General features: G+C 37.3%; 1 pseudogene across 1 annotated transcript; it reads right to left on the bottom strand.

Moving 5' to 3' along the window:
- Nucleotides 1–17,459: 17,459 nt before the first annotated feature.
- On the bottom strand, nucleotides 17,460–28,970 carry LOC147633259 (beta-glucosidase 12-like; annotated as a pseudogene). The gene is made up of 11 exons (XR_015267025.1): nucleotides 28,815–28,970; nucleotides 28,493–28,559; nucleotides 28,345–28,406; nucleotides 21,177–21,252; nucleotides 20,834–20,905; nucleotides 20,522–20,609; nucleotides 20,145–20,397; nucleotides 18,424–18,459; nucleotides 18,082–18,187; nucleotides 17,862–17,970; nucleotides 17,460–17,749 (listed from the first exon to the last, which is right to left on the bottom strand). The product of XR_015267025.1 is annotated as a beta-glucosidase 12-like (transcript).
- Between the last annotated feature and the right edge of the window lie 31,978 nt (nucleotides 28,971–60,948).

The following is a 60,948-nucleotide window of genomic DNA, read 5'->3' as shown; positions in this document are numbered from 1 at the left end:
ATCACTATTAGCTTTCATGTAGCCAATGCAGATTTCTCGCTGTATGTGAGACATGGTGATAGAGGGGTTGTGCTTATTTGTCATCTATGTAGATGACTTGATCATTACGGGGGACCATGATGTAGAGATCTTTGATGTAAAGATCTTGCTTAGACAAGAAGTTCGAGATGAAGGATCTGGGGGAGCTCATATATTTCTTGGGCATTGAGATGATTAGGTCACCACATGGTATTGGATTACTGCAGAGACAATATTTGCAGTGACAGTATGGCTTGGACATGTTGTCCAAGTATGGTATGACAAGCTGTCAGCCTGTTTTTGTGCCATTGGATCAGAATGGCAAGTTGAGTATAGATTCAGGAGAGATCTTGGAGGATCCTACTATGTATAGGCGCATAGTAGGAAGTTTGATCTACATGATGATCACCAGACCAGATTTGAGCTATGCTGTTGGGTTGGTGAGTTAGTTTATGTAGGTTCCACCGAAATCGCATTTGGATGCAGTGAGATGCATACTGAGGTATGTGAGGTCTACTTTGCATTGTGGACTATTCTATGAGACTGGGAAAGAGATATGTGTACATGGGTACACATGGGTACACAGATGCTGATTGGGCTGGTAGTATCTCAGATAGGAGATCTACTAGTGGATTCATGTTTTCTTTGGGGAGTGCTGGTGTGACTTGGAGTAGCAAGAAGTAGCCTATGGTTGCTCTATCTAATACAGAGGGTGAGTACAGAAGGCCGAGTACAGAGGAGCTGCTATGGCAGCATGTGAGGTAGCTTGGTTGAGAAAGCTACTTGCAGATTTGGGTCTATCAGTAGATAGACAAGTTGTCATTTTCTATGACAACATTAGCAGTATACATCTGGCCTATACAGTTGGCCAGAAAGCATGTCTTTCATGCTCGTACGAAGCATATAGAGTTCCACTACCACTTCGTCAGAGAGAACTTACACCACTGGCATGGTTGGTGAGATCTTGGGTGATATGCGGCCAGTGGGATGACAAGCTGTGTGACAGCCATTCTAGAGATTGGCATAGTTATAGCGCGAGCTCATTTAGTTGGGTTCACACTATAGAGAACCTATGTATGTATTGGTTGAGTACCTTTCATATTATGTGTACTCTCATCTTTGTATATAGTATGTTGAGTGTTGAGTGAAGAAGAAGAAGACTTTCAGTCTCTCACCTTGTGTGTGTTCTCTATTAGGGTTTTGTGAGTGTGTGTGTGCTTGCAAGAGCTCAAGCTCTCTTCCCCCCTACATCTTTTCAAAATATACCCTTTTTTATTTACAAATGTCTATTTAATGCCATGAGCTCCACTTGTCCACTCCTTGCTCATTTTTTCCTTTGGATTCTCATTAACTATTCTTACTTAATTTTAATTATCTTCTTTTTCCTTGAAACTTTCTCTATTTCTTCAATCACTTATATCCACTCTAGCTCATTGTAGAATATGATCTTCCCTCATTTTCTTCAATCCATTGTAGCTACTCCAAATCCTTCTTTAAAATATCCCTTTTTCCTTTTCCCACATGTCTATGAAATGCCATTATCTCCACATGTCCACACCTCGCTCATTTTTGCCTTGGATTCTCGTTAATTGTTTCCACTTGATTTTGATGATCTTCTTGCTTCTTATAACTTTTCATATTTCTTCAATCACTTATATCCACTCCAAATCCTTATTTAATATGATCTCTCCTTGTTTTCTTCAATCACTTCAATCTACTCCAAATCCTTGTTTAATATGCTCAATCTCTTTTTCTTTTTCTACTTTCTAGTGCCCCTTGGTTGCCTAAGTCCCTTTTTAGTAGTCAACATGTAGCATCTTGGATGCATTTTAGATGCTACATGTAGTAAAATCATCCTTGTAAGGTTCTTTGCCTCCCATAGTATAGACTTCATGTATCTGATAAGGACTTGACCATTAAACTTATAAGTTATGTTTTCTTGGAGCGAGTCTAGAAAAAATAAGCCTAGATCGATAGGTCCCAGTTTACAAAAACCCAATTCTTAATGTGCCTATTATATAATAATTTCTTCCATTTCCAAATTATTTGTTGAAACAGGCTCCTCTTAAGCTTGTCTCTCATGTAACTTTGTCAATTGGTGGAGTCATCCTTTGAGAGTCTTAGAGTTCCTAGTTCCAAATTATTTGTTGAAACAAGCTCCTCTTAAGCTTGTCTCTCATGTAACTTTGTCAATTGGTGGAGTCATCCTTTGAGAGTCTTAGAGTTCCTAGTATACAATAATTTCCTCCATTTCTAAGTTATTTTTTTGATACCAGGCTCTTCTTAGACTTGGCTCTCATCTATCTTTGTGAGTTGGTGGAGTCTCTTAAAGAGTCTTAATGTGCCATACAATAATTTTCTCCATTTCCAAATCATGTATTTAATTTCCTCCATTTCTAAATTATTTAGACTGCAATCTTACTGGACTTATCTCTCATCCAAGTTTGTGAGTCATTGGAGTCAATGTTCAAGAGTCTTTACAATGGAGACTTGATATCTAGAATTGGAGAGAAAATATGGCTTCTAGATCACATACCAATCTTAAGAGATTCATCACCAAGTAGGAGACTTGATATCTAAAACATATACTAATATAAAGGGATTCATCACCAAGTTAGAGTCTTGATATCTAGAACTCATGAGGAAGAGACTTGAAATCCTATATTTCCAAATTACAACTAGGATTCTCTTAGAATCATCTCTCGTCCTACTTTATGAGTTGGTGGAGTCATTGTTCAAGAATATTTATGGTGGAGACTATTTAGAACTCAAGAGGAGAAACTTTGGCTTATAGACTCATATACCAATATAAAGCGATTCATCACCAAGGTGGATACTAAATATTAATAACTTATAAGGAGTTATATAACATACACCAACTTAAATGGATTCATCACAAACTTACAAGGAGTTATATAACATACACCAACTTAAATGGATTCATCACAAAGGTAGAGACCTATGGGAAGCCCTTGCACCATAAAAAGAGTGTAGGAACTTACCAAGGTCATGGGGGTTCTTCCCAATTGCACTCAGGAGCATAAAATAGCACAACTCATAATCTACTCTTCCATAACCTAGCTCACAATTGCATGGGCAAGGTGTGCCACTCATCTCGTGAATGCTTGTGCTCGAATTCTCATAGGAGATGATGTTGTTGTTGTGCAGCCACACTACAAAGCTCCACTCCAACGCCACCACCACACTCCAAAGAAAGTGTGACCCTCCTCTCACTTAATCTCCCTCTCCAATGCCACCACCACACTCCAAAGAAAGTGTGACCCTCCTCTCACTTAATCTCCCTCTCTCACATGCACTTACTCGTACCACAATGAGCATATAATTGCTGTGATTGAAATAGGTAGGCAAGAAATATACACAGGAGAGAAAGGGAGTAGAGAAGATCAAGGGAGTAGAGAAGATCACTCTATTAGTTGCATAAGAGAAATAATGGTGAGAATACAAATTGACCCTTATCTTGGCTCCCAACCTTCACAACTTGGCTGGCCATACTCAACAAAATAGGTCGATGGTGGCTATCCAGGGCCACGTAGGCTTGTGCAAACACTTAATCTAAGCATGTAATTTCCATAATTAATCCCATGGTGTTTCTTTTATAGACAAGCAATGATCACACACATAATGAAAAGATGCAGGGGAGAAGAGATCTTGCTCTTACAAGCACACACACACTCACACAAACCTAGAAGAGAACACACAAGGTGAGAGACTGAAAATTCTTCTTCTTCTTCACACAAAAAAGAGGTCTACAAAGAAGATAAGTGACTAACACATATAATAGAGTATATACAAGCAGTCCATAATGTGAGCATGCTAAGAGGAGTGGGTAGGTGTGGACTAGTCATGTAGTCCAGATGTATAGTCTCTGGTGAAGAAATGTCGATGCCAGCTACCAAACCCACCAGTGATATAAATGTCAAATGGTCATGCAGGCGCCTCGTGAGTGGCAGCTCATGTTGAGCTTGACATCTCAACACTCCCTCTCAAGCTGAACTCTAGCTTATGAACTCCAAGTAAATAGATGCATAAAAGAATTTTTTTAATATAAAAGTGTTACTTTCATTAAAATTGAATTTATGCATAAAAGATTTTTTTAATAAAAGCGTTACTTTCATCAAATTTTGATTTTATGCATAGAAAGATGCATAAAGAAATTTATTTTTATTTCAAAACAGTTATTGTCATCAATTTTGATTTTATGCATAGAAAGATGCATAAAGATTTTTTTTTAAATTTCAAAAGAGTTATTCTCATCAATTTTGATTTTATGCATAGAAAGATGTGTAAAGAAATTTCTTTTTATTTCAAAAGAGTTATTCTCATCAATTTTGATTTTATTCATAGAAAGATGCATAAAGTAAATTATTTTTATTTCAAAAGAGTTATTCTCATCAATTTTTATTTGTATGGAAGATGTGGATGGATGTGTGGATAATGTGGATTGATGTGGATGGTGGATGATGTGGATTGGTGTGGATGATGTGGGTGGATGTATGGATGATGTGGATGGATGGATGGATGATATGGATTGTTGTGTGGATGATGCGATTGGATGTGATTTGATGTGATGTGATAGGGATCGATGAAGAAAAGAAAAATATTGTGAGAAGATGAGAAAAGATGGGGACTAATGTGAAAGGATGTGGAGTGATGAGGAAAAATGAAAATATTGTTGGAAATGTATTTGTATGTGAAATCTGTTTTTAAATTACTGTTTTATGTCAAGAATGCTGGGGAAGCATTTTAACCATCTTGTGAATGAGGTCGTGGAGACCTATCTGTTAAAGTTACAACTGTTGATGGAGAGTCAACGGAGGACATCTCGCGTAACAAGGTCGGTCGAGGTCTTGACCAGCCTCAGTTTGATTTTAGTGGTGAGCTTCCGGTATAGTGGATGAGGGACCAAGGAAGCGGCCTATGAGTGAAGCGCTAGGTGACGTGCGAAGGATCCTAGAGGGTGCTGACCATACGATGCTCATGCTCTTGGTCACCGAAGATACCCACACGTACGTCGGAGAAGATATTGAAACAAGGAGTAAGAGTTGTTTTCTGAATTCGGTCATGGATCTGGTTGATTGACCTTGCTGGTCCTCAATGGATGAGTCCATGGCTCTTTTATATGGATCCATTGGTTGATCTTACTGATCTTCAATGGAGATTCCATTTTTTATATGTGAATATATTGTCGGTTACTACTATGAGCTAGGAACTATTGAAAAGGTCCCTAAGTGGACAAGTGGTGAGCGTTCTGACTGTCAATGATTGTGAGATCCCTCAGCCCCCTCCGCACACCGGACTCTCGATAGCTGACAGCGGAAGCAGCCCCCTCATGCGCGGGGCAGGGTTTCTCACTCAGGGCCTCGCCCTCGAATGTCCGGGCACGAGACTAGGCTGGTGGTCACTCTGAAAACCGAAACCAAGAAAAATTTCCATGCTCGGAGAGCGGGACGATTCCACCTTTTTGAATTTTTCTTAACGAGTTTTCTAACGAGATCAAAATCTAAACTATCCTCCACCTGAATCAAACCAGATAGAAGGAAACTATCACTGATATAAATTGATCATTTGAGCAATTCAACGCTTTTTTCCTAATCAAGATTAGGCACAGCCGTTGATCCACTCAATCATCGAGAATTTTATCAGGAAATTAGCTATCTACTCGAATCCTAGCGTAATCCTAAGATTTTTTAGTTTGATTATTAAAAACTCCATGATTCCAGCCTACCCCATCGGGCCCATGGATTAGCCACCACCCTACCACTAGAATCGGTGGAACCAAACAAGTACTCACCCACCCATAATTGAAATGCCTTTCTTAACTTTAGCTTTAGAAAACAGATACGCACACACTCCTCTTTATAAAAACAATCCATTGACAAACAATTTATTGGTTACACATGTCATACTTCAAAATTTCCATTGAGTATTTTTTTCTCACAAAACAGTATCATTCTGGACTCTCCGCTGAGACCAGCGAGTCAACAACGAGATCTAGTGATAGATTACAATAACATTGGTCTATTATACAATATCTTCCTCGACATACAAATGGGTGTCCTCGGCACTGCGAGCCCGTGCATCGCCTGGTGAGAACCCTCTAGGATCCTCCTTAGGTGTCCTGGCTTTTCACTCAGGGACCGCTTCGTCGGCCCTCGTGTACTGGAAACACACCATTTTCACCATACCAAGGCTGGTCAAGACCTCGGCAGGCTTTGCCACGTGAGCTGTCCCTCGAACACTCCCTGCCAGCTATTGCAACTGAACTTCCCTTATATAAACATATATGCCAAATGCTCCCTCTAGTATTCTGACGTAAGACAGTCTTTTAAGAAAACAAGGTTTCTATGCAAGTTTTAAGTTTTCATTTTTGTATAAAAACCATGAATAATCTTAAATCCGTATCTTAATACTTCTAGATCCAGGTCTGAATTCCAAAGAAAATTCCTCAAATTCTGTTAACTTGATCCTCAGATCAAAATCAAGTCTTAACTTAGTTTTAGATTCGGTGGGAGATTTGAGTACATTTTTCCTGAACTGGGCACATCGTCATTAGTTGAGTTTGACGAAGGAATTAGGTCTTGGTCAATAGTCTGAATCTGAGTTTGAGTCTAGAAAGGTTCTTCTTAAACTATCTCTCTCGAAGGAACTATTTCAATTTCTCTTTTTCTAAATTTTGTTCGACGAATATTTGCTTACAGGTTTCTAAAACATGAATTTCTTATGAGAAATAAGATAGTCATTTATCTCGATCTCTGACTTCGATAGTTTTATTGAATTTTTTTCATTACGGTAGCATTTCTTCTCACAGATTATCTACTTTTTCATTTTTCCAATTTTTGTGAAAATTAAATAGAGGATTAAGGAGAACCCTTATTTAATTATAAAGATTATATATGCATCTAATTATGCATAAAATTTGATTCTGATGAAATTCACACTTTTATCATCATAAAAAAATCATTTATGGTGAAAATCACTCTTTTAATCAAAAAATATCTTTTATGCATCCATTTATGCATAAAAATCATTTATGATGAAAATCACACTTTTAATATATAAAAAAATATCTTTTATGCACTCATTTATGCATAAAAACCATTTATGAAAAATATATTTTATGCATACTTCTATGCATGAAAATCAAATATGATAAAAGTAACACTTTTAAAATAAAAAATAATCTTTTATGCATACTTTTATGGATAAAAATCAAATATGATAAAAGTAACACTTTTATAATAAAAATAATCTTTTATGCATACTTCTATGCATGAAAATCAAATATGATAAAAGTAACACTTTTATAATAAAAAAAATCTTTTATGCATACTTCTATGCATGAAAATCAAATATGATAAAAGTAACACTTTTATAATAAAAAATAATCTTTTATGCATAAAAATTAAATATGATAAAAGTAACACTTTTATAATAAAAAAATAATCTTTTGTGCATACTTTTATGCATAAAAATCAAATATGATAGAAGTAACACTTTTATAATAAAAAAATAATCTTTTATGCATACTTCTATGCATGAAAATCAATTATAATGAAAGTAATACTTTTATAATGATACTAATTTTCTTTTATACAAATAATCAAAATGCATCTTCTATGCATGAAAATGATACTTTAGAATATAGAAACCATAAGGATTACTCTTTTAGAATAATAAAAGATGAAATTTATTTCACTAATTTCTAAAAATTTTGCCATAACCTCCTTTGTATGGCTGACCATTTTTAAATTTTGAAGTCTCTAAAATTAATTAAAAAGTGCACCAAGAGTATTGAAATTATTCTAAAGTAAACATGTTTCTACTTATTTAAGATAAAAATTATAAAAAACTTGACTTTAATCATTAATCATTTACCTAGGATAGAGAATTGGTTGGATTTACTAGAGAAGAGAGGGGAATGCCTTTTGCAATGAGGCATAACATCACTTACAATTTTAGAGAAGACAAAAAGCATAAAATACCATAAAAACCATAAAATAATTAGAAAAGAGAAGATTTATCAACTTACTAATGAATTTTGAGAGCTTTCATCTGGCTTGATGGTTTGAGGGTTCAACTCTTGTTTGAGACAAGAGTGGCCACCAATCTTCTAGACGAAGGAAGGTAAAAACTAATGAATTATCAATACAATTCACTGTTTTTTGGCACTTGGGAGAGATAGGGTAACAATGCAAAACACTATTAAGTTCAAAACACTATTAAGTTTCAACAAAGGGGAAGGCTTCTATTTATAGGAAAAAATGAGCTTCTAACCAAGCCAACTGATTCTAGAATTTTCCAGATCAGTTTGGTCAATTTTTGACCATTTTTAGGTCAGTTTTGCTCACTTTTTTGGATCTAGTTGAAACAGGAGAGAGGAGAGATAAAAATATCCCATTATTTGGGAGTTTAAAACTCATTAAAGCATGTGAAATAGGTGCCTCCTTCATGAGGGAAATTCCCCCATGCAGAGGTGTCAAAAATGCATCATTTCACCTAAATATCTCTCTTTTTTAACCATTAACCTTGTCCTTAGTCCACTCTTCATCTTATGTGAGTATTTCATTAGGACCTCAATGGAAGGCTTCTTGGGCCCTTTTATTTGGTAGGGCAGTTTAAGGAGTCAAACCTTTTCTCTTAAGAAGAAACGTTTTCTAATTAGAAGCTTCAAAACGGTTACTTTATTCGAATTTGAATTTTGGGAGAAAAATGGAATTTAAAATCTAGCGGGCAAAACCATATCATGTAACATATCTATGGAAAGCTCTTGATGCGTAGATCACGGATCTATAATCTCCGCTCAAATCGGAGCTTGTATGTAGAAGTTATGGAGGTCCGAAAATTGTAAAATTGCCTCCCTCCCTTTTTGGGAGGAAAAGTGCACCCTTTGACCACTCTTACACCTCTCTTACAAACCCAACATTTCAGTCCACATGGCAACCCCCCATTTGGCTATTCCTTAATCACCTTGATTAGGCTTGGGTAAATTAAAGGGCCCAAGAATACCCCATTCACTTCCTAATGACTCATTTTTGGGGGCTTTTTCTTTCATTTCTTCATTTATCTCCTCCCTACATTGGGATGAATCTTATTGGTCCATAGGAACCTTAATTTAAAATTTCAAAAAAATCTTCACCCCCAGGATAATGCCTCTTGAACAGATTATACTTAATATCTAATGCACCTTCTGAAAATCTTTTTGAACTTTTGTTTCAGGGAAACTTATTTTAATAAGATGAGATATTTTTCTATCCAAAATATTTAAAAACTGAATTACCACTCTCTAGAAGATTTTCTCTCTCTAGGCCAAAACTGGTAGAAACAAGATCTTTTATATTTCTGAAGAGGGATTTGATTACAGGGGAAGATGCTGGATATCTTGAGAGGCTCGGGAGGAATCTTACATTCTCTCCCACTTGAAAAACACGAGATGTCCTCATCTCGCAAACTGGGGGTAATCCCACAACAGATCGACTTCATTCTCCCAGGTTGCATCTTCAAAATGATAGAACTTCCATTTTACCAATAATTCTCTGAGAATTCTATTTCTGAGAATCTTTTCTCGAACATCAAGAATTTCTTCAGGTTGGAGTTCCATTTGTCCTTGGGTTGAAGAGGTTAGGATTTCACCATCAAGCACATGATTTGGGCTTGGCACATATTTCTTTAGAAGGCTTACATGAAATAGATTATGAACTTTGAGATGAGGAGGTAGAAGAAGCTCGTAGGCTAAGTCACCTACTTTCTTTGTTATCAGATATGGCCTATAATATCTGGGGGATAACTTCTTGTATTTACCAAGAGATAAAGAACTTCTTTTGGGCCGTACTCGAATAAAGACCATATCTGCTTCTTTGAATTCTCTGTCTGTCCTCTTCTTATCTGCATACTGCTTCTGTCGATCCTAGGTAGCTTTTATATCTTTACGAATTGCCTGCATTTGCTGCTCCATGTCGTCAAGCATTTGTCTGGACATCTCGACCCTAATGAATGGGTTGGACCAAGTTAATGGAGGTAACTTCAACTAGATCCAAAAAGTAAGCTAAACTGACCTAAAAATGTGACCAAACTGATCTGGAAAACTCTAAAATCAGTTTTCTTGGTTAGAGGCTCACTTTTTCCTATAAATGAAGCCTCCCCCTTTGTAAATGGTTAATAGTGTTTTATGCACTGTTACTCTACTCCTCCCCAAAGCCAAAAATAGTGAATCTATTAAGGATCCTAGAGGGTGCTGACCATACGGTGCTCGGGCTCTAGGTCGCGAAAGATACCCCCACGTACGTTGGGGAAGATATTGGAACAAGGAGTAAGAGTTGTTTTCTGAATTCGGGTATGGCTCTAGTTGATTGACCTTGTTGGTCCTCAACGGATGAGTCCATCTTTTATATGGATCTGTTGGTTGATCTTACTGATCTTCAACGGAGATTACTTTTTTGATATGTGAATATATTACCGGTTACTATGAGCTAGGAACTATCGAAAAGGCCCGTGAATGGACAGGTGGTGAGCGTTCTGGTTGCCAATGATGGCATAGGTACACCGATGAAGGAATGATTGGAAATAAGGATTCAACCAGAGATTTTGAGGATTATGATCAGTGACACAATGGTTTCATTAAAAGATTGTTTTTAGAAGATGCTGATTCTGTGAAAAAGGCAATTTCATATTGGGTGTGTAAGTGGTGTGACTAGTTTTAAGTTTGCATGAATATCCGGCTAGGGGGCCTGGGGACTCTTTTCCCTAGTACCTCAGACAAAACCTAACCAAATTCTTAATTGGATCCCATCACTACTATAGTGATTGGCTAATCCACGGGACAGGCTGGACTGATGGATCCTTAACACTAGTTCTGTAATTGGACACTAAAGTGTCCTGAGGACACTAAAGGTAATTTGTACATAACTTTTAGAAGGGACATAGTTTGATCATGAAACTTGGCTTGATGGAAAGCCCATGATGTAAACTAAATCTTGGAATCATCAAACGATAATTATTGGATAAATTTTTGACGCGCTAATATTGAAATGATGTTTTTTATACAGGTGGAGCATGAATTTTTCTCCTTCCATATGCAAGCTAATAATGTAAAACTTGAGGTGCACCCATGTTATATAGGGTAAATACTACTTTGTTTTGAATTTTTCAAAACTTTAGAGCCACTTTTTGGGCCTCTTCTCATACATGGCCTTTTGCGCAACCTGTTTTTAATACGTAAAATGTCTAATTATGAGCCTAATTTTGATTTTCATCAAAGGGGAAAGCTGTGTAAGTGCATTATTTGTTGTAACTATAGGTGTAGACTACTTGTGCAAGCATAGTTATGATTAGTTTTTGAAAGAAGATGATCAAATTTTGTATTTTTGTTTTTTACATTTTTTTAGAACTAGGCGATAAGAACCTACTTAAGTGGAGGCTAAGTTAGTGTCATACACATCAAATTATGGCTTATTTATCTCATCTCAAGCATGAAAACCAATAATCAACATTCTCATTGATAGGGCTACAATTTTTTTTAGTGGCGTGATTGAGTTTTGATAATACGCGTTACTTTTGCTGATTTTATACAACTTTTTTGGAAAAAATTCTAGGAAAGGAAAATGATTTTTTTGGTGAACTTCTACCTCCTTGGACTGATGTATGCTATCAAAATATCTTGGGAAAAATGCTATTGATATCATTGGATTTTTTTTTGAGAGAATGATGCTTGCATATTTGGAAAAACCCTGAAAAATCCTAAAAAATGTTCATTTTCAAGACATATGCTACTTTGTTGCTTATGTACTTCCAAATAAAAAGGCATTTTATATGTTTAGCATTTTTTACATAAGCATAGGGTTATGTTCTACATGCCCAATGAAGCATTTTGGTTTTTAAAGCCTACATTAGGAGTTTGATTTTTTTTCGCAACCCCCAAAAAAGGACACTGAAGTGTCCTGTTTTGGTACCAAACTAGTGTTAAATTGAGACTCAATTCTATTATGGTACGATAGATGAAGTAAATCCTGAATAAAAATTGTTCTAAAAAATCAACGGCTGTGCCTCTCAATGAGGAAAAAAGCGTTGGTCTCTATGATCTAAGTGAAATGTTTTCCTTGATTTGACTTTGATACTACGGGTTCGGAAAAAGGTGAGATCAGTTCAGTTAGTTAAGGCTTTTGACTACGTTAGAGAAAAATTTTATCTTGGAGGAATCGCCCGTGCTTTCCAGGCAAGGGAAGTTTTTTCGGGTTCGGTTTTGGAATAACCGATAGATTAGTCTCTTGTCCAGATATCTATGGACGAGGTCGCGAGTGCGGGACCCTACCCCGCACAAGAAGTGCTACTTCCACTACTAGCACCCCTAAATTCGTTACGCGGTGGGTACAGGGATCTTACAAATAGATTAGGAAAGTTTAGTGTGTAAACTTGCCCCATGGGACTTCTTGCAAAGATGTTGCTATAAACATGCTAAGGTCAAATAGAGGATGGAGATATAATCAAAATACCAAGCCTTTTGGGGCACTATTTAAGGTTGCAAGGATGTGGGGAGGAGCAAGGCTACAAGATTTCTTAACTTCCAATCTTAATACTACTTGACTATCCACAACAAAGCAAGGGTAACAGAGACTTGCCACACAATTTGTACTAGAAAAAGCATACATGGCTATGTTTTTGATGCACTTGCTGAAATTTATTAGGAGGCAAAAAATCATGGGATCATGTCAAAGATTCCCTTCATCTTAGTGGAAGACTGCCATAAAAAAGCAAACAAGGTAACCACAATAAACTTAATCCAATGAAAAGTATTTTGTTATTTCAAATTGGAAAATAACTTATCATCATCTCCTTGGTCTCATACATTTTGTTTTAGGTGGAACCCAACAAAGGATGACGCACTAGTGGCATATAAATCAAATAATCATGAGTGTTACTCCTCTCACACAGGCTTTATGAAGGACCATCCCTCTCTTATCATCATAAGAGACCTCTCTATCTTTTTTCTATCTTACACCCACTACCAATAATTTACTTCTACTCAAGTTCAAGGTCAAGAAGATGTAGAACATGCATAGCCTCAAGAATCCTCGATTTCAAAAAGCGATAATTTATTCTTTAAGATAGGACAGCACCCTTTTTTTTAATCATCATTGGATATTTTGGAACAAACAAGTCATATCATGAGACTAAAGTTGGAAACATGGTGTAGCCTTCTCTCTATGTATCACGTTTTTTGGTGTTGATGTTTTATTTTTATACTTTAATGGTTTTGATTTTTATTGAGCTCTCTTTGTTTTGAGTGTCTCATCAACACAAATGACATGCCTAACAAAAGTAATATTTTACATACCCAAACTTCAAGCACAACATTACCACCTTCTTCTCTCTTCAGACTGGTGGCATCCTTGTCTCAGCTAAATGTCTTTTTTTCTTCTTTCTCCTAACTAACGATCACTTGCTGCTTGCCTTGCATTCTTCAGCTGCTGAAAGCTGCACACTCAATGATGCTGGCTTCATCTTTCTTTAAAAAAAAAACCTTCAGGACTGTGCGCTAAGCCTTAGAAAAAGAAGGCGATGAAGCTGTCTGTTTTTTTTGTTGAAATTGTAAAGCTGAGCCTTCTTTATTGCATTGGGGTGAACCTCCGAAGGAAGGCGATGAGCTTATGATGATCTACTGAAGCCATGTCTGACTGGCTCCAATCTTAGAAGACACTTTAGATCCTCCAATGGCACCAACCAAATACTCAAGCTCCTTCTGCAAAAGGAAGCCTTTTGTATGCCATCATGTGTATCATTGGCTATGGAAATGCCAATGCCAAGCTTTTACTCTTCTTTCTGATCAATAGGTCAAGATCCCAACTCCTACAAAGAGCTTGAAAAGGAAAGATAGGATCATCATCAAAACTGGTCAAAAAAAAGCTACTGCAAGAAACTAGCGAAGGCGAGCATTCCCTGCTTGTTGCAATCCAAAAGCCAAGGGTCCCTTCGGAAAAATGGCTATGGTGCTCAAGTTTACCTTGGAACAAGCTAGAGAATTTTCCCTTTTTTTTGGTCAATATGGGACAGATGATGATATTGTCTTGTTCAAGTATGGAGAGAGAAGTCTGTTGCTGCATTGCAGTCTCTAGGATTCAACAATCTCACCTTCCAGACCTATAGAGCTCAAGGAAATTTGTGCCTTTTTCAAGAAAAATCTCCAGCTACAAGATTAGACCTTAAGTGGCTACTGCTTCCCAACTTTGATGGCCTTGCCTCTAATTTTCTATCTTTTCCAAAGCTGTTATCAATTGTTATATGCAGGCAGGAACTCTGAGCACTAGTTGCACTAGAGACTTGGGTTTAAATCTCAACAGGGTTGTAATTTAGCAGCTACAAATGTTAGGGTTTAGCTTTCTTTAAGTGTTTTCCTTTGGTTGGTATTTCTTGACAGGTTTCTTATACTAAAATGATTTCTTTGCAAAGATAGATGCACTCATTTATTAGCATAGATCATTGCTATAAAGATAGATACACTTAACAATCGCACTATTATGCAATTGCAGCTTTCTCTCTGGGGGGGTTCACTATATTTAAATCCTCTATATCACGTGCATTCAAGGCCTATTTAAAAAGTTCCTTATTTTTGTGAATTTTTTAGTGAATATAATGTATCCTTTCCTATTCAAATCTATAAAATTTTTTAAAATACAATAAATAAATCTCCTCTGTAAATATATTTCTGTAAGTTTTAAATATTTAAAATGTCCTTCTGTTGAACCCACGTGATACTTACATATTTATATGAGTGACCCCCTGAGCTTTTTTTTTTGAAAATGATGCACAAGATATCAAACTTCACCCAAATCGATCACTAATCACATTGATTAGTATAGATCATTGCTGTAAACTCTTTCTTGGTCAAGATATTATCATGATCTCTTCAAACCACCAAGTGATGCAATAATCTTGCATTACTTCCAATAAGATTCAATAATCTTCCTTAGTTGCATTGAATTAGGCAAGAACACATTACTCGCATTAAACTTTGTAACATTACATGATTTTCTAACTCTTACAAAGAAATGATCAAGATTAGGAATTTTTTCAATAAAGAACCACTCACTACTCAAGTTTGCACCAAGGTTTTTTATTTTGCACAATAATATTTGTAAAATTTGAAATTATGCACCAATATTCTTGAAATTTACTTCTGTAGTATAAGCTTTGTATAGAACTACAACAGAAATTCAAACTACACAATAAACTGCTCAAATTTGTAATAGAACTGTATCTGCATTGAAATCTACATAGAATCTTCAATCTAAATTGAAATCTATACAGAATCTTCAATCAGCACTAAATATCATCACAATAACCTTCAACATCCTCCATAATTTCCAAGGTTTTTGAGAACTAGGCAAATATAGAAGGAAACTAAGATTTATGACTAGATTTGATGAAAGGAAGAACAACTCAAGAGGATTTAACAAGAAAATTCCAAGTAAATTACTCTAAAAATAGATAGAAATGTTGATCCAAAAATAAATAGAATCAAGATTATCTTAAATATTAAATCACATGAAGTATTTTTTAAATCTTCTCTCAAGAAATGTAATTGACTAGATAATATTCCATTCATATTTCCTTAGGAAGCACTTCAGTGTATTGATTATGATCTTGAGGGCGTGCCTTCATGGAATGTCATATCTTCTGACAAATCAAAGAAGGAGTTTCATAGAGGAGGGGGGGTTTCTAAAAGGAATAATCTCCATGTATGGAATTACTGTAGGGAAACAAATAGGCCTATGTCATTGCATGCTAAGACTTTATTAGTGAAATTTGATTAAGGAAGAAATACAATCATTTATTATTAGTTGGAATACTATGCTAGTCAAATTGAAAACATGGAGATACTTCCTTAGATTTATAGAACTTAGGTAGCTCTTGTTGATCATCACCGTTGTATTATTTTTCTTGTACAAGAGGGCCCTATGTAGTTTAATGCATTACAAGTCACTATTTTGGAATACCAAACTTTATAAACTTGCTAAGTCAGGTATAGAAGTTCCATATCGCTACACAGAATGCAACTGTTAACAAGATTTATGTTCAAGGTGTATTCTTGTGTAATATGGTGGTTGCAACTTTTGGTCAGAATGTGGAAAATGAACATTTACTGTTTAGGAACGACAAACATTTTTTGTCAACATTCGATAGTGTACAAAATTTTGGATGTGATTGATCCATCAAAGTTAAAATAATAAAATCAAGAGCAAAGTTGGGCCTTAATAAGGTATAAGGAGTGCCTAGTTTTTAACAGGAGGGGATCTATCTCCCTAAGAGAGCACCTAAAGTTTGAGGAGGGTATCTAACTTTTAAGAGAAAGGAATCTAAATTTTAAGAGGACGGGATCTAAATTTTAAGAGCAAGGGATCTTTGTCTCTAAGATGGCATTTAGAATTTGAGACTGAACACATACAAATAGCTCTTATAGTAGGGGCCTTAATAAGGTATAAGGAGTGCCTAGTTTTTAATAGGAGGGGATCTATCTCCCTAAGAGCACCTAAAATTTGAGGAGGGTATCTAACTTTTAAGAGGAGGGAATCTAAATTTTAAGAGGACGGGATGTAAATTTTTTTGAGGAGGGGATCTTTGTCTCTAAGATGTAGAATTTGAGGAGGGGATCTTTGTCTCTAAGATGGCATTTAGAATTTGAGACTCAACACATACAAATAGCTCTTATAGTAGGTTATTGGAGAAATGACAACATCTTCATGAGATAAAATAAAGTGGTCGTCAAACAAGATGGGCATAGAAACTAATAGGTTGTGCTCTGGGGCACAATATAGAAGTAGTTGTATGGTTGCTTTGTCTAGATGTAGCAAATTGTGTTTATATTGATGTATGGAAATTGAGGGATAATTCCTTGCCTTGATATGCTATTTTTATGTTATTGCTTGACCAGACAATTGGTTGATATTTTCTTCATATATGTATTGATGTATGTATAGTTCATTGCCTAGATGATGTACTATTGTTTTTTTATGTTATTTTTGTTAGACTAATGGTTAATCTCTTCTTGAAAAATCTTATTGTTGATGCATCTACTTTCTACGTATTATTTTTCAGTATTGTTTTCATTTACATATGTGCATATTTTTTTGAGTTATCTAAAGGTATATTGAGTCATTCTTTATTCTAATGATTTGCTTTGATTTTGGTGATGCATGCTATATTTCTAATGTGCTAGTGCTTTTATCTATTGGTGTGTTTTCGTGAAACCTATTTGTTGTAAGTGTGCACATTATGTCTATGAAACATATCTATTGTATGTGTACACATTTTTATCTATGAAACCATGGTGTGGAGAGGTGTAATAGAGCAGCAAAAATAAATTTTTATACTGTTATATGACTTCAACAATCACCAAGAATTTTCTATTATATTTACACACATGACTAATATATGACCTATACAATCATCATGAGAGAGAGATGAGAGATCATTCCCTCATCTTAAAGCTAAGTCCAACTTTAAATACCCTTTAGAATCTCAAGTACTTAATAAGATACACCACCGTCATACATCTTTGTTATTTAATAGCTTTTTGAACCACCCAGCTGATTCTTTTGCATACCTTTGAAGGGTGGTGTAATCTACAAAATGTAGACCAAATCGAATAGAATACCCAAATGTCCATTCAAAATCATCGAGAAGAGACCATGAAAAGAAGCCTCTCACATCAACTCCTTCCCTAAGGCAGTAAATAGAAAATCTTGATAAACTTTGTTTTTTTAAAAAAAATATAAGAATAAACCTTGATAATTTATTTTAAAGATAACTTTTTAAAATTATGTATAACTTACTTTATAGCCAATTCAAGGTATGAGAGATGATCATTGTAGAAGTTTATTCTTGTAGGGTCTTTTAATGCTTCATTTAGAGGTAAAGATGCATTATTCTTTTCATCCACACCTATGACCCCACCACACACACACACGAACACACAAACATAGAAAGAAAATATTATAAAATATAAGAAGAATTAAATATCTCAAATAGACCAAGAACAAATTACTAGCATACCATTTTCTGTTATAAATATTGGAGGTATCGTGTTGTAGGTTCTCTTAATGTACTTCAAAAGATCATGAATCCCTCTTGGATAAATATACAGCCAGTCTGATGCAGCCTGCAATAAGTGAAAGTCTTATCACTTTACAAGACATTATTGACTCACAAGCTAACTTTTTAAATAGTTCTTACAAGTTAACATTTTTAAGCAGTTTTTACAAGCTAACATTTTCAAATAGTTCTTACAAGAATTGTTGAGTTTCAAAAGCTTGGCATTTCTAAATTCTTACAAGCTAACAATTTTTAATTCATGGATAAATTTTATTTTAAAAACTATTTCTAATAAATAAATACCTGTGGCCCAATCAAAACTCCATTGCGTTCACCTATTCAATGTTTAAAAGACAATTATAAGAAAAAATGAGAATGCCAACTCAAACATGAAACTTTGATAGTCTCTATACTCTAAAATTTTAAGAGTCACTCTAAGAAACCACTTAAGAGGAAGAAGACAATGCCAAATCAAACATGAATCTTCTATAGTTTCTTGACTCTACAATTTTAAGAGTACCTAAGAAACCCCTTAATATAATCAAAGAAGAGAATGCCGGCTCAAACATGAAAATTTATAATGTTTTTACTCAACAATTTTAGGAGAAACTAAGAAAACCCAATATGAGGAAGAAATCAAGTGGTATCAATTGGATCTTTCTCCTTTTCTTATGCTCGTTACTCTATTATTTTAGTACATGAGAAATTGCTAATTGCTTATGACATGGAGAAGAAATAGCAAAGCAAGCATAATTTTTTGTAAATTATAACCTTGGAAGAACACATTAATTTTTTAATTTAGACTAAAGGTTAATAAATTCCATTGTAGTGTTTAAGATATTTAGCATAAAGACAGTCCGAAGTCGTATGATAAAGATATTAACCTTCATACATAAAGTTATTTTAAAGATATTCTCTCAACCTAAGAAACCTTTTAAAAAAATCATCATAAAGATATTAACCTTGATCATAAATTATTTTGAAAATATTTTCTTAACCTAAGACATCTTAAAAAATTGAGGTTGAAATTCACCCATAAATTTATTATTATTCAACCTCATAGTGTGGTTTATTGATTAATAGGTTCCATGTGCACTAAGACCAAATCCATGTGCCTTATGTTAATATTGAAGTATCTATTCCGCAACCTTAGCCCCCGTACTGTATGATGATCTCAACTTTTCAACTCAGAGATAAAGTTATCTCATGTATTTGGAATAATAAACTATATTCCACAATAAAAACCCTTGTAGAAAAGAATAAACATATTTTTGTCTATGTCCCCAATAAAACGTGAAACTTTGTAAGGTTTCAGTAAAACCAAAAATAAAAAGGTAAGGTCTGATTGGAAAATGTTGAAAAAACATTTTCTCAAATGTCCACCCTCATATTGTCACTATGGGAGATGGATGTGCTCTAATTTAAAAGGCCCCCTATATGAGGAGTAGCTATTGTAGTACAAAACCCAAGAACCACATAGTAACTCCCAGTTTGGACACTTGTTGGTGGCTAAATGTGGCCAACTAGTAAGCAAATGGCTTATGTTGTTGCACTTTGCCAAGTAGAATGCATGATTTGTGTGGGCTATGTGACTGCATTTATGAGTGCAGGACATAAAAAACAAAGGACACACTATTCTCGAGTTGTAGGGCCTAGTGCTAAGTCCCTTATGAGACCTTGTTAAAGTCTAATATTGTCCCTATTGGATGATATTGCTGGAATTGTAGTATGAGGTTATAAGTTAAGCTATAAATTTAGAAGCTATATATGTATAAATGGATGAAATTTAAAACACACAGCCACTTTCAAAACCAATTAACTACAAAAAAACTTTAAGGATTAAAGTTATAAATTTAGAAGTTATATATGTATAAATGGAGGACATTAAAAACACACAACCACTTTGGAGACCACTTAACTTAAGTAATACAAAACAACTTTAAGATCTAAAGGAATTCAAATAGCTTTGATGAGTATTTGAAAAGAAATCAAAGAGAAACTATGCAAGGTTAGAGGATACTAACTTGAAATTTTTTTCGATATATATCAACTACGGTTGAATGGGCTAACAATACATTATGAGCCACAATATACGGTTCTGTCGCTGAATTCCCTTGTGTACAATTTCCAACCCAAGTTGAGCACCTTTGTGGAGGAAAAATTCCACTATTATAGCCATTCAAAATAAAGGTAGTGGGCTCATTGAAGGTTATCCAGTGCTTGACACGATCCCCAAAGTTTTGAAAGCATGTCTCTGCATAGTTTGTAAAATCCTTCCTAAAAGTTTTATACGATGAATCATCCCATTTAGCAATATGAAAGTCTCCTTAAATTTTAAAAATGAAAATTTATGTGAAAGGAGAAAAAGTTCTAGCATGTACTAGAATGAGAGATATCTTACACAATCTTTGGACTAAGTCACCCCCCATAAGCATCCTGAAGTTTTTTTGGCAAATCCCAATGGTATAAAGTCACATAATGTTGAATACCTGATCAAGGTTAAAAGGTTGGCTGATAATTTTTTTTCAACACAAAATCAATCAAATCATATTACCTAATTGTAATAACCTTAAAAATGTTTGTTAGTTTTTAGAATACCTAATCAATTTTAGAAGGTTGGTTTGTATTTTTTATCAATGCAAAATCAATCAAATCCTATTACCTAGTTGATAACCTTGTTAGTTTTTAGAAAACCTTGGGATGCATACACTACCTTTCGCAAGAAGACCATTGATAAGATTGTTATAGTATGCTATTCCAACCTCATTGACTTGACCATTTCCCTCTGTAGGCACACATGAAAACTTACATTTAATAAGATATCAATTCCATTTATTTTTGGACTTGATTCAGATGTAGGGCGTTAAACAAAGAAGCCTCCTAAGGAGTAGACAAAATGTATACATAAAGAGGTCCTTAAGCAAAGGTAATGAATTCTAGAGGAAGTTTTAATGGGACAAAAGTTCTTGTTTAAGCTAAAGAAATTCGAAAGATAAAATGTATATGAACAAATGTATAACAATTACATTAATTCTAACATAAATCATTGTGAATACCTGGATATAAGCATGGCCATGATATTGAGAAGTGATAAACATCCATTCCCATTGCAGACATGAGTAATATATCCTCCTATGAACATGGCATGGCATGACCACACATTAAAATAAAAGAGATTAATTAACACGCTTAACTAAAGCATATTGTACTTTAGAGTGCTTTAATCTCATTAATATTAGAGTATAAAAGCCAAAAGATGTTTGTTTAAGTTAAGAGTGTTGCTTGTAAGTGCAAAATGCTAATATGAACACTTTAGATCCTTGTAGAAGAAGTAATTAGTCCTACAAAGGTAAGTTTTTATAAAACAATGTTTTGTTAACAATGCAAAAATGAGATTTTAGCTTGAAGCTAATCAAGGCTCGAGGTGATAAGAGGGTATAAAAGTTAGAGAAAGAGGGTATAAAAGTAAGGGAAAGAGGGTACAAAAGTAGGGAAAGTGGGTACAAAAGTTAGGGAAAGAGGGTATAAAAGTTAGGGAAAGAGGGTACAAAAGTTAGTCAAGATTTAAGGTGATAAGGGGGTATAAAAGTTAGGGAAATGAATCATGTCTTGAACCCATGTCTCTCTAGCTTTCATGTGGCATGGGCCATGGACGAGCAAGCTCCACCTTATCTAGCAAGAAGAATGCATCCATTTGCATTAAAGCATACACGTGCACACGCATGCATCCGAGGATAACTTTATTTAATAAATACACAATTGTTTGAGGATAACTTTATGAATAAATACATTGTTGCTTGTGTATGTGTGCATGTGCATACATGCACACATAGAGAATCAATAATAGTGTATAAATGCACACATAGACAAATAACTATACATGCACACATAGACAAACAATAATAGTGTATGTGTACATAAAGTTGTCCTTCAATGCACACACGACAAACAATAATAGTGTATGTGTACATAAAGTTGTCCTTCAATGAAAGTAGAAGTAGGGGGATGAGGTAAAGGGAGGATCTCCATTATTTTTTGAGAAGTAAATTAAAGAAATTTTTTTAAAAACGTGTAATAGTAGAATTAAGCTCTCGTCAATTTATTTTTTTAGTTATAACAGCGGAATATATTAAAGAAAAATGAGGTTACAAGAGCCCATGTGGAAGGTCCATGGGGAGACACTAAGACCAAATGCACCCTTCAGAAAGAAAGGGTAAAACTCTGAAGCAGAACAGGAACTGTGCTACATCATAACCTAACCAGTTCGGCCAGCAGCAGTAAATGTAAAAAGGAGTACAACAGTTCAAAGATAAATCCTGATGATCAGCCCCTCTTCAATTCCGGGAGGGAGGATAGTTAAACAAAGAGTGCAGGAGATTGAGGTCACAACTGCAGCATAACAACTCTGATGACCAAGATTGACATACAAGAACTGACGCAAAGACTGAGGAGTGGCCAACCAGCCCCATTTGGAGCTAGCCTGACTTCTATTCAGGCGAGAGACTGGGAAAAACATGAGCAGCAGCTTGGGACCATGGGGGCTTAAGGAACCCCACATAAACTTCCTGAATCCTGGACAAAGTACTAGGAATTCTGAAGCCTTCTTTGACATTCCAGATGAAGCTCTTGTATCATAGTTTCCTTTGTTTGGCCATGCGAGGAGACATGGAATCTCTTCCATTTCCTCCAAGGTAAGTATTGCCACCGGTCCACCTCCATGGGAACACCACTCGGCTGAAGCTGATGGATTAGCTTGAGTACACTGTCAAGAAAAAGATAAAAGTGGTGATTAGTTTTACTTTCATATAGAGCTTCATTACGTTGCTTCCATACATGCCAAAGAAACAGAATTCTGACGGACTGCCACGTTAAAGGGTCAAGTGAGTGGCATTCTCCTAGGAGGACTTCTTTCCAGCTCAAAGGGATTTTCCTAATTTTTTTAAAAGCCTTGTTCAAAACATCCAGGAATTGTTGAGTGTCTGGGCAAGAGAAGAAGAGATGGGGGACAGTTTCAAGCTTGGAATTACAGCGGGGACAAAGGCCGTTACCATGCCCAAACTTCAGGGCCTTTTCAAGGGTCCATGTCACCTTGTGAATGACAAGCCAGGCCAAAATGGCGTGTTTCCTTTCATGGGCGAAGGCCCAAATGAGCTTAAATCGGAAGGCCCATTGATGTTTGTTCCAGGCCAAAGACCATCTCTTATTGAGCTTGAGAATCAGATTTCTAGCTTGAAGAGTGCTTGGTAACTTGCCCAGATTACTGGAGTCGCCCCACCGGATGGCTTTAGAAAAGTTTATACAGTCACAAATCAGCCCCGTGGGAATCGGAACCTTAAGAGCATTACACCTCTGAATGACCAACTCAACTCCGCCACGGGACAAGATGAATTTATTGCAGATTTGATCCCTGTTTAACATTCCAGTTGAGTCACATAAGTCACCCCAAACCTTAATACCAGCTTTGAAACATGAAAGACTGGTCTGGACCTGCTCCTTGGAGATCGGGGACACGAGATGACCAAACCACACTGAGTCAGCTGCATAAGCATATCTACCTCTCTTGGTAAAGGTTTGGAAACAGAAGAGACTTTTGTATTTCATTCAAGACTCCCACATCCTACAGCACAATTTATTGCCTATAGGGGAGAGATCGGCCTTTGAGAACAAAACTTCATTGAGAGAGAAACCCTTCCAAGATCTTTTACCTTTGAGCCAAAATTTATCAATATCCCTTTTGAGTAAGTCAGCCCAGACATCGTTAGACAAGATGGCTCTATGAACCCATTTTGCAGCAAGCTTTTCAGCAAGCAAACCAATGTTGATGATGCCGAGACCCCCTTGATCTTTTTCCAAGCAGCATGTCTGAAAAGCTACTTTGCTGATCCTCTTACTCCCCAGAGATCCCCCCCACAGATAGTTCCCCATGATCGAGTTAAGGGATTGGAGTTGGGTCTCAGAGGGTCTCCAACAGGCCAGGAAGTAAACAACCGAGGGGATAATGAAGTGATTGAGGACAAACGCTCTTGAAGCAACCCCTGTATTGATGTGACTCCATTTCTTGACTTGATTCTTGAGTTTATCAAGGACATAGTCCCACCTTTGTTTGGAAGAGATGTTAAAGCCCATGGGGATTCCAAGAAGCCTGAACACAACACCATCTTGGATATTCTTACAACCAGCGGAGAGAATCGAGGGGGGGGGGGGTACCCCTTCAAAGACTCTGAAGCTGGTCTTGGAGTGGTTAACCTGAGAGCCACTGGCCAGGCAGAAGGTCTCGAGGCAAGACATAAAGTGGGCAGCAGTCTGCACATCGTTCCGGAGCAGCACATTCGTGTCATCAGCAAAAAGCTGAAGACATAAAGGATCGGTCCTGTTGGGGATCTCAATACCCTTGATATTCTTATCAGTAATATCCTTGTTAACAAGCCATCCCAAAGCATCCGCAACAATAGCAAAAAGAAGGGGGGACAGGGGACAGCCTTGTCTTATAGATTTCCTCAGAGGAAAAGCACCAGTGAGGGCTCCATTGACTGCCACCTTGGAAGAAGCATTTCCAAGCAAGGTTTGGACATACTTTATGAATTTCCTATTGAGCCCAATATCTTGCAGGGATTGGAAGAGGAAAGACCAGTCTATTCTATCATAGGATTTATCAAAGTCTATTTTGAGGAAGATGTAGTTCTGACCGGAGTTCTCAGCATGCTCCATACCCTCCCAAAGACTAATGATAGCATCAAGAATATACCTTCCCTTTATAAAGCCCTTTTGCTCCTTGAGGATCCACTCATCCATATAGGGGCTAATTCTGCTAGTCAGAATATGAGCAAAGACTTTGTAGAGGGACGAGAGACATGTTATGGGTCTCCAATTTCCAAGATCTTCTTTCTCATCCTTTTTGTGAATCATCTTGATAACTCCCATATTTGTCCTTTCAGCTAATCCTCCTTTTCTCATGGCTTCCCTCCAGATATCAAGGATGTGAGGTGACAGATCATCTCTGAAAACAAGAAAGAATTCGTTGGGAATCCCATCTTCCCCCGAAGATTTGCCTTTTTTGAGATGAGAGATAGCCTCCTTGACCTCCTTTTCAGAGAAGGGGGAGTCAAGCTTACAGGCCAAAGCGGGGTTAACAACCTTCTTTCTAATGCTGGCAATTTTGGCCCTAGCAGCAGAAACTTCTTGAGAGGGAGGGAGGGCTGTGGAAAACAAGTTAGAAAAGTGCTCCTTAATAACCTGCAAGTTTTCCACATCATCTGTTGTTGCAAGGTGGCCATTGGGCTTCTTGACCATAGGGATGAGATCCCTAACTTTTTTCCTTTTAAGGAGAGCAAACATCTTAGGGTGAGGAGTATCAATTTTCCCCGCCCAAACCTCCCTGAACCACAATCTAGTGGCCTTAGCCGCTAACAACTCTTCGAGTCTGAGCTGGTTCTTAAGCTCAATCAAAGAGTGGTTGACCTCACCATTCTTAGACCGATAAATGTCTTGAATCTGGTTCCTGATTTGAACTCTACGATTCAGGCGGATCGTAGAAACCTGCCTCTTATACTCCTTGCAGATAGAATGAACCTTATTCACCAAACTTTCCCATCCCTTGGATGGGGAAACAAACTGATTGAAAGAATCAACAATGGAGGCTCTGATCATCTGTTGGATGCAAGGGAGACGGAAGAGGGAGGGGTCAAGGTGGGGCCAACCAGCCCTTCCCTTGGCCTGGCCTAGGGAAAGGTTGCAGATCAAAGGGATGTGATCTGAGATGGTTAGAGAGGGGTCCGTAGTGACTTTGGTTTTTAAAAACATATCAATCAAACTCCCCGAGGCATACAATCTGTCCAATCTGGCAGCTCTGTGAGACAGGAGCCTTTTTGATTGTTAGACCAAGAGAAACCAGTTTTAGAAGAAAGATCAGAGAGATCTTTCTCCCCCTTTAACTCATCCCATTTAATCTTTTCAAAACCACTAATGGTACTGCCAAGAAGTCTGCTTCTGTCAACCTGGGCCTCGACCATGTTAAAGTCCCCAATGAGAAAGATGGGACCCACAATCTGAGTGATAGACTGCCAGGTATTGGCTCTCAAGCTAGCCAAGCAGGGGGCATACACCGACACCAAAGTGAAGTTGAAGGGGATGCCCAACCTAACAGCGGTCCAAGAGTGGTTCACATCAGACCAAGCATCTAAAATGGCATGAACCCACTTCATGTGGATGCCAATCGCCGTCCCACCTTTCCCAGAGTGGTGATTGGTAAAAAACCACCTAGAGTTCCTAGAGATTTTTTGAAGGTTCATAAGAAGCTGCTGCCCCCCGCGATTTTGAGCTCTTGAAGACTGATAAGGTCATAATCAAAAGTAGAGTCCCTTAACCACCTATTAATAGCTACATCCCTCTCCGGATTGGTGAGGCCTTTACAATTGAACGAGAGAAGGTTCAGAGAGTTCATTTCTTACTTGTTTTTGAAGGTTTCCCCGCAGATACGGAGGTTCTTAGGACATCTTGGCTTTTTTCCTTTTTCCTCTTCATTTTCGACCCCATAATAAGGGGAGAGAAGTCCTCCTCATCATGTTGTTTCATTGGTGAGAGGGACATCCTCCTCATCAAAGAAGCATCTTCTTTGTCCAGTTGGGTTTTGAAAACTTCATCAACGCGCTGGGTTCTGTCAATGAAATCCTCATCTGATTCCATCGGGGAATCAAGATCTTGGCTTACTAAAACGCGGTCCTTGTTAGGGACTCTTCCCGAGGATGGTTGGTCAGCCCCTATATGGGCTGAGCAGCCAGCCTCTTTGGCCTGCAATTGAACTTCTAGACCGTCTTGAACCTCAGCTAAGAGGGGGGCATACCTGTTGGCTGGGATATGCCAATTAGATTTGTTGTTTTTAGCCTTGGACACATGTTTCCTCTGAGGCAGGACAAAGGCCTCCTCTTTGGCTGGGGTCTTATCATTGGAAGCTGGATGAACGAGATCAGGGCAATCTCTAATGAGATGTCCTTGTTTATTGCAGTTAAAGCATGCGTTCGGGAGGTTCTTGTAGGTCAAAATTTGCTCAAAGATAATCTGTCCTTCTCTGTTTTTTAGGGGAACTTTTTCTTTGAGTGGCTTAGAGGTGTCAACCTCAATGAGCATTTGATGAGCCCATTGAGGATTCACGACTTGAAAAGGTTTTTGACCTAGGACCTTGCCTACGGCACCTCCTATCCTCTTAGCCCAAATGGAAAATTTGGTGGGCATATCTGTAAATTCTACCCAGACCGGAATTTTAGTTGGTTTTGGTCCTTTGGGGTCAAACGATTCATACCATCTGAAAAAGGAAATGGGGGTATTTCTGATAATCCACTGTCCACTATTTATAACAGCAGAGGCGCTCACCTGATCTTCAAAAATGAACATATAATACGCGTTAGGCAGATGTTGTACAGAGGCAACTTTGATTCCCTTTTGTTCCCAATTAGTTCTGATCCAGAACTTCAAGGTGTCTACAGGCGGTCTCGCACCATGGCATAGCCCAATCAGAGCGTGGGAAGACAGATGGTCCTGCCACGCTGCCAATTCGTCATCGTCACATATAACCGCACCATCATTGTCCACATCTACATCACTGGTTTTTTCCTCAAAGGTAGGGTTCTGTGACAGATTTAACATTGGATTATCAACAACAACTTTAGGGGGATAAGGTGGAACGATGTGACCTGGTAGAGGCAGGCGTACAGCCTCTGCGAAAGAAATCGGAGGAGACGGATGTGTCTGACCAGCATGGCTCTGCGCGGGGGGCCGTCGAGAAGGGACCCCCGGGAAACTTCAGAACCGACCAGACCTTCAGGCCCTTTGTGTTGACGAGATACAGGAGCCGATGTCTTGCGTGTAGCGAACGAGCCCTCCACAGGCCTTGAAGGAACCTGATGCAGGACAAGAGACGGAGGAGTAGGAGCTTCACGATTGGAATACGAGGAGGACGCAGACCCAGCAAGGACGACATCTTGCAGGGACATCTTGAACAGAGTTCCCCCCTCTCGGGGGGAGTAGGAGTAGCGCACGGAAGCTCAGCAGAGTGAAGGGCGATGGAAACAGGGTAGAAACGCAGGGAAGATAGCATGTAGCGGGCTATGGCATGGACGACACCTGGTGGTTCTCAACAGGTAGCCGTTGCATGCGAGCTCGCGTTCCTCCTCACAGCTGCTAAAGTTTTGGTTTTCGGTGGTGCTCTCGTCAGTTTAGAAAATGGGACACCTTGTAGCGGTGATATTCATCGTCGGCGACATTCCCGTTGGCGTTGCCGAGTACGTTTCCTGCTCACGCTCATCATACACATGCCGATTAGGTTTCTAAATCATACTCTGACAAAGCATTTACAGGGCTTTAATCGTCACAGACCAACCTTTCACCCGTGAAAATGTGTCCCATATGCTAGGCCCTCGTCCACCTTCGTTTGCTGCGCCTTCATACTGCAGCGGAATAAAAAAGGGAGACGCTTCTCAATGCTAATTAATAAGAGATCTTTGTAATCTCGGCAATTCATTGTTTGTTGCTATTTCTACGCAACCATCGCCAATCTCACGGGAATTAATTCGCAACTAACCTCATTAAGCTGGATTTCATAATGCTTTTTAATGATCCCAATCTGCTTAACCCGCTAGTGCATTTGTTACTTTAAATACAAAATTAGAAATTGAAAACAATGATATAAATGAGAATCGAACCTGATATGCAGAAGATCCAGTGCCAAAAACAAAGTCTTCGGGAAAGTCTGCTCTGCTCAATTGCTGATCGTTAGCAGATGCAAAGGCGATGCTTGTAACCAGAGCAATAATATAACAAATGATGGACGTTAGATTGTAAAACTTGGAAGCCATATTGTCGAAATGAATGCGTGCGTCTATAGGCAAGAAAGACAATGGGCACGCATTTAAATAGAGCGTAGAAGGTAGATTCGGCAGTAGATCTTCAAAGGATTTAATATTAAAGTCCACATGCAAAACTTTCAACGTTGGCCTTGATCATGGTGCCGTATAAACTATTTTCGCATCATCTTCTTGTCGTTGAAAAGCTTAAATTCTCCCTCTTTTTTTCTTATTGGGTATGAACTAACCGACGTGGATTTGGCCCTATGAGTGATGACTTATGGCTAATTTTTTTCTAAAAATGCACGCTTCTTATGTTATGAAAGATCAACTCGGATGATGGAGCAAAAGACTAAGTCATATCATCGGGCTGTAGCTCAGTTGTTAAGGTGTTTCGTTGTCAAAACCCAGGTCATGGGTTCGAACCCTGCTGGCTACCCTGATTGATGCCTTACCCTTGTGTACCGATTGAAGCTTGCCCCTGCTTTGTGGGATAAGGGGGATCCCATGGGTACTAAGCCCGCTTCCTAGCGCCCAACTTTTGAAAAAAAAAAAAGACTAAGTCATCCCTGCTTTATTGACTTTTTTTTTGCCTTATGGTTGAAAAGAAAGGGGAGATATCTGCACATGGCCTTTTTAATATGGAAGGTCTTGCACAAGTATTTGTATTTATGATTACTAAGGTTTCCTTACTGTTTTTAAACCTTTGAAACCGAGTGAGTTGAAATGAAGGGGTTTCTTAATTAAAAATTTTAAGGTAAATTTACATAAATACATTTACAGAAAGAGTTTTAAAAATTAATTTTGAAAAAAACTCATAAGTCCATTAAAAAAGGGGTCCTTTTATTCAATGGTAAGGGATTTTTTAAATACCCTTTGAACGCACGTGATACAGAGGGTTTCTTAGTAGTGCACCCCCTAAGCTGTGTGCTCAATATTGAGCCAATACTTTTCGACATATTCCAAAATCAAACTCAACCCTTTGATTGAGATAAAATCAAACTCAATTTTTTGATTGATTTTCACAAAAATGAAGTGTTTGCTAGAGTTGACTCTTCCCAATAATATTATTTAAGGGCATCTTATGTATTAAATTATGTACACCTAATATCATATGGTGAACTCTTATCTTAGCAAGTTTCAAAGTCTTAATTGAACCATGCTTGTAATGTCACTAGCTCTTTTTATTATAGTTACTTTGTAGGAGATGCCTATCTTATGCATATCCATCCTTTTATCTTCAAATTTGTCACATCTTCTTTGGTGATCATATCTCAAGTCATCTTAAGCATTTGGTAGTGTTCTTATTATTGAGGTTTAGATCTTGGTTAGAAATGTGAGTAGATATGCATCATATTCATCGCGTCTCCTTATGTCCTACATTTTATAGCTAGTCATAGCTCATAAAGTCCCAATCTCAAGGTAAATTCAGGCATGAATTTGTTGGAGATGGAGGCGATAGCACACGAGACACAAGATTGAATCCCCAAAGTGTGTGGAATACACACAATAGATGAGTATATATAGAGGAGATCCTAGGGCTATATATAGAGACATTCTATATATAGCCAACACCCCCGCTCAAAGAAGGGTCTCTAACTGTGGATGAAAAAACCCTTGGGGGCTCAAGGGAAAAACCCACAGCTCTATATACACCTACCGCTATATTAAATTATTTTATAGTTACAAAGTATTATTCAAAGGAGCTACATCACTCACTCCCATATATACAATAGCCATGAAGGCTGCGAAGGAGCTACATCACTCCCATATACACAATATCCATGAAGGAGCTACATCACTCCCATATATACAATAGCCATGAAGGAGCTACATAACTCCCATATATACTTCATCACTCTTATGTGAACAATAGCCATGAAGGCTTTGAAGGAGTCATCGTCATCCATCTTCATGTTGTCTTGATCCATTCATGTAGGTTGGGTGCGAGTCTATCTTCGTGACGATGCCAAATAATATTTTTGTAGTCTCTTCTCTATATTGAAGCTCAACACAAATACAATCCTGATCCATAAACCTTGGAGAAGTTGACTTGGAAGATTGACCTGTCAATAAACACTAAAATAGAAAATGACACTCAGTCTAGTTAGTAAGGATGTCATGGAAATCTAGAATCATATCTTTGCCATGGGAAAAAATCTATGACATAAGATCAAACCTCCAATAATATGAGTCAAGATAATGAGACAACTATAACTTGGATCAAACCTCCAGGATAACATGATATGAAAGTAAACCTCATAAGATGACAGGACGAGAAATCAAACCTCTGACGTCCATAGGTAGGATGACCAGACATAAGATCAAACCTCCAATATATATACATGATGTGTCTCTTGTCTCGTCTCTTTCTCTCTACATTTCAACATCGTATCAGAGCATCTATGAGGGAAGCATCTATGTCTTCTTGTTAAATTCATGATTATAATTTCATGTCTTACAAGATTGTTCTTTGATTATGTGTTGTCTACATGATTTTATAGCTTAACTTATTGTAATTAGAGTTGTTTCTTAATCGCGTCCTTAAAACCAAAACCTATCAAAAAAGTTTGTCAAACGGAGTTGTGAGTCAAAAGTTATGACAGTTCAGGCAAACTGCATCTGTAAAACAGCAAAACAGGTTCTTTGTGTGAGCACACAGGTTTCGTCTTCATCAAGTGTCTTTGTGAGCACACAGGTTTCGTCTTCGTCAAGCGTTTTTAGCAACCCGCCCAAATCTAGCTTCTTCGTCAAGCGTTTTTAGCAAACCGCCAAATCTAGCTTTTTCGTCAAGCGTCTACCAATGAATCTTGCATCCCACGTCTCGGATTTTGCTATTTTTAGCAAAGCGACCAATCTAGCTTTTTCATCCAGCGTCTACCAATGAATCTTGCGTCCCACGTCTCGCTATTTTGAGGACTCTTTTCTTATTGACGTCTCTTATCTCTTGCAGTCGTCCTTGTCTATGGTGTGCAGATTTTGTGATTTTATCTTATACGTCTTCTCACAGATAGATATGGCTATGACTGTTCTCGTCAATGGTTTTCCTTCTGGCCAACGTTCTATTCCTTCTTTTCAAGGCCAAGGGTTTCCCGGTTGGAAAGCAAAGATGCTGTTAATTCTTGAAGGCGATGAGCTCTCAGATGTTGTTATTGGCAATTCTCTATGTCCATCTCAGCCTATTATTCCGAATTCTGACAACGTTCTTATCACGGAAGGCCCTGTTTTTGATGCATGGCGTCTTGCTTATATGGATTGGCAGAGGCGTGATAAAGCAGCTCGTCGGTACATTCTTTCTGCTCTTAATGATTCTCTCATGCTTGATGTGTATGACTTTCCTACTTCCCATGACGTATGGGAGTATCTTATAGCAAATTTTCAGAAAAAGTCTGTTACAGAAACACTTTATTTGAGAGGTTTGCTTTCAAAGTTACAGTATGAAGTTGGTACTGCTATGACGGGACATATTGATTCTTTCAAATCTATTATTAATCAACTTGCTGCTGCGGGTGATCCTATTCCACGAAAGCAACTTATTACAATTCTTCTTGATACAATAAAGGATCCGTCTTATGACAACATTGTTACCATTCTTTCTAACAAGGACGGTCTTGATTTTGACCAAACTTGCATATCTTTGATTGAGTATTCTCAACGTCAACAACGACGTAGTGTTGGTCATGATGCAGTTATGTTTTCACAACAAGAGGAGCCTGAGTCACAACAGTTGGAACGGGCCTTTAATGTGCGAAGGCGTTCTTTTCAACGAGGCAACCGTAGAGGTGGTCGTCGTGGTGGTAGTTTCTCTCGTCTCAAATTTCCTAACAAGCATTGTTCTTACTGCAATAGGAATGGTCATACTGAAGATGACTGTTGGGCACGTCAATATGATGAAGAACACAACATTACCACAAAACAACCACGTTTATCTAGAGATTCTTCTTCTTGTGATTATTGTGGAAAATCTGATCATTCCTCTTCCATGTGCTTTAAGCGTCGATTTGATGTAGATCGAAATCGAGCATATGCAGCCGAGCATCATGATAATGTTATGCCTGAAACAAGTTGTGTTTTATGTTCAGTTCCCCCAGACAGAATACTTCATGTACGTGATGGTTCACTTTTCATTATTGATTCTGGTGCTACAAGAAATATGACATATGAATCTAAGTGGCTACATAACTATCATTCTTTACCTGTTAAGCGTGTTGTTTATCTTGCTGATGATACAACTTGCCAAGTCAAGGGCATTGGAGATTTATATCTTGGCACCTTATCTTCTTCAACTCGAGTTTTACGAGGGGTTTTACATGTCCCAGAACTTCAACGTAATCTTCTTTCAGTTGCAAGACTTGTTGATCTTGGTTTGTTTGTTGGATTCGACCACACCAAATGCCGCATTGAGAAAGATGGACAGATTATTGCAACTGCTTCTCGTAATGGCAATTTGTTTGAGCTCTCTCTTAATGATGCTGTAGCAAATGTTGTCACTGCTCCAAGGGATCATGATTGCAAGATATGGCATCATCGCTTTGTTCATGCTGATTTCTCAAAGCTTCTTAATCTTCATTGTCAAGGTCTTGTACGCGGAATGGATCTTAAAGCTCATCCTCATATGGGAATCTGTGAGTTTTGTGCTCTTGGCAAACACAATCGTAAACCCTTTCCTCTCTCGAATTCAGTTCATTCTCATGATTTGTTGGATCTTGTTCATACCGACATTTGTGGACCTTTGCCTCCATCGAGAACACAACATCGTTATTTCATTACGTTTATTGATGATTACTCACGGTATACAGTTGTTTTCTTGCTTCAACAAAAATGTGAGGCGTTATCTGTTTTTAAGCAATTTCACAAGGCTGCCGAACTTCAAACTGGACGTCGCCTCAAGAAACTTCGCAGCGATAATGGTGGAGAATATGTGTCTCGTGAGTTTGAGAGTTATTGTACGGACCATGGTATTCATCATGAACATACAATTCCATATTCACCTCAACAGAACGGTGTTGCTGAACGTAAGAATCGCACTATTATCAATGCTATACGATGTATGCTGATTCATTCTGGGTTATCTCGTGTCTTCTGGAGTGAAGCTCTCTTGACAGTAGTCTTTGTTCAGAATCATCTCCCTACTACTGCTCCTTCTGGTAAGATACCCATCACAGCATGGACAGGTGAAATTCCTTCTGTATCTCATTTTCGAACCTTTGGATGTATTGCTTACATTCATGTTCCTAAAGAAACACGAGCAAAGCTTGATGCTCCTGGCCTTAAAGTTATTTTTATTGGGTATTCTGACACTTCCAAAGGCTACAAATTCTATGACCCGTCCTCTAAGAAAGTGCTTGTGAATCGTGATGCTATTTTCAATGAACAGCTTATGGGCGGTACATGGTCCATGGATGATTCTGATGATACTAAATCTTTGCTTTAAGCTTTTCCTTTCTTGTGTGATGATGAATCTTCTTCTATAGAGCAAATTTCCTCTTCACAACCATCTAAAGAGCAACTTTCCTCTTCACAACCATTGATTCCGAATGCTGTCATTGATGATGTTGACATTTTTATTGATCTGCCTATTGATTTTGAGCATGGTTCTTGTCATGTTTATGATGAAGATTTTGAGGCTAATGTTTTCTCTACTTCTGAAGATCCAGCCACGTACAGTGATGCTATATGTTCTCCACAAAAGGATCAATGGCAAGAGGCTATGGAAGCAGAGTATGATTCTCTTATCTCTAAAGGTACATGGATACTCACTGAGCTACCTCCTGGCCGTACTGCCATTAAGTGTAAGTGGGTATATAAGACAAAATTTAAAGCAGATGGATCCTTTGACAAATTCAAGGCACGTTTAGTTGCCAAAGGTTATTCTCAAGTTGCTGGCGTTGATTATCACGAAACCTTTTCACGAGTTGTTCGCATTACTAGTATTCGGGTTTTATTGGCATTTGCTGTTCAATTTGACTTAGAAATTCATCAGATGGACGTGCGCACAGCTTTCTTGAATGGAGATTTGAATGAAGAAATTTACATGGAACAGCCAGAAGGATTTGTTATTGCAGGGAAGGAAGATCTTGTTGCTCGTCTTCATAGGGCTTTATTGTTGAAATGTAGAGAGAAAGAGACGAGACAAGAGACACATCATGTACGCTCCCAAAGACTGATTCATATTGAGGACAAGATACATATATATAGGTGAGACCAAGTTAGGTAGAGTGAGCCATATATAGAGCTCCAACACCCCCACTCAAACAAGGGTCTCTAGATATGGATGAAAAAACCCTTGGGGAGTACAAGGGAAAAACCCAAGCCCCTATACAAATGTGAAAATATGAACCAGAAGTAATGATGTGAAAGTGCATTGTGCATCTATGTACAAATATACAAAAGGACCAAGAGGTCATAGTGAGCAATTGTGGAATGTGCAAAGTGCATGGTGTCTAGAAGATTACAACGATATATGTACAAAGCTACCATAAGAGTAAAGAGCCTAATCTAGAAAGAGTGAGCCCGAGGCAACTCCAAGCTCTAAGCGCAAGAGAATGAAGCATGACTCATTGAGACCTTTGGTAAGAATATCTGCAATCATCTGGTCACTTGGACAATGTTCAATCATGATAGTGCCTTTGCGTACTTCATATCGAACATAATGGTAATGCACAGCAATATGTTTTGACTTGTTATGTTGGACATAGTCTTTTGCAAGACTAATAGCACTCTGATTATCACACCGCAAGGGTGTACTAGAAAGAGGAGAATGGCCGATATCTGTCAACACTTGTCGAAGCCAAACGAGTTCACGAGCTGCAAGTGATGCCGCAACATATTCAGATTCGGTTGTAGAAACTGCAACACAACGTTGTTTCTTGCTGGTCCAAGAAATAAGACAACCATTAATGAAGAAACAATTGCCACTAGTAGATCGCATAGATAAATGTGAGCTGGCCCAATCTGCATCTGTGTAACCCAAAAGAGAAAGAGATGGAATGGAGTCGGATGTGAATTGTCGTTGATAAACCAAACCATAATCTATAGTGCCTTTCAAGTATTTCAACACGCGCTTTGCTGAAGACCAATGCTTAAGAGAAGGACATGCAAGGTGTTGCCCGAGATAGTTAGCAATAAACAAAATGTCAGGACGAGTGTTCAAACCAACAACTTGAAGACATCCAACCAAATTAGCATATGGTTGATTTGTAACAAGCTGGCCACCACCATCAGAAGTGTTTTTCATGGAACTCGCAAGACAAGGAGTAGTTGCTGAATGTGCAGATTCCAAACCAAACTTCTTAATAGTATCTTCAATAAACTTTGACTGTCGAAGTAATAAAATACCTTTACTGCGATCCCTTTGAATCTGAATGCCAAGACACGAGTGAAGCTCTCCAAGATCCACCATATCAAATGCCGAAGATAACAACTGCTTACTTTGGTGTAGAAATCCCAAATCATTGGAAACAAGGATTGTATCATCCACATAAAGGGCAAGGATTACAAAACTACCATTTTGGTGTTTGGTAAATAAGTTGGGATCAGAAGAGCAAGAGAGAAAACCATGGGAGGTAAGAAAAAGATCAAACTTGATGTACCAGGCCCGTGAAGCTTGTTTAAGACCATATAAAGCCCTATGAAGACGAGCAACAAGATCTTCCTTCCCTGCAATAACAAATCCTTCTGGCTGCTCCATGTAAATTTCTCCATTCAAGAAAGCTGTGCGCACGTCCATCTGATGAATTTCTAAGTCAAATTGAACAGCAAATGCCAATAAAACCCGAATACTAGTAATGCGAACAACTGGTGAAAAGGTTTCGTGATAATCAACGCCAGCAACTTGAGAATAACCTTTGGCAACTAAACGTGCCTTGAATTTGTCAAAGGATCCATCTGCTTTAAATTTTGTCTTATATACCCACTTACACTTAATGGCAGTACGGCCAGGAGGTAGCTCAGTGAGTATCCATGTACCTTTAGAGATAAGAGAATCATACTCTGCTTCCATAGCCTCTTGCCATTGATCCTTTTGTGGAGAACATATAGCATCACTGTACGTGGCTGGATCTTCAGAAGTAGAGAAAACATTAGCCTCAAAATCTTCATCATAATCATGACAAGAACCATGCTCAAAATCAATAGGCAGATCAATAAAAATGTCAACATCATCAATGACAGCATTCGGAATCAATGGTTGTGAAGAGGAAAGTTGCTCTTTAGATGGTTGTGAAGAGGAAATTTGCTCTATAGAAGAAGATTCATCATCACACAAGAATGGAAAAGCTTGAAGCAAAGATTTAGTATCATCAGAATCATCCATGGACCATGTACCGCCCATAAGCTGTTCATTGAAAATAGCATCACGATTCACAAGCACTTTCTTGGAGGACGGGTCATAGAATTTGTAGCCTTTGGAAGTGTCAGAATACCCAATAAAAATAACTTTAAGGCCAGGAGCATCAAGCTTTGCTCGTGTTTCTTTAGGAACATGAATGTAAGCAATACATCCAAAGGTTCGAAAATGAGATACAGAAGGAATTTCACCTGTCCATGCTGTGATAGGTATCTTACCAGAAGGAGCAGTAGTAGGGAGATGATTCTGAACAAAGACTACTGTCAAGAGAGCTTCACTCCAGAAGACACGAGATAACCCAGAATGAATCAGCATACATCGTATAGCATTGATAACAGTGCGATTCTTACGTTCAGCAACACCGTTCTGTTGAGGTGAATATGGAATTGTATGTTCATGATGAATACCATGGTCCGTACAATAACTCTCAAACTCACGAGACACATATTCTCCACCATTATCGCTGCGAAGTTTCTTGAGGCGACGTCCAGTTTGAAGTTCGGCAGCCTTGTGAAATTGCTTAAAAACAGATAACGCCTCACATTTTTGTTGAAGCAAGAAAACAACTGTATACCGTGAGTAATCATCAATAAACGTAATGAAATAACGATGTTGTGTTCTCGATGGAGACAAAGGTCCACAAATGTCGGTATGAACAAGATCCAACAAATCATGAGAATGAACTGAATTCGAGAGAGGAAAGGGTTTACGATTGTGTTTGCCAAGAGCACAAAACTCACAGATTCCCATATGAGGATGAGCTTTAAGATCCATTCCGCGTACAAGACCTTGACGATGAAGATTAAGAAGCTTTGAGAAATCAGCATGAACAAAGCGATGATGCCATATCTTGCAATCATGATCCCCTGGAGCAGTGACAACATTTGCTACAGCATCATTAAGAGAGAGCTCAAACAAATTGCCATTACGAGAAGCAGTTGCAATAATCTGTCCATCTTTCTCAATGCGACATTTGGTGTGGTCGAATCCAACAAACAAACCAAGATCAACAAGTCTTGCAACTGAAAGAAGATTACGTTGAAGTTCTGGGACATGTAAAACCCCTCATAAAACTCGAGTTGAAGAAGATAAGGTGCCAAGATATAAATCTCCAATGCCCTTGACTTGGCAAGTTGTATCATCAGCAAGATAAACAACACGCTTAACAGGTAAAGAATGATAGTTATGTAGCCACTTAGATTCATATGTCATATTTCCTGTAGCACCAGAATCAATAATGAAAAGTGAACCATCACGTATATGAAGTATTCTGTCTGGGGGAACTGAACATAAAACACAACTTGTTTCAGGCATAACATTATCATGATGCTCGGCTGCATATGCTCGATTTCGATCTACATCAAATCGACGCTTAAAGCACATGGAAGAGGGATGATCAGATTTTCCACAATAATCACAAGAAGAAGAATCTCTAGATAAACGTGGTTGTTTTGTGGTAATGTTGTGTTCTTCATCATATTGACGTGCCCAACAGTCATCTTCAGTATGACCATTCCTATTGCAGTAAGAACAATGCTTGTTAGGAAATTTGAGACGAGAGAAACTACCACCACGACGACCACCTCTACGGTTGCCTCGTTGAAAAGAACGCCTTCGCACATTAAAGGCCCATTCCAACTGTTGTGACTCAGGCTCCTCTTGTTGTGAAAACATAACTGCATCATGACCAACACTACGTCGTTGTTGACGTTGAGAATACTCAATCAAAGATATGCAAGTTTGGTCAAAATCAAGACCGTCCTTGTTAGAAAGAATGGTAACAATGTTGTCATAAGACGGATCCTTTATTGTATCAAGAAGAATTGTAATAAGTTGCTTTCGTGGAACAGGATCACCCGCAGCAGCAAGTTGATTAATAACAGATTTGAAAGAATCAATATGTCCCGTCATAGCAATACCAACTTCATACTGTAACTTTGAAAGCAAACCTCTCAAATAAAGTGTTTCTGTAAACAGACTTTTTCTGAAAATTTGCTATAAGATACTCCCATACGTCATGGGAAGTAGGAAAGTCATACACATCAAGCATGAGAGAATCACTAAGAGCAGAAAGAATATACCGACAAGCTGCTTTATCACGCCTCTGCCAATCCATATAAGCAAGACGCCATGCATCAAAAACAGGGCCTTCCATGATAAGAACGTTGTCAGAATTCGGAATAATAGGCTGAGACGGACATAGAGAATTGCCAATAACAACATCTGAGAGCTCATCGCCTTCAAGAATTAACAGCATCTTTGCTTTCCAACTGGGAAACCCTTGGCCTTGAAAAGAAGGAATAGAACGTTGGCCAGAAGAAAAACCATTGACGAGAACAGTCATAGCCATATCTATCTGTGAGAAGACGTATAAGATAAAATCACAAAATCTGCACACCATAGACAAGGACGACTGCAAGAGATAAGAGATGTCAATAAGAAAAGAGTCCTCAAAATAGCGAGACGTGGGACGCAAGATTCATTGGTAGACGCTGGATGAAAAAGCTAGATTGGTCGCTTTGCTAAAAATAGAAAAATCCGAGACGTGGGACGCAAGATTCATTGGTAGACGCTTGACGAAAAAGCTAGATTTGGCGGTTTGCTAAAAACGCTTGACGAAGAAGCTAGATTTGGGCGGGTTGCTAAAAACGCTTGACGAAGACGAAACCTGTGTGCTCACGAAGACACTTGATGAAGACGAAACCTGTGTGCTCACACAAAGAACCTATTTTGCTGTTTTACAGATGCAGTTTGCCTGAACTGTCATAACTTTTGACTCACAACTCCGTTTGACAAACTTTTTTGATAGGTTTTGGTTTTAAGGATGCGATTAAGAAACAACTCTAATTACAACAAGTTAAGCTATAAAATCATGTAGACAACACATAATCAAAGAACAATCTTGTATGACATGAAATTAGAATCATGAATTTAACAAGAAGACATAGATGCTCTGATACCATGTTGAAATGTAGAGAGAAAGAGACGAGACAAGAGACACATCATGTACGCTCCCAAAGACTGATTCATATTGAGGACAAGATACATATATATAGGTGAGACCAAGTTAGGTAGAGTGAGCCATATATAGAGCTCCAACATTTATATGGTCTTAAACAAGCTTCACGGGCCTGGTACATCAAGTTTGATCTTTTTCTTACCTCTCATGGTTTTCTCTCTTGCTCTTCTGATGCCAACTTATTTACCAAACACCAAAATGGTAGTTTTGTAATCCTTGCCCTTTATGTGGATGATACAATCCTTGTTTCCAATGATTTGGGATTTCTACACCAAAGTAAGCAGTTGTTATCTTTGGCATTTGATATGGTGGATCTTGGAGAGCTTCACTTGTGTCTTGGCATTCAGATTCAAAGGGATCGCAGTAAAGGTATTTTATTACTTCGACAGTCAAAGTTTATTGAAGATACTATTAAGAAGTTTGGTTTGGAATCTGCACATTCAGCAACTACTCCTTGTCTTGCGAGTTCCATGAAAAACACTTCTGATGGTGGTGGCCAGCTTGTTACAAATCAACCATATGCTAATTTGGTTGGATGTCTTCAAGTTGTTGGTTTGAACACTCGTCCTGACATTTTGTTTATTGCTAACTATCTCGGGCAACACCTTGCATGTCTCTTGTCTCGTCTCTTTCTCTCTACATTTCAACATGTTGGAGCTCTATATATGGCTCACTCTACCTAACTTGGTCTCACCTATATATATGTATCTTGTCCTCAATATGAATCAGTCTTTGGGAGCGTACATGATGTGTCTCTTGTCTCGTCTCTTTCTCTCTACATTTCAACATCCTAGGGCTATATATAGAGACATTCTATATATAGCCAACAGAATTAGCCTCATGGTTGCAATTAAACATCACATTCAAGATGCAAACAGACAAGTGCACAAGGCAAGAAAAAAGTGATTTTCTAGCTCTTTCTTTTTTGCTAAGCTCTATACTCCTTTTATGTCAACCATTTGAGGGAGATTTTCAAGTATGTCACTATTCAAGTCCTTTAATAATCCAAGCTTTCTCATTGTTCTTATCAAGAATGAGTTTTTATCACAATTCCTCGATTTTTCAAAATAGTTAACAATATAGTATATTCTATCTATAGAAGTAGCAATATAACATTTTTCAATCATTCAAATAAATGGGACCGACATTTCTCATCTTACATTTTATAATAGTTTTTATTACAACTCTATCATTACAATCAAGCCTATATGATGTTATGTAGAAGTATCATTATAATGCTCTCTGCCCTCTTTCAAATCAATGGGATACACATTATTAAACCATTACAACTCTATCATTATAATTAAGCATATATGATGTTATGTAGAAGTAGCATTACAATGCTATGTGCTCTTTCAAATCAATGGGATACACATTATTAAACCAACATTTCATAATACATCTTTGTCATGTATATAAATAATTGATGAGATATACCACCATCTAAGTTCCTTGAATCTTTATATTTCATAATACAAGTACACAACAATAACTTTCTATTCTTGTTTTTTCATATGTCATGGATATGACAGTATAAATACTTTTAAAAACTATTAATTATTACATTATATCATGTTCAATGGTAAACTATGTCAAATACAAATGGTCTCAATAATAGTTGTTAAATGAAAATAGTTATAAAGATTCTCTAAATAATAATGAGATAAATTTCATATTATATACATATTCCAAGACTTGAGTTTCATGCATTTTATGAGGTATGAGGGCATGCCACTAGTGGTTTCATAACAATATACCTATATTCAAATGGTTGTTTTCTGAAGCATACTTCTTACACTTTAAATTCGTATGAATCGTGGTGATTCAGTTTGAATTACCATGGGTATTTCCTTTTCATTGATTGAAAATGTTTATTTTCTTGTATGTGTGTATGCTTTTTAGATATTTCGCTGCTGTCAATGCCTTTTTTCTTATAGGGAGAAAAATAATTATTGTCCTACTTTTATAAATGTCAACCACATACTGATTGAGGAGCACACTCAAGTGAGTAAAATAAATCACACGGAGAAGTAGTGCTTTCTACCACTACTATCAAAGTACCAGACATGCTGATCTATCACTGGCATATATACATCTAGATAGAAGAATCATAACTGCATTGCACAATGAATGCCCAATCATCCTGTGCATTGTTTATTGACTCCTCCTTTTTAACACTTAGTGCTAATGCATCAGGAACAATCATGCATCATCTCACCACAACCATGCATGGCTCTTTCTTCTTCTCCTTCTCTAGCTTTTTTCTACATTCATTGATATAATGGTCTGTCTTTTGATAGTAGTTGCATTTACCTTTCTTTTTAGGCTAATGGCATCCTTTCTAGAAGACTGGGCTGATTTTGCCTTTATCATTTTGATTGGCAACAAATGCCTGATCTCTCACACACACTTATTCAATTTTACCAAGATTGCTGATCTCTTATAACAGCCACATATAATAGTTAAATGGAAGACCTCTCCTATAAACACCCCCTTCTTTATGTGTTATGTGCATAGGGTACTAGAAAGGTGGACAAACATAGGTGAAATATGATGTGTTCGAAAGGGGAGGTTGTGAATGTTTAACTATGACATAGATATTTCATATAAATATTAGTTGGTGGTTTATCATCTTAGAACTTCTTACCTTCATCTTGAAATATTAATTATGTGGAGGAAACTAGGACCTCTTAGATTCTAAAATTTACATGAACCTTTATTGTGGCATATCAATTTGCATAACTCTAAATGTAGCTCTTTTTTATTGTCAATGTTTACCTTATTGGATGCATATAGTCTTCTTTTATATTTCTATATAAATGCAATTTTCAATTATCCATAATTCTTGGATTAGTTTTATAGTATTACAACCAAATAACTCTTGTAAACACCTAATTGTAAGGCATCAAAATTTCAAGTGAGATCAATATGAACAAATATGCTATTATTGAGTAATATTATAGTTCTAAAAGAGTTGGAGCCATGGATGGTGCTATATGGTGAACTTGGTTCTATATTAAAATGATTCATGCATTCAATAAAATCTAGTTTGATAATATATTTCATTAGATCTATCTTAAACAGGTAAGGCAGTTCTCAATATCTTATCACAAACTGATGGATACAAGTATAGAATATATAAAAAGAAGCCTTATTGCATCCCTTAATTCCATTGAGTACCATGTAACATCTCATTTGTATTTGAAATGTTGGCTCTTACTTATCTAGCCTTATTCTACTACTACCTAACCATATGTGAAGATCTCCATCATGAATTGCCCCTCCCCTATGGCTCTTCTCTCTCTCTCTCTCTCTCTCTCTCTCTCTCTCTCTCTCTCTCTCTATCTATCTATCTATCTATCTTGATTCCTTTCATCTTCTCTATGAACACCATCAGTAGGAAAAAACACGGACTCAAAGAGGGACCTCTATCTATCTTCATTCCTTTCATCTTTTCTATCAACACCATCATTAGGAAAAATACAGACTCAAAAAGGGGCCCTGTAAGGACTCTCTCTATCTTCCACGAATCAAGAGAAAGTGCAAAAAGAACTATAAAGTATTAGCTCTCTCTCTCTCTCTTCTTTTAGGATATAAAAGATCACATTCTGGCTATATTATATTAGATTCACCTATTTTCTTATTCTGATAATATCTTTGTCTAATATTGGGACCAGATTTTAAAGATAACAAAAAATGTTTTTTAATTTGAACTTAAAATGTGCAATTTGTTGATGTGACTCTCTTGATTAACCTCCTAGCTTTTTCCTTTAAAATTTTATCAAATTTGACGAATTTAAGCTGTTTTTACATTTCAATTACGAAATTTCATTTTTCTACATGTAGACTTCATATTTTTGAATTTTTTTTTACCCACACCTAGATTAGGGCTTAAAGAGCGTGTCTATACATTTTTCCAAATTTCTATTTAGTTTACAAGTCTTTTTTTACTTTGAGACTTAGTTTATATGTTTTGAGTTAACCATTATGTTTTTTAGCTTCTTTTTTGTAGGGCTATGAGGGATTAGGGTATTGTTTCGAGTTTCTCTCCTTTGTAGAGGAGAAATTCGAATCTCTGTGTAAGGCCTTCAAATTGTGTAGCTTGCCTCTATTTTTTAGAACATCTCTTCCTTTCCCTCCATTCCCACATTTATGGCATTGATCTTCTCAAGCACATGAGACCATTAGAAAACATGATGTGAAGATCAAGATTGATGATGAAGGGTGTGTTGATTTTTTGGTTCCATTTGGTTGGAACCAAAAACTCAGCTTTCCCTTCATTGAGCTTTCTATTCAGAGATATCCATTGTGCTATGACTTCAAAGGAAAGCTATGGAGGTTTGGTCTTTTTTATATTTTGATATCTTCTTATGGTTTTGTGATATAGTTTTCTGTTCAATTAATGTTTAATGTAAAGGTACAATATTTAAGTTTAATATTATACTCTACTGTACTAACATGATTCAATGTTATGTAAATTGTTATATTAAGTTTCTTAAAATGTTTTATAGTTAAGCTTGATGTTATGCTTTAATTGGTGTGCTTGATATTATGATTTAATATTTGCTACTGTTATGGTTTCCTATGTTAAGTTAACTTTTAATATGTTATATTTATCTGGTTTGCTATTTAAGAATTAATATCATATTTTTTATTAAGATTCAATGGTTAAATTTTTGTATTATAAGTTTTTTGGTTGATTTTTTGTATATTTTCAATATAGGATGTAGGAAGGAAAAATAAAAGAGATATACACTTTCAATTAGATCTTGAGTATGCACCTTTACATAAGAGGACAAAAGCAAATATAGTGCACCAAACAGTGATGCAAAGAGATTCAGGTAAAAAACATGTTGATCTTTGGGTAGAGGGATCAATATATCCACTTGATCCTCTTACTCAGCCTCCTCAATTTTCAAGATTAACATCTTTCATTAAGTATGTATGTGAGTGTCATATTGGTTTGCTACAATACATAAAAAGACTTGTCAACCAAGTATATAGTATTTATACATCTACTTAACACCTATTAAAGAACAAGGAAGCAAGGATTGTGTAGCTCTCAAATGCGTTGATTGATAAGGAAAATATGTGTAATAATTTGCAAGATGAAGTGCATGTTGTTCAAATAGAAAATGCTTAGTTGTCTATTGATGTGCAAAGTTTAGAATAAAGGAATAGGAAGATACAAACTATGCTAGAGAAGTTGACTCCGTTAGGGCTAGGTGAGCATGCGAAACAACTAAAATGAATGGATAAATTGGTCATTAGAGGTGGTCAATGGAGGCATCGAATCAGAGCATGCAAGAACATTGGACAAATGTTTACCAATCCAGATGATGAAGTTGATATGGCATCTTGCAAGATGATTTTGGTGAGTACTTAGTAGAATGGCATCTTGCAAGAGGTCTAAAAACTTTGAAGTTCATGTTTGGTGTGTCAAATGGTTCCAATACAAAATTACCTTGTTTGTATTGTATGCCATCAAGCAAAAAATACAATAATGGAAATCAACATTGGAGTGAAGAGACATCCATAGATGGTGTCCCAAGCCATGACCATCTTGTTTGTCTCATTGACGAAAAAATGGTACAACAGATCCTTCATTTGTACGAGATGAATGCCATAAAAACATTTTCCATTTTTCAGGATAAGTAGAATAATTTTTCCTTAGTCTCCAATACAACCCATGATGTGCTTACGCTTTTCCAAATCCATTTTGAACACAGTCTTGCCCTTCTTTCATCCAGGCACTGCCTGCAAATCCAACTTAATAGCTCTTACATGATGAGAGTACACAAATGTAGGTTTACTCTTATGTAAAAGTGTAATTGTGGCCTCTCTTGGATGTTTTTTGGTACCAAATACCTCCAACTACTACATCCCACTTGCCAAATGTTTGGCCCCAATCATCCTTAAATGCTTCCTCAACCTTGTGCTTGGGTTTGGTACACTGCAACACAAAGTATGGGTCATCTTCCTCATCGTTATCCCCAAAGGCAATGATGACTGCAAAGTTATCCCCCTCTTCCAGAGCATCAGTGAGGTCATCGAAGTCCTCTCTAATCAATGGTGCATCATCGTTTGTGACTCTATCTTCATGCAAAGGAGAAACTTAAACTCGCACCCATGTCTTCACAACAGTTGCAATGTCCTCACAATTTTCATGATCCCCTGTGATGTACGCACTACAGAAACAAGAAAGTTTTCTTGTTTTGAGCAACAAGTGGTTGTTTGAGAAGCCCTAAATGCTGTGCAAACTATCAATTCCTTTAATGGCCTCACGCCATCACTCTGAAATTATGAAAATGAGTGAACACTTCACTCTTCGCCTTCATATGAAATACACCCACACTTTCCTTGTGTGGTCATCAATAAATGTTATGTACTACTTGCAGCCTTCCATAGACAGTCTTCACATGACCCCAGACATCTGAATGCACATCTAGTACATTCCTGCTCACATTTGTGTCATGTGGAAATACATGCTTTGTTTGCTTTCCAAATTGACATGCTTCGCATACTTTATGCATACCTTCAACTTTAAACTTAGGCAGTCCTGTTACAAGTTCTTTAGTCTGCATAGACTTCATTCTTTGCACATTTACATGCCCAATTCTCTTGTGCCAAATGTCTATATCTGTAACAACTCTTGAACCATTTGCAAACATTGCAACACTCACTTTAAGCATATTTACATTCAATGTAAACATTTTGCCCACTATGTTACCTTTTACAACCAACCTGCACTTATCCTTAAAGTCTTCTACATAACAACAATGAGGGTTAAACTGGACCTGCAAATTCTGCTCAATCATCTAGCCAAGAGAAATTCTGCTCAATCATCTAGCCAAGAGAAACCTGGTTCTTTGTAATGTTCGAAACATGCAGAACATATGGAAGGTACTTCACCTTACCATTCTGCATAGACAATGGCACATCTCCAACATGGGAAATCAGATGAACAGTGTCATCCCCTGTTTCAACAAAACCTGGTCTTTCAAGACTCTTCATTTCCTTGAACCACTCACCATGACTTATCATGTGGTTTGCAGCACCTGAATCAACATACCATACATCATCCTTACATGCTGAACATCATTTCCAGACACAGCATTAACCACATGTTGCATAACAAACAACCTCTCATTATCCTCTCTATTTCTGCTGAAGGATGCATAGTTGTTTTGCTGCACTCTTCCATTTCGCATGTTAATCTGTTTCTTATAGCAATCTTCATGCACATGTCTAGGCGGCTTACCACAATAAAAATAGCATCGTGTATCATTATGTTGCCTTTGCCAATTACCACGACCTCTTTGACTCCCCCTGCCTCTAAACTGACCTCTTCCACCTGTGTGTTGTTGTCAATCTGGGACCGTTTTGCTGATGCTGGCCATAATTCTGATTACTTGTTACTCTACTGCAGATGACCATAATTCTAATTACTTGTTCGGCCACCACCATGGACACATCCACAACCTCATCTACCTCGTCCTCTACCTGAACTTGTGTAGATGGCCTGCTCCTCGAAACTGTTTTTGTTTTGTGAAGACTATTGATTTTCACCCAAATTCTTCTCTTCAATAATCAGCATTGAGACAAAAATTGTGAAGTTGGGAATGTTCTCCCAAGTCTAATAGATGTCTTGAACGCCTTGTATTGTGGCCCGAGACCATGTAGACACACTTCCACCTTATCATCATCATCAACAAAAACACCAACAGATGTAAGGGATTCCATAATGCCCTTGATCTTCAAGGCATAATCATTCATAGATATATTTTTCTTCTCCACAGTATGAAGCTCATTCTTTAACTGAATCTTTCATGCCTTGGTATTGGTTTCATACAGCTTCACTAAGGTGTCCCATGTGTTGAAATATACAAGTGAATAGGGTGTGTGCGGGAACAAGCCCTTAGCAAGAGGTTGTAAAAGAGAATCTGTAAATGTGAGAGAACTTGTGAAAAGGTGAGAAGTATCTACTGGGAGAGAATAAAGGGTAGCGTGAGGAGATTTAGGAGGTGTGGAGATATTCTAGGAGAGGTGGAGAGAATCAAGCAAAAGAGGTGGAGTGAATCAAGGAGAGATTAGTGGGACTAGATGCTTGGATGTAAACTCTATAAATTGAGGCATTGGCCTAATGAGAATTTGCTGGTTTTTGATTATCCATGCGTACATTAAGCTATCAGTTAATTGCTCACTAATCACGTCTTAATTATCATCTAATCTCTTTGTTAATGATGTTGATTCTAGCATTTGATCCACCATAGCTCATCACATTGCTGCAAATTTAACATCATGCCTCCTTAGGTGACTTGGCATCGTGTATGTGCCCAATCATGGTGTCTTGTATACTAATAGCCAATACATAACTTTCCTTGCTCCTTGATTCCAATCCTTCAATTCTTTAACATCTGCAGCAGCAGTTGGATTAATCTCCGATATCTCTCGTGCCTCCTCATATTCACCTTCAATGTAGTCCCCAATAACCTTTACCCATGAGAAAATTTTTCAATATAAACCTCCAAACATGGAAGTTGTTCTTGTCAATCTTCTCTGCAACAATCTTGGTATACAAAGAAGATAAAGTGACTAACACACATAATAGAGTATATACAAGCAGCCCATAATGTGAACATGCTAAGAGGAGTGGGTAGGTGTGGACTAGTCAGTGTAGTCTAGTTGTAGAACTCTGGTGAAGATATTTTGATGCAGCTATCAAACACATCAGTGATGTAAATGTCAAGCAGTCATGTAGGCGCCTCATGAGTGTCAGCTCATGTTTAGCTTGACATCTCAACACGTAAAATATACAATATTAGCATTTTTCATGAGCTGCGGATGGCGTCGAAGCTTGAGAGGTGTCCAGACGGTTAATGTGCCCCCCTTCTTGATGTAGATTCCATCCTCGGAATATGTCGATCAAGGTTTGTCTAGGCTTTTGTGGTTGTATGTTGGCATTGGAAATGTCAAAGGTATTGGAAGGTCTAGAAGGCAACATGGTACAATGAGTAAGCTGCTCTCGTAAGAAATATTAAGCATAAGGCAACATGGTACAATGAGTAAGCTGCTCTCGTAAGAAATATTAAGAATAAGGCAAACATCAATCAAGCAGTAAGGAAACATTTTTGTGACTGGTCACAATTACTAGTTTAGACAAGGGTACTGTTAAGGTTGGTGGTCGAAAAGCATGCCCTAGGTTATGACCTTAGTCTCAACACACTATCACTTTGATGAAACCATATCTAGCTATTATCTCGCCTTATAAATAAAACTACTAAGAGATTATTATAAGCGTTCATTTTGATTCTAAAAATATAAAAGTAGGGCACCACCCTATAGAGACCCAAGAAATGGCCCAGACACCTCATACAAGAGTATCCAAGAACTGCTAAGTACCTCTACAACGATGCTTGGGTTTTTTTTTTAAAAGCCCTTATTTAATAGTTTTTTATCCACAAGTTTCCATCTTGTGGATATCAAGGCAGTGGTCCCCCCATGGCTCCAGCACTAAGAGCCAAAAGTCCTACTTCGACTACACATGGAGATGGTTATCTTCTTGTGGGTTTTTTTAAATATTTTTATTTTATTTTTTAATATTTTGTTTTTGTGGGTTTAAACTAGTTTCACTTTCAGAGTTCACCTAGAAGGCTCTATTCTAACTAAAGACGTCACACTAAGGAAGGTGGAGTTCATGGCATACTCCTTTGGCACACTCTAAGGTCGATCTCAGGGAGGATTAAACTAGGACCAAAGCCTAAATGGTTATTCAAGTAATAGCTAGAAAATTGATAAACTAGTTACGTAATGATGCAAGCAAGCACTCAAACAAACACTAAATGGAGAATCATAAAAAAATTTGAAAAAATAGCAAAAGGCGAGGGTGGGTTAGAATACACATGGACAATGGGGAAAATCCTATCCATATTGAGGTTGCACGTCCACTACATGTAAATCTAGATTTGGTCTACATGACTGCACGTCCACTGCATGTTGTAAATCTGGATTTGGTCTACATGGTTAGAATACACATGGACAATGGGGAAAATCCTGTCCATATCGAGGTTGCACGTCACTGCATGTTGTAAATCTAGATTTGGTCTACATGACTGCACCTTAATAACCTATAAATCAAACTTATCTAGCAAGCTTATCATCATCAAAAAACCTTAGTTCAAAAGCATGCTCTGATTCTTTGTCACTAGGTTGATTTTCCCCCTCATTTGGGTTTGTTTCATATATATATGTGTCCTCATACATATACTAGGCAACAGTTTGAGTGCATCCTCACTGTGAGATGTCATGGTAGGTAAGTGAGCTAAGTAGCTACTATGAGCTAAGCTATCTAGGAAATCACAAGGAGTCGGAAACATTACTCCAATAAATGACAGTGTAAGCCCATAAGGTCTTGCCCTCCTCCCTTGCTCTACAAGCTATTCCTATGCAGTTCTAAATTAATAGGGTCCTCCCATTGGGTAATGTACACTCACGTGATAGCGTCATTGTGGTGTCTGTCCTACTATGGAGTGCGATAGTCCTATCCCATAGTGCCTAAATAAGTTTTACAATTCCAACATAAGTAGGATGCTACATACCACCTACGATATGCACAGGTAAAGCATGCTACCAAGGGATGGAACTCTAGATAGAGCCCGTCCACAAAAGTATCTCCACAACAAATTTGCCCTAGTGGTGCATAACAATATCATGAGTGGGTTTGGAAAGGAGGAATACTTAGCTGCCTTCGATAGTACCATTCTTGGAAATCTTGGTCTAGAATAGGGTCATTTGTATCCGTCCACAAAATGTCCATGCTCATGACATAGTCATAACAGAGTCGTACTTCATTATTTTGCTTTGACACGTGCTCTTTCTCAATATCTTGTTTTTTTTTTAAATTTTCATGGGGTCAATTGGATATTTAGTATATGTATAAATGCTATATTGATGTACATGCTGGTGCAAGCTATATTATCATGGGGTAGATTTTTCCAAAAGACTTCCTCTTGATATGGACATGAAATTTGTCAGGAAGCAAAATGTGGGGGGTAAAAATAATGATATTAGCATAAGTTCCCCCTTCCTACTTTCTATTATACCTTGACCTCACGAAAGGTATTGTAGGTTTTTTGTAACCATCTCTGCTCCATTACTGTTTCTTGGCTAGTAGTACCTTTTTTTACGTGTTGTGGCATGTCAATTTGCAATTTTAATGGAGTTAAAGGGCTCTAATAGGACCAGATGAAGCTTCTCGGTTCTTGGAGATGTGTTGACATTAATGCAGGAACTTGTTGAGTAGAAAGTATTTGCTCAAGTACTGGGTTCTCTTGAAGTACTTTTGAGTAGGCGTTGAAGAACTTGTAGAGGCCTCATGGGAACTAGAGGATTTATTAGAGTCTCCTTCTCTTAAGGGGCATGTCATTTATTGAATAGATTTTAGAATCCAAATATGGTGAGATGTTGGGAATGTAGGTATAGCAATTTGTTTTCCCTTGTTTGCTATGGCATTAGGATTGGAAGAGACTGTTGATTGGCCCATTGATGTGTTTGTAACTGTTTGAGCCTATACACATGTGCATCCTCTTCGGCACCCAAATCCAAGTGTTACCCTCATAGTAGCCTTGAGCTTTAAGAAGCCGACTTGGAATCCATCAAGAGCTAACCTGTGGTTTAGATAGAGAGTTTTGTGTGATAGGGCATCCAAGATTTTTTACTAGTAGGTTGGAAATTGAGAACTAGTGGACTAGAGGCTTGAGGGACCCACTTAAATGTAGGTTGTGGCTTTCTATATTGATTCCCTACTGGTAGTTGGATGGGTATGAAGGGAGACACAAATGTGGATCTTGAAGATAAGGAACCTTGTGGGTGGTGATGTCAATGGGGAGGGTGCAACATAGGATCATGTTGATGTTGAGGATTTGTTATTGTAGCATTTAAATGCTTGGTTGCTAGTACAACACATTTGATATGGAGGCAATGTTCACGGGGTGTAAAAGTGTAGCATTAGATTTTTTTTCCATTGTGACCTCCTTGTGGCCCATTCGATTCTACATCATTGAGCCGCTATCATCTAGGTCCATCCAAGAATGGCACGTTTTTTTAAAGTTCCTATGGGAACGACCAAAAATCTAACAACCAAGTGCCCATTATCACCATAGATGATAGTTCTAAGCAAACTAAGTACTTTGGTATTTTTGGCACTTACACCCTCTATTCTCATGTTTGACTTTTCAAGTTGAGTTTTACTCAACTGATTTCATATAGCACTTTGACTTCAGACTAGCACCCATGTCAAGCATAGCATTATAGAACACTTTACCATAGTTATAGGGGCTAGGAAACTCAATGAGCATTATGAGAGACAAGATGTGATTCTCCATGTTGTCGATTACCTCTCCAACATAACCTTGTGTAGTAGGTCTAAGATTTCCTTCTCCATGCTGTTGAAGTTTGGCTTATATACATTCACATCCATTCTTCACATACATAGCCACATCCATTCTTCACTTATACATTCACATCCATTTTCATCACATATCATCCACTCATATCCCATATCATTCATTTACATCCTGATTCACATGACATGATATACATTTATTCTTTACATATACATTCACATCCATTCTTCACATACATAGCCACATCCATTCTTCGCTTATACATTCACATCCATTTTCATCACATATCATCCACTCATATCCCATATCATTCATTTTCATTTACATCCTGATTCACATCACATCATATCGCGTCCATTCATTCACATCTATTTGATTCACATGACATCATATCTCGTCCATTCATTCACATCTATCTGATTCACATCACATCTCATCACATCTATTCACCTCACATCTCATCACCTCTATTCACATCACATCTCATTACATCTAGTCACCTCAAATCTCATTACATGTAGTCACCTCACATCTCACCACCTCTATTCACATCATATCCATCCATCCATTCATTCACACCTATCTGATTCTCATCACATCTCATTACATCTATCTGATTCTCATCACATCTCATTACATCTATTCACCTCACATCTCATCACCTCTATTCACATCACATCCATCCATCCATTCATTCACACCTATCTGATTCTCATCTAATTACCGCTATTCACATCACATCCATTCATTCACACCTATCTGATTCTCATCACATCTCATTACATCTATTCACCTCACATCTCATCACCTCTATTCACATCCATCCATCCATCCATTCATTCACACCTATCTGATTCTCATCACATCTCATTACATCTATTCACCTCACATCTCATCACCTCTATTCACATCCATCCATCCATCCATTCATTCACACCTATCTGATTCTCATCACATCTCATTACATCTATTCACCTCACATCTCATCACCTCTATTCACATCCATCCATCCATCCATTCATTCATACCTAACTGATTCTCATAATATCTCATTACATCTACTCATAGAATTTAAACATAGAATTTAAGAGAATTCTAATTTTGATATAAAGATTCTTTACGCATCTATTTATGCATAAAAATCAACTTCAGTGGGAATAACACTTTTAAGAGAATTCTATTTTTGATATAAACATTGTTTACGCATCTATTTATGCATAAAAATCAATTTTGATGAGAATAATACTTTTGAAAAAAAAATAAATCCTTTATGCATCTTTCTATGCAAAAAATCAACTTTGACGAGAATAACACTTTTGAAAAAAAAAATCCTTTATGCATCTTTCTATGCATAAAATCAAATTTAATGAAAATAACACTTTTATAATTAAAAAAATTCCACTAGGCATCTTTTTATGTATAGAAATTAAATTTAATGAAAATAACACTTTCATATTAAAAAAATTCTATTATGCATCTTTCTATGCATAGAAATTAATTTTAATAATTAATATCAATGATATCAATGCATATTCATAGGTGAATATGTACATGGAGTAAATTAGAATATTTCTTTTAGAATGCACAAACGGTGGGAATTACTCTTTTGGAATAACATAAAAATAAACTTTCTTTTCCATAAAATTCTAGAAACTTTTGCCATAACCTCCTTTGTATGGTTAACCATTTCTCATTTTTATCATTCTATTTTCAACTTAAATTAATCCCAATTAGATGTAAAGGACTTTAATCTACACAATTTTCAACTTAAATTAACCCCAATTGGATGTAAAGGACTCTAATCTACACAATTTTCAATTTCCAAGAGAGTAAACAATAAGAAAGTTTAATTAATCTTTTTGTTAATCATTCTAGGATAAAGAAGGGCTGAATTGTAAAGAAGAGAAGGGGGGTGGCCTTTTCATCAAGGCACAACATTAGAATTTACTTCAATCAACTATAAAACAAGAAAATCAAGAAAACCATAGATTTAAAATTAAAAAGTAAGAAAAATTAAGCTTACATGGAGTTGTAAGCTTTCCTTTGGCTTGAGGGATTAAGGGTTCTACTCTTGTTGGAAGCAAGAGTGGCCACCAATGACTTTGTACAGGATTAAACCAAAAACAATTGAATTATCAAGAAAATTCAATGTAAATGGCTCTGGATAGGAGTAGAGTAACAGTGCATAAACACCATTAGGCTTTTACAAAAGGGGGAGGCTTCTATTTATAGGAAAAAATGAGCCTCTAACCAAGTAAACTGATTGTAGAATTTTCCAAATCAATTTGGTCAATTTTTGACCGTTTTTGGGTCAGTTTAGCTTACTTTTTGGATCTAGTTGAAACAGGAGAGAGGAGAGATGAAAATATCTCATTATTTTTCAGTTTAAAACTCCTCCACACATGTCAAATAGGTGCCTCCTTCATGAGGGGAGATCCCCACACTGAAGTGTCAAAAATGCATCATTTCCTCTAAATATCTCTTAATTTTTAACTAATAAACCTTCTACTCAGTCAACTCTTCATCTTATGTGAGCATTTACTTGTTTTTGGGGGTTTTTCTTTTATTCTTCAATTGATCTCCTCCCTAAATTTGGATTAATCTTATTGGTCCATAGGAATCTTAATTGGACCATAATCTAAAAATTTCTGAAAATCTTGACCCTTAGGCTAAGGTCCTCTTTACCTATTTCAATTAATTCCAATTGCACATTGGAAGGTTCTTTTTGAATTTTTGTATAGATGTGAATGTGAATGTGGATGTGGATGTATAGATGTGAATGGGGAATGTGGATGTGGATGTATGTATGTATGTGGATGTAGATGTGGATGTATAGATGTGAATGGGAATGTGGATGTGGATGTATGTATGTATGTGGATGTGGATGTATGAATAAGGACGTGATAGTGGATGTATATATGTAGATGTGGATGTATGGATATGGATATGGATATGGATGTGTATGTATGAATGTGGATATGGGATGCGGATGTATAAATGAGGATGTGAAAATGGAGATAAGCATGTAGATGTGGATGTATGGATGTGAATAAGTATGTGGATGTGGATGTATGGATGTGGATATGGATGTGAATATATGATATGTAATGTGAAGGAATCTGAAGTGAAGAGATGGAAAATGATGTGAATATATGATATGTAATGTGAAGGAATCTGAAGTGAAGAGATGGAAAATGATGTGACTGGATAAGTACACATATAAATGGAATGTGGAATAAGTAATGTGGATTAATGAGGGATAATGTGGAAAAATGAGAGTTAATATGGATGTGGATATATGATATGTAATGTGAAGGAATCTGAAGTGAAGAGATGGAAAATGATGTGACTGGATAAGTACACATATAAATGGAATGTGGAATAAGTAATGTGGATTAATGAGGGATAATGTGAAAAAATGAGAGTTAATATAGAAATTATATTTGTAATCTGTTTGTAAATGGCTGTTTTATGTCAAGAATGCTAGGGAAGCATTTTGACCGTCTTATGATTAAGGTCGAGGAGACCTAACTAATAAAGTTGCAACTGCTGACGGAGAGTCAATGGAGGACGTCTCGCGTAGCAAGGTCAACCGAGGTCTTGACCAGCCTCGATTCGATTAAAATGGTGAGCTTCTGGTACGGTGGATGAGGGACCAAGGAAGCGGCCTATGAGTGAAGCGCTAGGTCACCTGCGAAGGATCCTAGAGGGTGCTGACCATACGGTGCTCGGGCTCTGGGTCGCCTAGGATACCCACGCGTGCGTCAAGGAAGATATTGGAAGGAGTAAGAGTTGTTTTCTGAAAACCGAGCATGGATCTATGTGATTGACCTTGCTGGTCTTCAATGGATGAGTCCATGGCTTTTTTTTATGGATCTGTTGGTTGATCTTGCTGATCTTCAACGAGAGTCCATCTTGATTTTTTTAAGTGATTATATTGCCGAGTATTATGGGCTAGGAACTATTGAAAAGGCCCCTGAGTGGACAGGTGGTGAGCGTTCTAGTTTCCAATGATGCCATAGATACTTTGATGAAGGAATGATGGGAAATTATGAATCAACCGGATAAATTGGAAGATTGTGATCAATGGTACTATGGTTTCATTAAAGGATTGTTTTAAAACTAGCTGATGCTAAGAAAAAGGTAATTTCATATTGGGTGTGTAAGTGGTGTGGCTAGTTTTATATTTACATAAACTTCCGGCTAGGGGGCCTTGGAACTCTGTTCCTTGGTACCTGGGACAAAACCTAACCAAATTCGAAATTGGATCCCATCACTACAGTGGTTGGGTTGTTGGCTAACCTATGGGATCGGATGGAGTTAGGCTGGACTGATGGATCTGTAAATCGAGAGTCAACTTTTGTTATTACGATAGATAAAGTAAATCCCGGACAGTAATTGTTCTATGGATAGGAATCAACGGCTGTGCCTCTTGAATGGGGAAAAAAGCATTGATCCCAATGATCTAAGTGCAAGTTTCTTCCTTGATCTGATCAAGTATCTTGTAGGTGCAATTGGATTAGCTTGATCAGAAATGATCTTGACTATGTTAGAGTAAAAAGTTATCCTGGTGGAATCACCCGTGCTTTCCGATAAAGGAAGTTTTTTCGGGTTCGATTTTGGAACAATCGACGGATTAGTCTCCATTAGGAAGTGAATGGGGTCTTCTTGGGCCCTTTAATTTGCCCAAGCCTAATCAAGGTGATTAAGGAATAGCCAAATGGGGGGTTGCCATGTGGACTGAAATGTTGGGTTTTTAAGAGAGGTGTAAGAGTGGTCAAAGGGTGCACTTTTTTCCCAAAAGGGAGGGGGGCAATTTTACAAATTTCGGACCTCCATAACTTCTACATACAAGCTCCGATTTGAGCAGAGATTACAGATCTGTGATCTACGCATCAAGAGCTTTCCATAGATATGTTACATGATATGGTTTTATCTGCTAGATTTTAAATTCCATTTTCCCCCCAAAATTCAAATTCGAATAAAGTAGCCGTTTTGAAGCTTCTAATTAGAAAACGTTTTCTCTTAAGAGAAAAGGTTTGACTCCCTTAAACTGCCAAATAAAAGGGCCCAAGAAGCCTTCCATTGAGGTCCTAATGCTTATCCGGATATCCGTGGGTGAGGCCCCGAATGTGGGACCCCTGTCCCGCGCGAGAAGTGCTACTTCCGCCAGTATCCCGAATCCGTTGCTCGGTGGGAACAGGGATCTCACAGTTGGTATCAGAGCAAATGGAAGTACCGCAATTGTATGGAACCCTGACTTGCTTGAGGCCTAGACATGATGGTATTTACCTTATAGTTCCAAGTATTATGAACAACCCGTATATACCGAGGGTATAACTACAGCTCTTTACCGATAGTATATACGAGTATATCTAAGACTTGAAATTAATGCTATCCAGATAATGATTTCAAATGTGGTTGATATGATTTTTAATTCTATTTGAGAATTGATGAATTGAATTGGATTCTGATTGAAAATTCTGATTGAAAAATGATGATTTCTGAAATTTAGTTGCAATATAATAACCTGAGTGAAACCACAATGAGGAGGAATGGGACGAGTCCCTATGATGATATTCATAACTAGAATGATGATAATGAATTTAGCAAATCACTATGAGATTAGTGGGTTGTGCTGTCAAATTGTTACTGTTAATACTTGACCGGTAGATCAAGTTAAGGGATGTCAAATTGAGAACTTGCTTGACTGAAATTTCTGTGGTGGAGGAATGTTCAGAAGGAAATTTTTCGGTCTAATGGACCATTATCATGTTAAAGATATGAATGATATGATCTGAATAAATTGTTATTTAATGATGAGTTTTATATAAGGGATATTTATCCCAGTGTTCTGTTGGGTTGACCAGAATATAAGGAACCCCAAAATAAAATTGGATCTTAAGAAAAAGAGTTGTCCTCTACCTTGCGAGATGAGGACATCTCGTACTTTTTTAAGTGGGGTAGAATGTAAGATTCCTCCCCAGCCTTCAAGGTATACAGGAGTAAGAATCTCCGTTTTTGATCTTATAATTATTCCCTCTCTAAAATTAAAAAAAAGATTCTGTTTAAAAAAGAAAGACCCTTTCCCTAGAATACTTCTCAGGAGTCACAACTGTTTTAAGGATTCAGAACAATGAATTCAAAAGTGAAAATCGGTGTTTTGGATACCAAGGTTTTGGTTTTCATTTAAGTACGGCCCAAAAGAAGTTCTTTATCTCTTGGGGAGTATAAGAAGTTATCCCCAGATATTGTGAGCCTTATCTAAATTCAATGAAAGTAGAGGTGACTTAGCCTACAAGCTTCTTTTATCTCCTCGTCTCAAAGTTCTTACTGCCTTATATAGAAAATGTGCCAAACCCAAATCATGGAAAGACGGTAAAACTTCAGTGACAAGATACCGTTGGCTTCTAAGTTACGCTAGTTCCTTCCTTTATATAAGTCGTAACTTTTACCTGTCGCTCAAAGTAATCTTACTTCCATCGATCTCCCTTCTTCTTAATCTCCTTCATGGCTTGGCAAAACAGGAATTAGTTTTATCCATGATGATTTCTCACCTTCAAGATGCAAGCGAGTCTGTGAAGAAAGATTTTATAGAACAGTATGAGCGCTCACTTTTTCCTCACCTAGGAACTTCTGTAGCTCAGACCAAATGGCGGACCTATCAAGATATAACTAGGGTAACACCCTGGGGTCAGCAGCACTTTCGTAACAATGGTCGCTTGGCCATGGTTATTGAAGCTTTGGGTTTGGGTTCCCGATACTACTGCGTCATGAGATCAAGGAATCTTGGGTTTTTTGAGTGAGTCTTCTTACTGGCGTGTTTTCTTCCTCATCAAAAGATATGCCTTTACCCCGTTTTTGGCTTGTCTCTTAGAGGTCCTTTTGTTAGATCACCTCATACCACTGAGATAGGTGTGGCAATAACCAACAGAATTATTCCCATAGATGAGTTACCTTATACGTGCGCAGCTTGTGAGTGCTGCTTTTGTGATCATATGATGGACCGGCTTATGGAAGTGTAAAGAGTTCTTCTATCTTTACTGTATATGTTTCAAGAATGAATAAAGTTTAAATCTTGTTCTTATCTCGAATCTTACTCTCTTTGAGACTTTTTTTTTGTGGTTAATCTTAATTAATTTTTCTCTAAGTCTCATATTTGTGCATCTTGCAAAATTATCCCAAGTTTGCGAGATGAGGACATCTCGCATTTTTCAAGTGGGAGTGAATGTAAGATTCATCCCCAGCCTCTCAAAATGTCCAGCATATTTTCCTATAATCAATTTCCTTTTCTGAAATATAGGAGATCTTGTCTCTGCCCGTTTTGGCATAGAGAGAGAAAATATTCTAGAGAGAGAATATTCAGATTATGAATATTTTTGGATAGAAAAATAACTCATCTTATTAAAATAAGTTCCTTTGAAATAGAAATTCAAAAAGAACTTTCCAATGTGCAATTGGAATTAATTGGAAATGGGTATAAAGGACCTTAGCCTAAGGGTCTAGATTTTCAGAAATTTTTGGATTATGGTCCAATTAAGGTTCCTATGGACCAATAGCATCAATCCATGTGTAGGGAGGAGATAAATCCAATTTGTAAAAGAAGATACCCAAAAATGAGTAAATGCTCACATAAGATGAAGAGTTGAAAATGTACAAGGTTTATTAGTAAAATACTATGAGCAATATTAAAAATATGAGATATTTTGGGTATAATGATTCCATTTTGACACATATGTAAGGAAGGGGAGTTCTTTAAAGGAGGTTCATATTTCACATAAGATGAAGAGTTGAAAATGTATAGGTTTATCAGTAAAAAACTATGAGCAATATTAAAAATATGAGATATTTTGGGTATAATGGTTCCATTTTGACACATATGTAAGGAAGAAGAGTTCTTTAAAGGAGGTGCATATTTCACATGCTTGAATGAGCTTTAAACTCATAAAAATTGAGATATTTCATCTCTCCTCTCTCCTCATTCAAGTCTAGTTCCAAAAAGTTAGCTTAATTGACCTAAAAATGGTCAAATATTGACCAAACTGATTTAGAAAATTCTAGAATCAGTTTGTTTGGTTAGGAGCTCAATTTTTCCTATAAATAGAAGCCTCCCCCTTGTTGAAAAATATATAGTGTTTATGCATCGTTACTTTACTCCACCTAAGCCAAGAACTGTGAATTCATTAATAATTCACTAGTTTTTGGAGCTTCCCTCTTTCTTCA

Source organism: Cibotium barometz, chromosome 12 (assembly GCF_041138505.1).
Source record: "Cibotium barometz isolate CiBa-2024 chromosome 12, ASM4113850v1, whole genome shotgun sequence".
NCBI lineage: Eukaryota > Viridiplantae > Streptophyta > Polypodiopsida > Cyatheales > Cibotiaceae > Cibotium > Cibotium barometz.
Note: the sequence above shows the minus strand (reverse complement) of the source record. Positions and strands in the feature narration are given on the sequence as shown.